The sequence below is a fragment of the Notolabrus celidotus genome, chromosome 14 (genome assembly GCF_009762535.1).
Source record: "Notolabrus celidotus isolate fNotCel1 chromosome 14, fNotCel1.pri, whole genome shotgun sequence".
Lineage (NCBI taxonomy): Eukaryota > Metazoa > Chordata > Actinopteri > Labriformes > Labridae > Notolabrus > Notolabrus celidotus.
The window spans coordinates 1097109-1169197 of NC_048285.1; the positions used below are offsets into that span (position 1 = coordinate 1097109).

At 42.4% G+C, this 72089-nt stretch overlaps 1 long non-coding RNA gene across 1 annotated transcript; it reads left to right on the forward strand.

Moving 5' to 3' along the window:
* The first annotated feature begins 20573 nt into the window (after positions 1-20573).
* Positions 20574-21629, forward strand: LOC117825599. The gene is made up of 3 exons (XR_004633877.1): positions 20574-20675; positions 21234-21328; positions 21501-21629. It is a non-coding gene; the product is annotated as an uncharacterized LOC117825599 (long non-coding RNA).
* Positions 21630-72089: the final 50460 nt, after the last annotated feature.

The following is a 72089-nucleotide window of genomic DNA, read 5'->3' on the forward strand; positions in this document are numbered from 1 at the left end:
CACAGACTGTATTCTCAGTGACACCGCCCACTGGTTTCTGCAGAGGCGTTTTAAAGTCCAACAATGGGGGTTGCCATGTTTTTGATTGACCTAGAAGAAGTCTTCTTACAGGTGCTAGAAGTTTATTTTTGGTGCTTTTCATGCCTTCATTGAGAGACAGGATGGAGGGAGAGAGAGGGGGGGAACGACACGCAGCAAAGGACCGTATCCTCTTTAACTGCAGTCTGACAGGTTGAAGAGGAAATTGTATTCAAGGGGGTTTAAAAAGCTTTAAATTAGGTCTTAGATTTTCAGACCTCATGCTGTATTCAATCTAATGTCCTGGCAGACTCACCCTGTGAATGAAATGTAATATATGAATAAAGTTTGAGTCGACGTGAGTCATTAGAAACATCACTGTTCTCTTCTGTTGAAGCTGCAGTAAGTAACTCACAGTTTGTGTTGATGTTGGCGCCCCCTGTGGGTGAAGAAACACATTTCATCCCTTAGTTCGATTTGTCCTGTACGTGCAAAAAATCACATCCTGCTAGTTTTAGCTCAACTTCATCTATATAACACCTTTAATGTAGAAAAACATGCAGCCCAGAGTGCTTCACAAAGAGCAGAGAAACAGAAATAATAAAAGACATATTAATAAAGAATAATTCAAAATGAAACAAAATTAATACAATCGAATTGAAAAAATAATCAAGGGCAGAAAGAACAATTAAAGATTAGTTTAAGTCACATGTCACATAGATCAGATAAATACAAGAAATAAATAGATAAGAATAGTGTCACAGTTATCACCTGCCACACCTGCTCAGCCTCTCAGCCCACTACATTTCCACTCCCCTTCGTTTACCTGAACCACACTCTCCTCATTAAGCCAACACAAATCACCTGTTTGTCATTACCTGCTGCCAGTATTTAAGTCCCGGTTTCAGCTCACTCAGTGCCACATTGTTCTCACTGCAAATGCAAGACTCTCCAGCACTTTTCCTCGGACTGATCTCCCGGTTTCGACCCTGCCTGTCCCCGACCTTCCTTCCTCGTTTCTGCCCTGGTAACTACCTCGGCCTTCTGTCCCCAACCAAGAGATTTGCCTGCTCCTCGTCTGTTTCCAGCCTGATCCTCCACACAGCGAAACCAGCATCTCAACAGACATTGTGTGACCGGGTTAGTAAAGACTGTTACCTGCTGTTTCCTCCGGGCTCCAGTGTGCTGCTTTTGGGTTCACCCTCACACCCGTAACAAATAGTCATAGTTTAATAAATGTGTCACTCTTTGTGAGTATTTGCTGCTCAACATGTAAAGACAGGCTGTTTCTTTAGGCTTGGTCCTCGATGGTTTGGTTTCAAACATTAAAATTACAATGTAGAAACTATCGGTCTTCTACAGCAGTGATTTTCAACCACTGTGCCGTGGCACACTAGTGTGCCGTGATAGATCGTCAGGTGTGCCGTGGGACATTATCAAATTTCACTTATTAGTCCAAAAAAATATTGTTCATATACTGAAAATAATTTGCCTGCATTGTAGTGTCTGGCAGAGTAATTAAATACTTGTCCATGTACTGACCTGCGCTACCTGCCCACTGGGTGGCAAAAAAGCACACTTATGACCTTGTTAATTTAAGACAATAGAATTAATGATGCGTGTGAGAGGTGTATGTGACAAGACGTAGGTGTACAACAGCGATGGATAAATATTCAAAAAGGAAAAATGAAAACTCCAAACAGGGCCATGGACAAAATTCTAACCCGGATGAAGAGCGTAAGATGGAAAAGGCAACTTTTATGAGAAAAACTACAACAGTGTCTGTGAGAGCTCTCAAAGCTAGCTACTCAGTAGCTGAACTCGTGGCCAAATCAAAAAAGCCACACACTGTGGCAGATACATTAATACTACCTGCAAAAGCTATTGTAAATGAGATGCTTCGCCCTGACACAGTTAAAGAAGTAGCCAAAGTCCCTCTCTCAGATAAATAGATCAATATATTGAGAGACTAAATGTGTCATTTTGTAAAACTTTTAGTTGGTGGTGTGACTCAGGATTTTTATAATGTATTAAATGTGCCTTTGTTCGAAAAAGGTTGAAAAACACTGTTCTACAGGATGGTCACATTTGTCTTTGAAGGTAATAAAAGGGAACATTTTTTTATTTTATACTATCTTATTTTTCTTTTCTTTTCTTTTTTTCTGGTTTTCTTTTTTTTTCTTTTTTTTCTTATATTCTTATATTTTTATATTCTTATTTTTCTTTATTTTGTTGATTTTATTGAAATACATGTATTTTATTTCTTCTAATTTTGATCTGATTTTCTTGTATCTTTTAATTTTTTTTATATATTACTTTCCTCTGTCTTGTTTCAGCCCTGTATCATTTCACTCTTTGCTCTTGTTTTCTGTCTGTTCTTTGTGAAGCATTGTGAGCTGCATGCTTAAATGTATGAAAGGTGCTTTAGACATAAAAATGAGTTCAGTTGAATCAGTATTAATTTAACCCTGTTTCACTGCCAGCAAAAAACTGCTCACAGCAGCTTTAAAGAGCAGCAGGGAGCTCTGAGGAGGACGTCTACAAACCATGACTTGACTGTATTTTCTTAACGTGTCGCAGGATGAGAACAAACTATTGTTTAACTCGTTACAAATGTAATTGCCGATAAGAGCGTCTGGGATTCTTAGTGAAATCCAGCCTGGGTTTGGAGTTTGACATTTTTGACATATGTTAATGTCACGCTGAGTGACTGCCAGCTCTCTCTCTGCCTGAATAGATTATTTGGCAGAAAATCCAACCCTGTGACATAAGCTTCATTTGAGAAAAGGTCATGCAAAAGAGACAGCTCTCCCTCGACTCGAGCACTACTCCGCCGCTATTTACCTGGCATTTACTGCTGCCAATGTATTCCGAGTCATGTTTAAATATCAAGCACCTCTTGTAAATATTCATGACGATTGGCCGTACCAACAGGACAAGAGTATTCTCAGGAACATCTAATGAATAACTGAAGCCTCATGAATAATGAACAGCTCTGCTTCAGTTTGGGGGCGAGGCTGTGCAGGTAGCGAGCAGCGTCCGGGTCTTTGTTGCAGAGATGTTGCGTAGCTTCAGATACAGATGCCCCTGACCTGAAGAATAGTTTCTCCTCTTTGCCTCTGCTGTGTTAATGACTCCTTTTGACCACTCGCTCCTGTGCATGAATTGCTGCAGGATTAGTTGCCTCACTCTCCCCCCGTGGCCTCGATTGCTGCCAATTTTAATGGCTGCTCTTTGCTGGTCAGATAGATGTGGGCTCAGTGAGGGGGAACAGGATTACCTTTGCTCCAGGAGGGTGTTTATGGATAAAAGCTCAGGCTGCTCTCTTCGGTCTCTTTATCTCTGTGTACAGTGAAAACATTCATCTCTCGGCATTCAGAGTACCTGGTTATCCTTACATGTGTAGGCGAACAATCAAATGGAGACTCACTGCTTGTTAAAAGTTATGTTTTGAACACTGATTGTGAGAAATTCAAAGCCTTTACATCTGTTTCCCTGAACGTAGGGGAGAAAAGAAATGCCAGAGAAAGCTCGGTGGATGCTGTGGCATATTTTAAACGGTAGTCTCTGCTGGGGGATGGTGAGACAGCTGTCGATATCCCTCCCTCTGGAGCCTGCAGACAGGCAGAGTGTCTCTAATGAAAAAGACATGGCTGCTATCCCATCAGCCTGCAAACGGTCGTGTTAGGAACACTGACAGAGGTATGAGCAGCAGAACTCTCTCAGTGTGCTCAAGAATCATCCTAATTGATCAATTTATTATGATTTCAGCACATGCAAAAAATACAGAGATAAGGTAGATCGACAAAAGATGGCCAGATAGGAAAACTAAGGTGATGTGCAAGGTGTGAAGTGTTACCTGGCCACTCCAATAGATCTAGTATCATGATTTTGTTCATAACTGTCATTAGATCTCAATCAAAAACCCTTGAGGCTTAGAACTGAAGCTAACGTGAAAGCCCAAAACCTGCAGTTCCCCTCCTGTCCACTAGAGCGTGTCTCCTGCAGGGAGTCAGTCCCCATAGAGCCCCATGTTAAAATGTTACAGCAGAAATAAACATGCAAATGGAACACATCATAGCAGAATAGAATGGAACAGATCAAAGCTAAATAACAACAGTGATAGAAAGATGCTTTCCTGCATGAGCTCTGTCTTAAAGCTGTGGTTGGTAATCAGATTTAGATCCACTTTTTGTCATACTGATTAAAATGATCTTTATGTCCTGATGGTAATCAATACATAATGTGTTCTTAAAAAAGAGTGAAGAAAAGCTGCTATCTACAGCCGGAGTAAACCTGGGAAAACACCAACCAATCAGCGTTTTTTGGGTCCAAAATTTTAAACCAATCAAATCCCATCCTGCCTTTCTGCCCGCCTCCTGCGCGTACATTTCCCCGGCGTGCACTCTGAGACCCCGTCTCCTGCCTCTGCTTCCCCTGACTCTACTCACTGCCCCTCTCGCTCCACCTCGGGCCTGTCCCCTCTGACCCAATGAGGTGCTTTGCTCAGGACTGTAGTCCGGATCAGAGTCTAAAATGCTCTCACCAACAAGCAGAAGAATTAATGACGTTCAGTAAGTCCTACAGAAATGTAGATGTACTGTAGCGTCCGTCCGGACGCTGTAGGGATGACGAGCCGATTGGTGAACATGTTGATCTTTAATAACCGGTCACTGTCGGCCGTGATCACGACAACCAACAAAACAACAATCAATGTTTGAATGAATGAAGAACTTCTCCTCTTGTCTCTCCTCTCTCCCACTCACACTCTCTACACCTCTCCTGATGCCTTCACTGACTGTCAACACTGTAGGAATTAAGAACATCTACACTGAACAGGTTTAACAAACAGTAGAGTTGTTACAGTATTATATATGTGTTATAACTTTTCTCCTGATATCGTGTCACCGGTACAACTGGATAATGCTAGCATGACAGTTGTGAGTACTAACAGCAGCCATGTTTGTTTGTGTTTTTAACTTTCACTATGAGAATGTTTTGGTGAGGACCGGTTTTGAATCAGTCACCATCATATGGTCGCAAGTCAGCGGCGCTCGTGCATGTGAGCGGGGGGGGGGGGGGGGGCGTCCTTTGGAAGGAGCTCTGAGGGAGGAGGGGAGGGGTTAGACGGAGTCATGAGGAAATGCTACATTCAAATTCATGCTAGTTTTCCGAGACTACCAACCCCAGCTTTAAAGTTAAAATCACGTCCTTCACAGAGTAAATCTCTAAATTTTCGGATCACTTTGGCGGCATTACTCGCCTGCTTTCTTGCCCCTGATGTGAAACGCTGGTTGCGTCATAGCTTCCTGAATAACGGCAGCAAAGAGAGGTCACTTTAGGTCATCGTGGGGCCTTCACGGCCTCAACATTAACTGATATGAATCCTACTTCTAATGCATGAAAGCCATTTAGAAGCTTTTCTCTTCAGCATTGTCCTGTCTCTGTTTTCTATGGTCATCCTTACTTTTGTCCACGTGTGTATCTCCCTCTCTTTAAACTCTTTGCTCCCAGCAGGGCTCAGCAGGGAGATTACAAACAGGTGTGTTACGCCCTCTAACTCTTGATATAGAGCTGAAACATGTAGATAAGATAATCTAATGCCAGGACTGTGCAGCGTGACTCTGAGATAAAGTCACATGACGAATGTAAGGATGATAATGTATACTCAGAGTGCGATATCTGCTGGCTGCTCCGGGAGCTGTGATATGCATTAAATGATAAAACGTCCCACAGTTCACTTCAGTTCATTGTGTGTCACGCTCTGTATGGTTATCATTCAAGTTAGTGCAGACGCTCATACTTCCTGCAGGCTGTGATTCATTTCTGACCTGAAGAAGAACATCAGGTTGAAACTTCCTGTAGAGTGCACGCTTTGAACAACTTTGAGGCTGATATGATGCATTCTGTTTTTAAAATTAGGGTTTTAAACAAGTCACTTTGCAAGTGGCTTGCCCTCTCCGGGTCGGAGGGGAGTCTTTGCCCCAGGCGGGGGAGTTTAAGTATTTTGGGGTCTTGTTCACGAGTGAGGGGAAGAGAGAGCTGAGCCAGAAGGCAAAGCTCTCAATTTACCGGTCAATCTACGTTCCAACCCTCACCTATGGTCACGAGCTGTGGGTAGTGACCGAAAGTACGAGATCATGAATACAAGCGGCCGAAATGAGCTTTCTCCACAGGGTGTCTGGGCTCAGCCTTAGAGAGAGGGTCAGGAGCTCAGACATCCGGGAGAGGCTCAAAGTAGAGCCACTGCTCCTCCGGATCCAGAGGATGGTTCGGGCATCTGGTCAGGATGCCTCCTGGACGTCTCCCTGGGGAGGTGTTTCGGACATGTCCGTCTGGGAGGAAGCCACGGGGAAGACCCAGGACACCCTGGAGAGATTATATCTCTCAGCTGGCCTGGAAACGCCTCGGTATCCTCCCAGAAGAGCTGGTGGAAGTGGCCGGGGAGAGGAGTGTCTGGGCTTCCCTGCTGAGGCTGCTGCCCCCACAACCTGGACCTGGATAAGCGGAAGAAGGTGGATGGATGGAGGGTTTTAAACACTTTGTTGACACTGTGATTTTTCTTGCATCATCAGATTTTTTCTGGTTTCATTTACGATGAACTATTTTGTTGATCACATGTCACAGAATCAACCAATCAGAGGCTAGGATGACTAAGCTCAAGATAAACAATGAAAACCACAGATGAACATTCAGCATGTTTCGGTTTGTGATATTCAGAGAATAAAAAGTCACTGTTTTTATACAAATGGTCTAAATATGAACTCTCAGTTCACTGAAACTATTCACTGCCCAGCTGCATCCTCCTCCTCCTCCTCCTCCTCCTCCTCCTCCTCCTCCTCCTCCTTTCTTTCTCTGACTTTCTACAGATTAAATGAACAGATGTGGCTCCATCAGGCGGTTTGAGATGTTTAATAATAGGATTTAAGTTAATAAGAAAAGCACTGGAGCAGGAAACTGAGTGAATGAATAAACATCTTCAACGTGAGTCTGAGCTAATTCAATGACACGACAACTTTTGAACTCAAACAGATGTCTATATTTAACATCCTCTATATTTAACATCCTCTATATTCAACATCCTCTATATTCAACATCCTCTTTATCTAACATCCTGTGACGTTTCTACATTCACAGTGTGATGAACTCTGAGGTTTCCATGGACCCTTAGTCTGACCAGACACTTCATTTACAACCTCCTGACAGAGATCATAACACTTTGGTTTTCTCTATGATTAATAATAAAGGTTTGTTCTTTTGTCCAACGTATGCTGGCTCTAGTAACGGACATATACCTTCCACCTGTAACACACTCTCCTGTCGGTCTCTTGAAGTCGCCGTTTTACAGACCAAATTAAGATTTCCTCAGACGGTCTTTCTGGGCCCCCTATCTTCAGATGTGACACTCTCTTCACCAAAATCTTTGGCTGCTTGCCAGCTGTTTAAAGTCCCTGCTGCACCAATCTTAATCTGACACTCAGCATCATAACCCTGTCCTCTTTTGGTACATAACCCCGCCTACTTTTGGTACATAACTCCGCCTACTTTTGGTACATAACCCCGCCTACTTTTGGTACATAACTCTGCCTACTTTTGGTACATAACCCCGCCTACTTTTGGTACATAACTCTGCCTACTTTTGGTACATAACTCCGCCTACTTTTGGTACATAACCCCGCCTACTTTTGGTACATAACTCCGCCTACTTTTGGTACATAACTCTACCCATTATTTGAACATAACTCCGCCTACTATTGGCACACATCCCCGCCTACTTTTGGTACATAACTCCGCCTACTTTTGGTACATAACCCGTCTACTTGTGGTACATAACCCCGCCTACTTTTGGTACATAGCTGCACCTACTTTTGGTACATAACCCCGCCTACTTTTGGTACATAACCCGCCTACTTTTGGTACATAACCCCGCCTACTTTTGGTACATAACACCGCCTATTTTTGGTACATAACTCTGCCTACTTTTGGTACATAACTCCGCCTACTTTTGGTACATAACCCCGCCTACTTTTGGTACATAACCCGCCTACATTTGGTACATAACCCCTCCTACTTTTGGTACAAAACCCGCCTACTTTTGGTACATAACTCTGCCTACTTTGGTACATAACTCTGCCTACTTTGGTACATAACACCGCCTACTTTTGGTACATTATCTCACCTACTTTCGTTCATAACTCTAACTCTAACTCTAACTGCCTACTACAAGGAAAACAAAATCCTGTCTCATATTTTACTGCATTGTTCTTAAACACCATGAGTGCTGACATTTTCTTGGCCAAAGCTTTGTGATGGAAATAATAAACTCTGGAGGTCAGAGGTCAGAGGCTGAGCAGCAAACAGACGCCTCATTGAACTCTCAGCTCACTTGGCTGTGGGGCGATAAAACACACTGGACTGCACAAACATCCCGAGGGTCCGATTCATGCGATAAAAGCATCCTGCTGTAAAATAACGCCTCGTTCATTTAAGGGTGAATTCACATCTCTTTACTCTCTGTATTTAAAACACAGGATTTAGATTTCAGCACTCAAGGCCAGATGAAAATAAAGTCTGCCCTCTTTATGCATCATTATGCAGGGCACACTGATCACACACAGACACAGACCTTCATCACATGAGGGAAAAACAACAGCTTCAGCGGGACATGTTTGTGTGCTGTGAACACGACCGGGAGGACTCTCTACCATGCAGGTCACACCTGGTCATGGCTCAGAGGCAGGAGAACCAGCTGAAACTGTCCTCACTGCGGAGCAGGAGGCGTGAGGAGGCATACTGAATCAGCTCATTTGTTTAAACTGCTCCTGAGGCACGAGGCGATCTCACTTTGAGAACACAAAGGAAGTAAAGTCGATGTGCCGACAAGCTTCAGACCGTTTTTACTTCATATGAGGAAATGAAGATTTATCTCGTGACAGAAAGAGAGATGACACTGAGCACGTCTGCAGAGTTTACTCTGAGATGAAGTCAGAGGATATGTTTTACCTCAACTTAAAGATAGAGTTTTAACTGGAGGTGGAGAGAGTGTAAAAAGAGAGCACACAAACATTGGTGAAAGGAAACTCCTGCTATCCTCCATGATGAGGAGATTATTGACAATAACTGCTGTAATTAGCTCGACTAGCTGGTTGTTGGTGACAGCTCGTCAAACTAAGGGTCTGGACACCTAGAAACTCTGCCTCCATAAAAAGAAGTGTGGTTAGTTTCCCCCAAACGAACCTCTGCCATTGTTAACAAAGATGATCAGAAGCCCCGCCCCCTCTTGATTCTGATTGGTTGGTGATTGAAAGACACAATGGATACGTTTACATGAGACTTTTAGCTCCTCTTTAATTCAGAATAAAAATTCAATCCTCTTTAAAAGGATTAAAAATGACCTTATAAACACCTAATTCAGAATGAAAATGACCATTCCGAATTAAACTTAAATCTGAAGTAAGTGTCTGGTGTATTCTGATTCTAAATCCGAATTGAACATGTATACGTTCATTCTGCTTTAAATTAATTCTGGTTGTTCTGCGCATGCTCGTTCCCTTGTCCTGTCGGGCTAAGATAGAGCAGCCGTTGAACTAAGCGTTGGCTTTGATTCGCCAAAGTACGGTCTTCCTCCTCCCTTCTCTGGTCGTCTATCTCTCTTCTCCTCCTCAGCTGACGAAAGTGAAGTAGTATGTTTGTGTCGAGCTGCTTATTCAAAACTAGAATCAAAGTCAAAGTGAAGATTGTACTTATTGTGTGGTCTTCCATGTTGTAACTGAAAATAAAAGAAGCAGGAACTGAAGTCTGTTTTCTTCAGGTAGACGTAAACACGTCATGCCTTACCCTGTCCAATCAGAACCCTTCACAACCCCCAGACCTTAAGAGGAATTGAATAAAGACGATTAAATGTGTTTTCCATGTAAAGCTCAATTCAGAATTACTATTTCCATGTAAACACGAAGGAGGATAAAAAACATCATGTAACCGTGGCCAATGACGAACAGGGCGGTGTTCCAATGTTTGATCTATTCAAATTCTTCTTTTAGCTGTTTTCATTCACTCCTGTAACTTACCCATCTAGAGGAAGTACCTTTGTTTCCTTTCAAAATAAAAGCGCTTTGTAAACAGACTTGAATTAATTAAAGCAAAAAAGGTGAAAGGCAGTAAAACAAGCAAAATAAAACCATCACATAAACAGTTTCATTAGACAATCTTCTTTCTATAGTTAAAACATTGATAAGCTTTTTCAAATAAGATGATATATATGTTTTAATAAACGTGTGAATAAAGTTACATCTTTAAATGTAAAGAGATATTTTGACCAGAAATTAGAGGGATACACTTTGTAATGTTTTCTTTTAAACAACCTTTTTAACTGCAAATCAAACGATGGCACGTTGATCGGTGTAGATCAAACAATTGTTGTGTTATGTATTATTTTGAATTTCTGCAGCATACAAGCTCTCTCTTCCATGAACACATACCTACTGAGGCAGAACAGGAGTAAACTAGCACTGTGGTTACTATTTATACCCAGAGCATACAGTGAAAAATAAACCTAGATTAGATGTTTGTCCCTAATTCCCCCATCCTGCAAACAGGTCTGCACATCCAGAGTCAGTTCAGGAGGAGCCACTGGGGCAATCTCTCCTCCCCTCTGAAGGGAAATACATTCAGCCTGACTACATGTCTAATAGAAGCAGCCTCCACACTATTTCTTATGAAGACAAATAAGCCTCAGTGCCGGAGCAGAGGTGCAGAGGAGCCTCGACTTGATGCTGTTATTAGGAGGCTGCACTCCAACACCACATCCAATAAAGCTGCTCCGCTCTGATCTGAAGGGAATGGATAGATTTGTCACTTTGCTGTGTGTAGCTTGTTCTAAATCCTGCTAATTACTGTCTCACACACTTCAGGCCGCCTGAAGAACGGAGTAAACAAAAGGAGAACACAGCAGCTTCTGTAGAGCAAGCTAAAGTTGGTCTTAAGCCGTGGAAGAGTCCTCTGGAGGTTATGGCATGTGGAGATATTCTGTTTAAGTTTGATTCAGTAAGAGGATTGAAGCTGAGTGGGGACATTCTGGATTTTTGCAATCAGCGGATTTGCTCCAAAAGTAACCTCTGCATCAAGTTTGATGAAAAAGTCTCGGCTGCTCAAAAATAAACTGAGAATCTATCTGCTAATCACAGCAATGCACCGTCTTCTCTGCAGGAAAGTCCTCACTCTCATGCAGGCTGCACTAATTAAGCAATGCATGACAAACTCCTGACAGAGACTCAGATACCTGCTAATTAATGCTAACAAATCAATAACACACGTGATCATCTGATTGCATCAAATTAGAGACAATGAAATGTAATTTTAAATGTGTTTTATTAGTGATGGACTGTGTTGAGTAGTCTATGTATTGTTTTAAATGCTAGTATGTTTTTTATCATTTGTATTGTACATTTGTTTACATCTTCCTGCCCAGGGACCACAGATGAAAATGAGCTTATAGCTAACTCTGGCTTGATAGTTTTTGTTTTGCATGGTCCCTATCAAATAAACTAATAGATAAAATAAAATAATAAAAATCTATAAAATAACTAAGAACTGTGTGTCAGCTTCTCTGACAAATAAACTTCTCTGTCACAAATATGAGCAGTTTAGTGTCCTGAGGAAGAAGCAGGATCGCTTTAAGAAAACTGCTGTGAAACCAACGCTGTCTGCTGTTTGACCTCTGGAGCCAGATTTAGTTTTTGACCATTTGATTTTTGCATTTAGTCATCAAAGACTTGTTGATAATCAGTTACTAAAGATTATATCTATTAATAATACTTCAGATTATTATTTATTACCAGGGCTGCAGGTTGCAAAGAACCACTCTGTAAGTGAGTTTTAAATGTAGGCCTGATTCTTTTCTTTTTGAAACACAAAGAGTTGACTTGTATTGGGTGTAAAGAGTTACTAGCCCTTTGAGAAGAACACAGACCCATAAGCTGATGTGAGTTGGACCTTGACATTTAACTGCCATACAACATAAATCCTTGACTTCAATGATGCATTTAAACACATTTTATTGCAACACATTCACAACAACTACAACAACTTAATGCTGGCAAAAGCCAAATTTTATTTTGTAGTTAGCCACAGCTGTTGATGCTTAGGCTTATTGTCTTTGTTTTTTGTTCTATTTATTTTTCTTGAAAGGTTTACAGAACCAAGAGATGATTCTGTTCCTCTTGGTTTCCTCTGTATGGACCTTCTCTCTGGTTCCTGCCTGCTGCTCCTGTGCATGCAGCTCCAGCTGGGTCAGCTCTCTGCCTGGTTCTGTCGTCTCCCTCTTGATGGGGATGTTGAGGCTGTATGGGGTCTCGTCTCCTGGCTTTGTGTCAGGCGCAAAACTCACAGATGGCTTGAGATAGTTCATGATCTCTGAAGATATGAGACTGCAGGCTGACAAAGCAGCCTGAGCGTCCTCCATGAGGTCTTCTCTCTTCAGGCGGGTGTTCGGCAAAACATCTTTCAGTCTGGCTTTGATTGGCCGATGCAGTTTCTGGATAATTTTGACTTCTTCTTTCGGGTCTTTGAGGCGGTTGAGGTGTTTAAGAAAGATCCGGTTCTTCTCGTACTTCTTAGCCTCCTTTTGGAGCAGCATGTGGATGTGCTCCACCATCTCATCATCAAAGTCCTGGCTCCTCTGGCTCCTGGGTGTGCAGAAGTTTGGGGGTTTAAAGAGCTTCAACAGGACTTGTTTAATAGTGGATTGCTCCACCACAGCTCTGTTAGTCTGCAGATTTTGTTCTGCAGTTTGGTCATCATCAGTCATAAGCTGGTCAACAGACAGTTCAGGTAGTTGTAGGTTTCTGGCTCCATCATCAGATTGTTCTTCAGAGTCAGAGACTTGTTTGTGGTCCTTACTGCAAGGTTCTTTCTGCAGGCAGCAGGTATCATCTGCAGTTTTCTCCTCCTCTTCAGAATCAACCACAAAGTCCTTTTCATCCCCAGACTCAATGTCCTGGATGGACTGAACAGGCTCAATAAGAGGTTTCTGGTTCTCCAGGATCTCCTCGTCAGATGTTATTGGGAACGCTCTCTGGAAGATCTTCATGTGTCTTATCCAGGGTCCATACTGCTCCAACATGTCCTCCTTGATGTTTGCAGGAAGAAACTGGGAGAACAGCAGGCCGTCTTCATCAAAGGGTATCTGTGGGGGAATCCACACATCTTCAGACTGGTCCTTGTAGATTTGAAGGACAGACTCAATGATTTGGTTCGGGATGAAGCTCAGGAGTGCCGGGTCTTTGTTCACCACTAGCTTCCTTATGCGGTACGTTGTCCCAAACCTCTCCATGACGCTGCAGACGAGAAACGCGACAGCTTTCCAAACCTCACAGGAAGGAGGAGGGAGGTCTTCGTCCACAGAGACACCAGGGTCTTTCCTCAGGGTCTCCAGAGTTGTTGCACTCAAGTGGAGACAGTGTGTCAGCAGTTGTTGTTGGTCTAGATGAGCGCTAGTGTGTCTTTCCAGAGGGTGCAGCTTCAGTAGCAGCTGGACCAGCAGATCCTCAACCAGGTCAGTGCTGACAGTGACCACAGCAGGGACAGAAAGGCTGGAAGCGTCTTCCACAGGGGAAGCCTTGAAGCTGTCGCCGGTTTGAGCCTCAGCTCTCTGCATGTTGGAGTTCATCATCTCAACAAAGTGGATACCAGTGAAAGTTTACAAGAAGCAAAAGTTCAAACACAATCGAACACAACGAGCAGACACGATCAAACAGTGACTTGCTTGTAGAGAGGGTTTGTGTGAAATGAGACATTTGAAATTTTCTCCTGAAACAGTGTTGGTACTGTGACGTCACAAAGTTACATTATTATGGAATGTGATGATATCACAGTTGCATTGAATTCAGGCAGCAGCCCTGTCCACTTTGCCTCTGTTTGTCTCTTTAGGTCTTTTCATGTATATCTTAATGGCACTCTCAAAGCAAAGCTTGTCTCCTTAGTGATGAAAACATGACCTGTATACCACACAATAGGTCTCTGTCCAGGATTTGAACCCTTAACTATATCACTGAAAGCACGCAGGTCCTGCCACCTCACCACAGGCCTGCCTGGCAGTGCATATCTAACTGAGATTTAGGTGTTTTCATTGAAACATTTTTAAGAGCACATGTTAGACAGTGTGAAAAAAATGTTTCTCACATTGAAAGCTTCGGTCCAGGATGTGAACCAAGAATGATCTTGTTGAAGATTGTCAGTGCTAACCACCACACAATTGACATGCCTGTAATGATCCGAGTTCTTTGGCCAAACTAATCAGAAAGACTACCATCCTGTAACTGTTCCTAAAGTCATCACATTACATGTTATCAGAGTACTCCCACAAAAGCATTCAGATTACATCTAATCAGAGTACTTTTCCCATTTTATGATGAAAACTTAAGTAACTTGTAGGAAAGGTAGTATCCTCTCTCTACTCTATATAAATATATACTAGGGGTGCAACAATACGTGTATCTGTATCGAAACGTTGGATACAGTGGTCACGGTTCGGTACGCCCTATGAACTGAACAATACGCAATTTTATATTTATTTGATCAACTTCTGACGAGGCGCTCTGTGCTGAAAGTTCAGAGGATCTGTGCTGACTCCTCAGGGCTGCATTGTCGAGCGCAGGTCCACTGAACTGCGCGCTCCTCCCACATTCATTCTGTCCAAGCTGGTCACGTTTGTTTTAACTGTGCTTCATATGGAAATCTATATTTAGACATACAACGGTCTGCTGGGTTCATATGTTCACGTATATGTGTGAGTGTGCCCGCACGAGAGGGAAGCCTGAGTGTCCTCTTTGGTTGCAGAGCAGAGTTGTTCCTTGGTCCTGTAGTGATGCTAGACTGGGTGATGTGGTTTTAAAGTGTGTATATACATTACTTGTAGTCTTACACTGCATGCTGTGTAAGACTACATTATATTCACATGATATTAATAATTTTATTAATCTTAGAATAATGAACTTAAAGTATCTAACATCAGTTATAACAATTAGAATTAAATTAACGGTAACACTTTATATTAACTACACACTTTTAAGCATTAGTTAAGCATTAATTAATACTTAACTCATCATCTGTAAAGCATTGTTCATACATTAATACTCATTTATATATCATGTACAAACACAGTTATAAATGTTTTAGTATTCATGAATATGACTCTCTATAATGTGTTAACTAACTCTTTGTTCATACATTATAAATGATGGATTCACCAATTACAAATGAGCTATTATGGTCATTATAAACCAGTTATAAACACATTTACAGGTTATGATTCTAACATTTAGTAAGGGTTAGTGAACACCTTATTACATAGCAAATTATGATTAATCAAGGTAGTCACAAAGGACTTATAAGCTGCTTGTTCGTGGTTTTGTGAGCTGATCTAAAGTGAGGACTTTTTATGCTTTACAAAGAATTCATTAATGAGATTTAAGACCAGCAGCACCTTAAAACACAGAAGTCACAGATATTGATTCAACAGAATAAGGAAACAGACTCAACACATGGACTTAAACTTGTGTTTATTATAAAGGAAACGACTTCTGTATAATAATAACCACGTTTATCAAAATAACTCTTCATATGAACTTAAAATACTCTGCAACTGAAAAAGAAAATCTCTCAAACTTAAAGTGCTCACAGTGGAAAAACTCAAATAAAATATTAGATATCAATTATATAAAAAGACACAGTAACATTTAAACTGGCTGTATAAAACCATTTGTAAACTCAAGTTAAAATGCAGCTGCAAAACTGAACAATAACTTGGATTCTGTGTTTTAAGGTGCTGCTGGTCTTAAATCTCATTAATGAATTCTTTGTAAAGCATAAAAAGTCCTCACTTTAGATCAGCTCACAAAACCATGAACAAGCAGCTTATAAGTCCTTTGTGACTACCTTGATTAATCATAATTTACTATGTAATAAGGTGTTCACTAACCCTTACTGAATGTTAGAATCATAACCTGTAAATGTGTTTATAACTGGTTTATAATGACCATAATAGCTCATTTGTAATTGGTGAATCCATCATTTATAAAGTATGAACAAAGAGTTAGTTAACACATTATAGAGAGTCATATTCATGAATAATAAAACATTTATAACTGTGTTTGTACATGATATATAAATGAGTATTAATGTATGAACAATGCTTTACAGATGATGAGTTAAGTATTAATTAATGCTTAATTAATGCTTAAAAGTGTGTAGTTAATATAAAGTGTTACCAAATTAACAACTTTAGAACAAATGACCTAAACTATTCTAACAAGTGCCATGCCAGTGTAAAATGAGATTTCTCACCAAATAGTCCTTATTTCATTCTAATTTTATTTGTATCATTGAGTTCTTTAGTGAAGTTCAAAAGACTTCTATTTCATATATTGCACTGCCTCTTTAAGGTTGCTCAGGGTGACATGGTTTTGAGTTGAAGTGAAGGTGTCACGAGTTCGATGTGCTGTTGTCCTACGTTGATGAAGGGTCATTAAAGGCATCACAACCCACAGCAGAAGTTGTCACGTGGTCTTTCTTCCCCACAGCCCTCAAGTGTGATTTAATGAAGTTTCTAGTTAACCCTGTTGAAGTTGAACAGTTCTGAAGAGATACTTAAACAAGTTACGGCGTTACATTCATTTTGTCATTCAACTTTTTCACAGTTTTAGCCATCCTCCTGTTAATATAAGTTGGATCAATGCACGTTCCTCTCTCCATCCATCTGAGGCTCGACACAACCTCCTACCACCAAGCTTTGGCAGTAGAGAGAGGAGGGTGGAGGCATAGGTGAACATAAAGCTGCATCTTCCACCTGTGGAATCTCCAGAGATGCTGGCAGCTGGATGTCGTTATCCCTCACATTATCTGTTCTTCACTTTTTCGGTTCCATTTTTGCTGAAAAAAATGAGGAAATGCTTTGTTGCTGTTTCATGTCAGTGGACATCTCGCATTACGTTGCTAGTAAACTTAAAACGGAGCCTAAACTATATTGTTTCTATTTCTATTTGTTCACTTGTCAGGAGGCGGGTTGGTTGGCACCATCTGCTGGCTGACAACCAGAGGAGGGGATGTAAAAATCAGAGGGGGGGAAATCCCCCCCATCCCCCTGGCAATTTGCACCCTGACTACGTCCATATTATATACAGTCTATGGGACTGACTCACTGCAAGAGACACACTCTAGTGGAGGAACTGCAGGTTTGCACTCTTGCACTCTTGTTTTATTAGATCTTAGCGCTGCATTCGAAACGATTGACCATCAAATCCTGTTACAGAGATTAGAGCAACTAATCGTCATTACAGGGACTGTGTTAGCTTGGTTTAAATCCTACCTAACAGATCGATCTCAGTTCACGTTAATGAAAAGTCCTCAGTGCAGACCAGGGTTAGTCAGGGAGTTCCACAAGGATCAGTGCTAGGACCCATTCTTTTCACCTTATATATGCTTCCTCTAGGTAACATCATGAGGAAACACTCAATTAATTTTCATTGTTATGCTGATGACACTCAGCTCTATTTATCAGTGAAGCCAGAAGAAACCAATCAGTTATCTAAATTAGAAGCTTGTCTTAAAGACATAAAGACCTGGATGACCAGAAATGTCTTACTGCTAAACTCAGAAAAAACTGAAGTGATTGTTATTGACCCCAAACACCTCAGAGAGACTTTTTCTAATAATATAAGTACCTTAGACGGCATTAGTCTGGCATCCAGCACCTCTGCTAGGAATCTAGGAGTCCTATTTGATCAAGATTTATCCTTCAACTCCCAAATTCAGCAAATCTCAAGGTCAGCCTATTTTCACTTGCACAATATTTCTAAAATTAGACACTTCCTATCTCAGAGCGACGCAGAAAAACTAGTCCATGCATTTGTTACCTCCAGGTTAGATTACTGTAACTCCCTCTTATCAGGCTGCACCAATAAGTCTCTAAAGACTCCTCAGCTAGTTCAAAACGCTGCAGCTCGAGTATTGACTAGAACTAGGAAGAGAGAGCACATCTCTCCAGTGTTAGCTTCTCTACACTGACTCCCAATAAAATGTAGAATAGAATTTAAAATCCTTCTTTTAACCTACAAAGCTCTTAAAAATCAGGCACCCTCGTATCTTAAAGAGCTCATAGTGCCCTATTACCCCTCTAGAACTCTACGCTCCCAACATGCAGGCCTGCTAGTTGTACCTAAAATCTCTAAAAGTAGTATGGGAGGTAGAACCTTCAGTTATCAGGCCCCTCTCCTTTGGAATCATCTACCAGTCAGGGTCCGGGAGGCAGACACCCTCTCCACTTTTAAGAGTAGGCTTAAAACTTTCCTTTTTGATAAAGCTTATAGTTAGAGCTGGATCAGGCTTGGACCAGCTTTTGTCATGCTGCTATAGGCCTAGACTGCCGGGGGAACTGGCACACTGACACACTGGGATCCTAGCTCACCCTCTTCCCCCCAACCCCTTCATCACTTACTTTAACTCTGCCTGTCCCATTAAAGTTACTAACCATAGACCTTTCTGGAGTCCCTGAGCTCCCTTGTCTCGTAGATTCCTCTGAGCTGCCGTAGACGTCCTCCTGCTGCGGACGATCTGGACTCCAGCTGATACGGACGTGCTGGACTCCAGCGGCAACAGCTTCTACGACTCGTCTCATCACTATCACTTCTCTCTCTTACTCCCCTCTATCTGTCTTTCCAGACCCAACTCAGTCGAGGCATGATGGCTGTCTAACATGAGTCTGGTTCTGCCTGAGGTTTCTGCCTGTTAAAGGAAGTTTGTCCTCTCCGCTGTAACTAGCTAAATACTGTGAGGTGCAATGCTCATGATGGATTAAGGTGGGGTCAGACTGAGTCTTATCCTGTCTTGGTGTTGGGTCTCTGTTCATAATTTGACATAGAGTGGTCTAGACCTGCTCTGTTTGTAAAAGAGTCCTGAGATAACGTTTGTTGTGATTTGGCGCTATACAAATAAAGATTGATTGATTGATTGATGTTCAGTGACAGACTTCTTCACCTGCGGTGTCTCACGGAGAGATACCGCAGGTCTTTTCTTCCTGCAGTGGTCAGACTCTATAACCAATAATATATATTCATGTTGCAGATATGCTTATTTTTTACCTGCTCTGTTTGTAAAAGCGTCTTGAGATAACGTTTGTTGTGATTTGGCGCTATACAAATAAAGATTGATTGATTGATTGATTGACTCTCCCTCCACACAGAGGTTTTGGACGACGGACAAACAGGTGTCGGCGTTTGAAAGGCTCAGACATCGCTCCTCTTCATCATCAGCTCATGATTCAGTTTATGGAGATGAGCAGACAAATTAAACACTTTTGCACATAGAGATACATCTGATCATCTTTGATTACTAAATGTGATGAGGGCATGTAAATGCACGTTAAAGCTGCATTAGTGATTTCTTTTATGCAGAACTCCAGCCTCTCTATGAGACTAATGTGAGTTTCCTCTGATGAGCTTTAATGAAGACTTAATTTAAGAGGAAAGCTGCAGTAGAGAGACATCACGCCTTGGGCTCAACATCGCCAAAGGTGATGTTATTCTGCTTTTGTTGGTTTCAGCGTTAGCATTCTTTATGCTCTATATATACCTTTACCTGTCTCTGCTGCTCAGTTCTCCTGCTGGTCGTCTCCTGCAACCTTCTTCAAACGTCCTCAGGTCCCTGCCTTCTCTCTCTGTGTCTCAGAGCTGTCGAAGGTGACGTCTTCATCCTCGTTCAAGTTAAACTTAAAAGCAAATTGAGTTGAAGATAAGAATATTCAATTTACTGATTACACTTCTTGCTGTCTGTTAGACCTCCATTGTTTGCTGAAGCCTCAATAATCCTTAATAAAACCATCATTGTATTTCTGACAAATCATTTCATTAAACCATAAAAAACAAGCTTTCTCTCCCTCTGAGAATCAACATCTCTCTCTCTCTCTCTCTCTCTCTCTCTCTCTCTCTCTCTCTCTCTCTCTCTCTCTCTCTCTCTCTCTCTCTCTCTCTGTCAGCTAAATGAAGTCAGCTTCAGGAGGAAATGAAGTGCAGCTGTGTTTGAAAGCAGAGACAGTGAGTGACTCTCTGACTGACAGGCCGTACAGGAGGGAGGAAATGAAGCCGGAGGTAGAGCAGGTGAGTTTAAACGGAGAGAAGAAGCAAAGAGAGAGAACATCTTTGAAGAAGTGGAGCCTGAAGCCCCGGCTACTTCTCCACTGACCCACAGCCGGGAAATAGAAACTGATGGTCGAAGATTTTACAGCATATTAAGCCTGGCTGGAGAGACGTATTGGAGGAACATTTTAAAACCTGAGCTCGTTTCTCTTTTTCTTATATGTTCTGCTCTGAAAAACTTCCAGAAGAAGAAGTCTGGAGGAGCTGCAGAAGATTACATCATCCTGCAGCTCTGAGACAGGCTGTAATGGCTGTGAGGGATAATGTGTCATGAGTTGCTTTGTTCAGGGTTTCCTGTTTTATTTGGAGTAATTTCTCCCTGTGTGTTTAGCTTACTTTTACTTCTTGTGTTTTCCCTCCTTTCTGATCATTTGTCTGGCCTTCTTTGTCTCACCTGAGTCTCATTGCTCGTTACTCAGTGTGGATTTAATCTCTGTGTTTCCTCCTGACTTTAGTGTTTTGTACTGACAGGTAAGGAGGATGTGCCATACAGTAAAGCTGAAATGAAGACCATTATTAAGTGTAAGATAAGGGAAAAATGGCAAACGATGAGGGAAGAGGAGAAAACAGGAAGGTGGTTGTACAGAATTCAAAGGAAAACTGGTAAAATGAGGAGTACCTTCAGATCACGTAGAGAGGAAATGATAATATCTAGACTACGTTTTGGACACACATGATAGAATAGTAGTGCAGTCAGAATAAGGAAACATGCAACAGGAATGTGTGAATTTTGTACAGAAGAGGAAACAGTGGAGCACATAGTCATGAACTGTCAAAGGTATGATATGGAAAGGAGAGAAATGATGAGGAGGCTGAGAGAAAACAAGATGACATGTGTGATATATTACAAAGAAATTCAATAGATGGCTGCTATAGAATTTTGTTTACATTTTTTAATAGAATTTGATAGAGGATTTAGTTTTTATAACATTACTTTAATTTTTAGTTTAATAAATTATTATTCTTTTATTTATTTATATTTTTTTATGTTATTTTCATTTATTTACTTATGTTTTCTTTTTTCCTTAGAGAAGGTAGTTCCTGCTCCACACTCCATACCACTAGGTGGCGGTAATGCAACCAGAAGTTGTATGCCAACCACCAATAAACACAAGAAGAAGACGGTAAGAAGGACTTTCTTCTTCGTTTGGTCTTTGTAGATCAAATCTTCAACTGTCTGCACAATCCTTCTACTCCTTTGTTGTATCTTCACATGTGAGAAAATGCTCCTGATTAAAGTAAGTCCACTTAAAGTTACTGTTTCTTCCTCTTCCTCATAAAGCTCTCTCTCTGCAGGGATCCTCTCTGTAATGTTGGCTCTTAGAATAACAACCTGAGCCTGTCAGGGACAGAAACAAGAACTGTTAGCAGATGTCATTTGCACATTTTAACCCGGAGGATTACGATTAAAATGATTCTCCAGGATTACCAGAGTCTCCTTTATGTGATCAGCTGTCTTGAGTTAATTCAACATGCTTCTTTTATTTATTTAAATGATGCCTTCATGGTCAGCTGGGATGTTTTTACAGCTGGCTGTGAGTGTTGTTTTAGTGTATAAGCTGTGTGAGATGTTTCCTCTCCTCACTTCTGTGAATAAGCCTCATGTATGTGGTCATTCAGGCTGCAGACAGGCCTTTAATGAGATGAGTAATGCCTCTGCATGACTTGCCTTTCCCATACAGAGTGTGGAATCTATGAATAGCTTCTGTGCCGTGAGGCAAAGGTGCGTAAATCACAGCGAATAAGTGGAGGAGATTCGGTCCTGTGTTTCTGTGTTGGAGACTTTCTCTGCATTGATGTCGTGACTCATCTCTCTGTGAGTCGAGCAGCGGCTGAAGGCTGGACGCTCATTGGAGGGACGAGGAACACCTTGGCTGCTAAAGCTTCAGAAGTCAGAGCTGAGATCAGCCTCAGAGGCCTTCATGGGGATTTCAGGAGCCAGAGGTTCAGCAGCAGGATGACTCAAAACCGATAGATGTAATAGACGGCGCTGATGGAGGGCTGCTGACGCAACATCTCGAATTTAACCAGAGACAAGGCATGGAAGAAAAACAGGAAGGGTGGATTTCCAAGAGGAACCTCACAGCTGAGTCTCTGAGTTCACTCTGTCAGCTGAGCGCTGCACTGAACAGCCCTGCAATAATCCCCAAAGGTTGCAGTCTATTCTCATGTAAGCTTGATTATGCAGACTGAGCTGTTTCCAGAGAGCAAACATGTTGATGAGCAGGTCATTGTATAGCTAATCTCTGCAAAAGACTGATTTAAGCACTTCATTTCCATTATGCTGCCTCCATATTTTTACTTTTGACAAGAATTCAAGCCAACACATAATGAATATGCAAAGTGAGAGATAAAGTACAGAGAGAGCCTGCTCGTCTAATGACCTCTAAATAATGGAAATCTTTAGACTCAGTTATTTCTAAAGACAGTTTGAAGGATTTCACTCATTAGATTACTCACTGACTAGTTTGATCTGCACGACTCGTCTCTAATTGACCAAAGGAACCACTGAATTATATAAAACAGACACAAAGTATATCTAAAAAAAAAACCTGATTTCAGAGGAAATACGAAGAATGTCTACAACTGATCTTTGTTTTTTCATTGTTTGCTTTGTGTATTTAGAAAACTTACAGGCTCATATATACAGACAGGTTTCTGGTCTTAATATGAATGAAAAATCTAGTTTGTATAAAGTGACAACCTTCTAGGCCAAATCATGGAGTCTGTGGAAAAGTACAAGAGGTTGCAGTTCCTTGAGTGTCCACTAGAGCAGTGTTTCTCAACTGGTGGGTCGCAAGCCTTCAGGTGGGAAAAAAAAAAGTTTTTAAGAATGTCTGTGCTTTTATTTTGAAGGTATTTTTTTGCGAAGTGCGTTCTAGTCACACTCCAGAACAGTAGGTGGTGATAATGCCCTGTAATGCTAAGTGACACTGTTCATTTCACAGTAAAGAAGAAGACAATCAAAGTAAGTTTTTTTTAAATAGGAAATAAGCATGGCTAAACACAATAACAACAACGACTACATTAAATATGGGTTGTCTTATATTGATAACTAAGGAGGACAAAAACCTCATCGTGTTGTGTGCACCGAGGTGTTGGCAAGTGGAAGTATGAAGCCGTCAAAATTAAAGCAGCATTTGGAAACAGAACACTCTTCTCTCAAAGATAAACCTGTCGAGTGTTTTCAAAGACGACTGCAAGACCCGAGGACATCACAAAAATGTCTAACTTCTTTGTGCTCGAAGCAAGAACACGCACTCCTCACATCTTTCCAGGTAGCACATCCTATTGCCAAGTAAAAGAAGCCTCACAGCATCGCAGAGGACCTTATCTTACCGGCAGCCATGGACATGGACATGGCCAGATAGATGTTGGACCAATCCGCAGCGGATAAACTGAAAACCATACCTCATTATTTGAAAAATGTTCCTTGATTTTGGTCGTGGCTTATCACTAAGAGGTGATGGTGGGTCCCAAAGCCAGACCAGTTGAGAACCACTCCACTACAGTCATGGCCAAAAGTTTTGAGAATGACACAAATATTACATTTTCACAAAGTCTGCTGCTTCAGGGTTTTTAGGTGTTTTTGTCAGATGTTTCTATGGTATAATGAAATACAATTAGAAGCATTTCATAAGTATCAAAAGCTTTTATTGAGAATTACACAGAATTCATGCAATAAGTCAATATTTGCAGTGTTGACCCTTCTTTTTCAAGACCTCTGCAATTCTCCCTGGCATGCTGTCAATCAACTTCTGGACCAAATCCTGACTGATGGCAGTCCATTCTTGCATAATCAATGCTTGGAGTTTGTCAGAATTTGTGGGTTTTTGATTGTCCATCCGCCTCTTGAGGATTGACCACAAGTTCTCAATGGGATTAAGATCTGGGGAGTTTCCTGGCCAAGGGCCCAAAATCTTAATGTTTTGTTCCCCGAGCCATTTTGTTCTGACTTTTGCTTTATGGCAAGGTGCTCCATCATGCTGGAAAAGGCATTCTTCATCACCAAACTGCCCTTGGATGGTTGGGAGAAGTTGCTCTGGGAGGACGTTCTGGTACCATTCTTTATTCATGGCTGTGTTTTTAGGCAAGATTGTGAGAGAGCCCACTCCCTTGCCCGAAAAGCAACCCCACACATGAATGGTCTCAGGATGCTTCACTGTTGGCAAGAGACAGGACTGATGGTAGCGCTCACCTCGTCTTCTCCGAACAAGCCTTCCTCCAGATGCCCCAAACAATCGGAAAGGGGATTCATCAGAGAAAATGACTTTACCCCAGTCCTCAGCAGTCCAGTCCCTGTACCTTCTGCAGAATATCAGTCTGTCCCTGATGTTTTTACTGGAGAGAAGTGGCTTCTTTGCTGCCCTCCTTGACACCAGGCCTTCCTCCAAAAGTCTTCGCCTCACTGTGCAATGCAATGATGGCTGCACATGTTTCCTTGCAGGTAACCATGGCTAACAGATGAGGAACAATGGTGTCATGCACCATCTTCCTTTTAAAGTGTCCAGTCACTCAATCATGACAGATTGATCGCCAGCCTTGTCCTCATCAACACCCACACCTGTGTTAATGTGTGTGACACCTGTGTGTCATTGAAATGATGTTAGCTGGTCCTTTTGTGGCAGGGCTGAAATGCAGTGGAAATGTGTTTTTGGTGATAAAGTTCATTTTCAAGGCAAAGAGGGACTTTGCAATTAATTGCAGTTGAGCTGATCACTCCTCATAACATTCTGGAGTATATGCAAATTGCCATTATAAAAACTGAAACAGCAGACTTTGTGAAAATGTAATATTTGTGTCATTCTCAAAACTTTTGGCCATGGCTGTAGAATGTGTCTTTGGCAGCAAGTCAGTCCCCATAGAACCCCATGTTCAAATGTTACAGCAGAAATCAACATGTTTACAGCCTGGTACAACAACAGTTTGGGTCTCTATAGCTCATTTCTCTCTTCCTGACGACTGTATGGCTGAATTTATAAACTCACCTGTTTACATTAAATTAAGGATCATGGGAGTTATAATTAGGGGCATGGCCTATTTGAGTGACAGGTGGGAGCTGTAAGGTGTCCCCTCAGCTCATTCAGTCCCTGAACTTTAACCTCTGTGCAGTGTTTATGTTGTTGTAGCTTTTTGGAGATTTGTTCTTGTAAATATCAGAGTTTGCACTAGATAAACATATTTCAGCCTGTACATATTAGTCATGCCTATTTGTTGTTCTTTTGTACTTATAGCCGATGTTATTTTTATTATTTTTATTGTATTTTTATTTGTAGGTTGTTCTTGTGCCTATCACAAAGAGAGCACAGTTTACCAAAGTCAAATTCCTTGTGTGTTCAAGCATACCAGGCCAATAAAGCTGATTCTGATTCTGATTCTGAGGATTCAAGTGTTTAAAATCAGCCAGGCTGTAAGCATTTTTATTTCTGCTGTAACATTTGAACATGGGGCTCTATGGGGACTGACTCGCTGCAGGAGACACACTCTAGTGGACACTGGAGGAACTGCAGGTTTTTATTCCCTCCTGTGTTGTCTTCGTTAAGAGCCTTAGAAGTTGCTGCGTCTTCAAACCCTAACATGTTATTTCTGATCACTCAGCGTTCGTATCACCTCCTGCTGCAGCCTCTCTGATGCAGACTGAGAGGACTCTATGAAAAAGGGTTTATCTGATGTTTTCCCCAGCGCCAACTATTTTTGTCCTGAAACAAAGATTTGATTATTTATTTGGTTTCATTATTTTACTCCCATCCCCGGCTGCTGTGCTGTTTCGTGAGGAGCTCCACTTTACATGTTTAGAATGATCTGAGAGACTTTTGAGCACTTAGCGACAAATACAGGAGAGGAGGTTCATCCCACATAATCCTGACAAAGTCTGAATGAAACTGTATTGTTTTTATTCTGTACCCTTATTTTGAAGTTGTATTATTTTCTGAGTATGTTTAAACTCATGCTAGTTCCTCGTTTGATCATATTTGGGGTGGAACATATACGGAGATTACAGAGGAGCTCAGCCGTGCACATTGCTCTGACAGATCCAGATTCCAGCTCTTCATTCATGGTGATGAGTCTTTGATTCACAGAAATCTGTCACATGTGTAATAACTGTGCAGATTCAGCTCTGTCAGCAGTTCAGAATCAACACTGTTTGATTTAATGTTGCCTTAAATCTGCAGAGTTTGACTTCTCTGAGCTCAGAGTCTTGAGTTGTGTTGACTTGTCATCACTTTGTTCCGGTTTTATTTTGAAATACTCTGATAGAAAATGAAGATCTACGAAATGAACGAACGAAACATGGACCTGAGGCTTCTGAATCAAGAGGATCATGTTTACATTGATTAAACATCACCAGGATACTCCAAACACCTGATCAGATCTCATGCTGATGTGCATTAGAACCACAGAAATCAAAAACATGCATTTAAAGGAGCGATTTAATGTTCTCAGATTCAGGTTTGGAGTTAAAAATGAGGCTCACGTTTTACAGATATGCAGCCAGCTGTATCAGACACAATGTTAACCTATTATTGTTTGCATTGAGGAAGTACTTGTAATCAAGCCCACTGACTCTCACAGATATTTAACAGAGCTGTCTTTGTCTCAGGCTTCTGAGCTTTAACATCTTTGTAGAAGAATCTTTGTATCAGTTCACTTTGGGAGCTTTGGGCAGGTTGGGCTGTTTCCATTAAACCCAGAGGTGTGTCTGTTTTCTCCCAGCTCATTTATTTTAATTTGCGTGGGCTAAATGAGGCTAATTAATAGAAACACCTCTCTGTGTAATTCTGCAGAGCTCAGCTGCACAAACTCTGTCCTACAGTGTGATCAGACAGTGAAATCAACACTCCTCAAAACAGGGTTTTATATTTTACAGTAAGGGTGAAAGATAATAGAATTAAAGCTTCCTGTTGTCTGCTGTTAAATGTTCCGGTCACTACATCTTCATACATATTCATGCAGTTAGCTGGATTCTAGTGACGTAAAGTATTTTGTTGATGTATATTTATTATTCACATTTCTTTAAGAACAGGAAGTGACACTTTGTTAGAGAGATTGAGCAGGAAGTGGCGTCTGAATTCAAGTTTTACATTTTGCATATTGTTCTGAATTATTATGACTTATGCATAAATGAAGACGTGACTAACAAACACTCATGAAATAGGATTTATAATTAGAAATGGATTGTTGCATTACTTTTCTTTAGATTTAGCCATGTGCACCTTCATAAACCAGCATCTGTGGGTGTTTTCATTTTTATTCAACCTTTATTTCACCAGGAATATTCCTAGTGAGATGCAAAAATCTCTTTGCTAAGACAGCAGCACTACAAGTTTCACACAAAGAGCAAGACAAACAACATAAATAACTGACTAAAACATAAGATATGTGAGATTCTTATTGCATTTAAAAAATAAGAAAATAGAAAATAAATAAAAAGCACAAGTTGTGAAATGTTCCTTTTATTTGTGCAATGCACAGTTTTAAATATTGCACTAATAGTTCTTATTTTTCTATTTTACAGGAAGATTCTCACAGTGATATAAAATCCCTTTAAGAGAGAGTTCTGATTAAAACAACAGCAAAATAAGTAATAGGCAAAGAAAAACAACTGATTATAGCAAACAGCAATACAGCACTGAATTATACGCTGAGCAAATTTGTTTCATACTGCTTTTAAAAAACTCCTTAAATGATAAAATGATCCAGATAAAGGTGACTCTGCAGCTTTAAAGGTGAGCTGGCACTCCTCTGGTGATTTTATTTTGAATCTACCCAAACAGAATTAATTTAAATAAATAGTGGCATGAAATAAATCAAGCTTTATAATTTCCAGGATATTTAATAATGTCAGATAAAGTCAACTCAGGAGCTTTAAGTACTGGATATATGATATAATTGCAGAGTTTTGAGTGCTTTGTCCCAAACTGTGAGATGTATTTGCTCCGTGAGTTCCATTAACGGACGCTAGGAGCTGTCCGTGGTGCTGAATGATGCAGAGCAGAGGAGGCTCGGCGCGCACAGCAGAGCGAGCAGATCCACAGTCTCCAGATTTCAGTCAGAGGACTCTGTACTCTCAGTCAGAGGACTCAGTACTCTCAGTCACAGGACTCAGTACTCTCAAAGCCCCCGGTCTCTGTCAGGGAGTGACTGAGGCAGAGGAACCCGGGCTGAAGTGACGGAGGAGCGGGCAGTGTTTGGTCAGCACACGGAGAGCCGGAGGAGCGCGGCGCGGGGACGTGATGAAGGCTGATTATTTAGTGCTGCTGGTTCTGGTGGCGGCGGGGACGGACATGAGCACTGAAGGTAAGAATGTCTGAAGGTTTCCACTCAGTGTTTGTGTTCTGTGCTGAGAGGAGCTGCTCAGCCTGTGTTCATGTGTTTGTTCATGTTTGGATGATTTCTCCGGGAAGCTTCTCTGTCTGACGGCTTCTTTTGTGAGCCCCTCCATGTGCTCTCACTGCTCTCTGAATCTCACTCATTTTAAAACGAGCACATTAGGGGGGCTGAGTTTTGTTGTACTGGAGGCTCATTTCAGCTGGATGATAATACATGCAAAGCGAGCACATAGTGCACACAGGTTTTAATGGAGGATAAATCACAGAGAAACTTCTATTTATGAATTATCTTGAGTTTAAAATCCTTGTCTGGAGTTTTCAGCTCTCAAGAAGCAAAAACAGGAAAGTCAAGTAGGAAAACAGGCAGATAAAAATGTAATTTTCCAGCCTTGGACAAAAGCAGAGGAGCTGAAATGAATGCAGCCTATCTCCTGCTGCTGTTGTCACAATAGTGGAATGGCTGATAGTGTTTTTTTTCTTCTCTTTTTGCAGCCTCTCTGCATTATTCATCTCCCCTGACTAAACAGAGACGGCTTCACAACATGGGTGATGTTAGAGAGTTGTGTCCCTGGATGGATTTAATGTCTTCTTCTTTTTGCACTTCAAATAGAGTTAGATTGATTTTAGATTCTCGCTCTGTGTCGTCTGCAGATTTAAACATATTAGACAAACAGTCTGTGTGCTGATGGAGGGAGGAAGTGAAGTTGTTGATGTGAGGACGAGCTGCTGCTCAGTCATCACTTACTGTGTGTTTGTGACGCTGACTCGTGTGTAATTCAGGTTGTGATGGATGCTTACGCCTGTGTTTGTGTTTGCATAATCACCCCTCCATGCCAACACATCACACAAAGTGTTGACTGGCTTTGTGCACCCGAGTCTGGCTGCTGACATGTTCGCAAAAGAGCAGAAGATTAATCGTCAGCATGGATGGATGGAGCTGGTTCATCTATTTTTTATCCGAATGCTGAAAGTTTTGGAGAGCTCGTTGTAAAGAATCTGAGATGCTGCAGTCGTTCATTAGCAGAACGATTAAGAGGTAAACACAAGCGCTTCTCATCACAAACACAAAAAACAAACAACCAGAGTCTCACGCTTATTAGAAACCACAAACTCTGCCTCACTTCCAAACTAAATAAATCTGAGTCTGAGGAGATTCCTCCTGAAATGAAGTTTACTAAAACAATAAGACTTAGACTTTAACAGCTCCAGCATTAACATGTTATTGAGATTATTTTAACTCTGGATCCTGAAATGTGCCAGAAAAGAGGAGATTCAGAATCCTCTCACGGCACATTTTCTGTGTTGAATTTTTATTTAGTCTTTGTGAGATGAGATGGTTACATTTTCTTTATGCTTAAATAAAAATATGTTAGCTTCTTCCTCTCAGACTGAGTACAGGATGTGCTGCACTTCAGTGTGAGGTCAATGATTGGGTAAAGATGTCAGAGTAATTTCTTTGAGTTTTCTGAGACATGCATGAAGCATTTACCTACTTTGTCTTTTGAAATCACTGCAGGATTTTATTCAGATTAGTCGTCTTTAGTTTCAGTCTCTTTATGAAACCATTCCTGCACAAAGCTGCAGAAAGTTCAGCCTATACATGCAAGTAAAAACAGGAAGAGTCAGGGTTTACGACGTGTAACTGATGATGCTTTAAACATCATTACAGGATTTTAAAGAATAGTTTTAGTCAGGCTCAGAGCTGTTTGTGTAAAATGTGAATAAATCAATAAAAATGAGTCTTTATTTAAATCTGTAAAAGTAAATGTTGAGCTGTGAACTCTGACCTGGACCCCCTGCAACCGTTAATGAGGTCAGAGGTCAACCTGTCCGCTGAGGGCTCTCCCTGAAGGAGGAGAGAGCCTCAGACGCAGCAACTGATCACTTCACATCAGTTCTATAAAATCTGAGCTTTATCTCTTTCTGTGACTCTGATTGTTCCTGCTGCTGGCGCTGAATCAGACGATTCATTCACTCTCAGTTCTTCTGTGCAAACACGTCGTCAGGAGTTTAACTGGAGTTCAGACTTCAGCAGATTAGGATGGAGCAACCAAGGAGAAGAATCCAAGTCTGACTTTATGGATATTAAAATGTATTCAGTGTGTTGTTATGGGCTGGCTGACATTCTGCCGAAAGTATCACACACTTCCAAACCAGTGTGTGTTTGCTTCCTCAAAGACTAGTCTCCTGATCCAGTCACAGAGAGCAATCCATCCACCTGACTCTGTCGTCACTTCACGAGGAAGCTGCAGAGATGCTCGTTGTGTCAGGGTTTGTAGATTGGAGTGAGTCGAGGTGCGATGTAGAGTGATGCTGGGATGAAATGTCGTCAGTGTAACATGCATGTCTAGTTTGAAGCAGTTGTTATATCTCCTGTACAGTCTGGATCGTAGTTGGTTTTCCAGTGGTGCTTGTGGGGTTCTGTGTGTTGTTGTGATGCTGGACGTAAACTCAGTGCAGCACTCAGATGTAGAGATCTTGATCCAGGCCAGGACAAAGCAAACACAAAGCATGCAAACCTAAAACACACACAGGCTGCACGTTATCAGGTTTCCTTTGAGTCCAGAAGTTACTGGCTCTTTTATTTGCACCGTGCATCCTTTCTTCTTCGAGGTGGAGATCAAACCAGACCTCACTCATCCTCCACGTACTGCAGACACCAGCTCAGCATCTTCAGCTTCAGAATACAAAAAACAGTCGTACTAAAGATGGTTCAGTTGTTGTACGAAGCTTACTGCAGAGTTTTTGCACATACAGGAACTGTTTGTGATGCATTGTGAAGAACTTTGTAATAAAGACTTTGAAAAGTGCTCTATAAATAAAGATTATTATTATATTATTATATTATTATATGTAGTCAAAAAGATGTGGTATGAGACAGGATTTCAACAGCTAATATTTTCAGAGTTGTATATGCAGTGTTAGCAGTATAAAGAAACACTAAATGAATAAAACGAGTGCAACATGAGGAGGAGGGCCTTTCATCGAGGGTGACATCACAAGGTCACATCTACTGAGCAGCAGGAAGCCTAGACTGAGAACACTTCTATAAAGAGCAGAAGAAGAACTACGGAGCAGGAAGAAGAGGTATCAGAGTTTTCAGTTTCATGAAGTTCACTGTCTTTAAGCTGAAACATGCTAACTTTAGCAAAGCTCACCTGGGTTAGTGTTAGCATACATCAGGTGTAGAGCTCTGTTATTTGTTGTTAGCTTCAGGTAAAATTAACCCTTTAAATAATCAGTCTGTAGGTGTTTATCACAGATTAAATCAAATACATTGTTTAGCATGACTTTAATTTGACCAAATTGAAGTCATGTTGAAGTTTCAGAGTTGTTCTGTGTGTTTGTCACATTAGAAACAAACAGGATGCACCGACATTCGGTCCGATGATGAAATGGATATGTTAATTTTTGGGATCACACAATAACTTAGCAGGTTTTACTTTGTGTGCTTCCTCGGATTATAAATCAGGTCCATATAGATGTGAGGAAACCTGACGTCTATCCTCATGTTGACGTCGAGTCCAGCTGTTCTTAATTGAAGCAGGTATTTGATATATATTTCATCATCATTGATCCGACTGAGGGGCCGTGTCCTGGTGGGAAAGAGATGTCAGTGATCAAGCTCTACATGGTAGAGATGCAGGAAGTACGTACGTTAAGGCCCTTGTGGATCAGTCTGTATTCTGAGGTTCAGGAAATAGAGTAATAATCAGTCAGCAGCTTTGAGAGGACTGAGGCCCTCGTCTCGCCCCAGTCTCTGATTTCGTCCACACTTGTGTTGTCGCAGATTTGATTCTGTCCTTTGAGATTTTCAATCCAGGATTCAGTTAGAAAACTGTGTGGATGACATTCAGTGTATTCCCATTATTGAGAAATGCACTTCTGCTCTGGAGCTGCAGAGAAGTGCAGCACTTGTGCACATGCTGAATGAGTGTGCATTGTGTTGAAGAAGTGTCTCCAGTCTGCAGTAAATCACAGTCAGAGTGAGGCGACGATAATGCAGCTTCAGCTCAGAGCTCAGAGCCATGAGAGATCAGTCCTGCTTCTCCTTAAAGGTTCACCCTCGCCGCTCCGCTCGCTGCTGATTACCGCTCTGTTATTCATCAGTTCTCTCTCTCTCTCTCTCTCTCTCTCTCTCTCTCTCTCTCTCTGTTGTCTGAGAGGCGCGTTATGGCCGACCTGAAATAGGAGCTGTTTTGATGATGTCCCTGAGGTTTGAGGGTCAGCCGTTCTGTCCCTTTTCCTTCAGATTACAGCTCAGATAAATACGTTGGCCCCGGCTGACCCTCAGCGAGAGATGCCCCCGGAGGCCCGCCCCCCGGGCCCTACTGGCGTTTTCGCTGCCTGTCATCATTGTCAGCACTCTGCAGGGAGAGACGCCTTAAACTAATGGCTGCTGCAGGGCTGACGGGGCTGAAGGGGCTTTATTTTAGGCCAACAACAACTCAGCACAACAAACACACACACACACACATCCGAGCTGTCAGGTTCCTCTCAGGGCCAGAGTAAGAAATTGAATCTTAAACAGCCTGAATCATCTCTGCGTTTAAACACTGAAGCTCTCCAAACTCTAAATTAAACGTGTTGTTTCTCAGAGAGGAGGCAGCGAGCTTCACATATGGGTTTATAAAGCGTGGGAGAGAAGTGTAGCTACACACGTTTCACTTTAACGCCTTTACACCAACACCAGCCCACAGCTCGACTCAGCCATTGAAAACTCAACTTCAGGAGTGTGAATAAGAAGTTCTGAAGCAGGGAGAGGTTTACTAACACGGCTGACAATGGACTGAAGGACACTGTTACCTCTTCTCTGTACACGTTAGTTATTTATTTGTTGGACTATTATTTCTGCACAGTTTTTAATAAATCAGCTCCCTCTCTGAACCTTCGACTCTTAGGGTACAAATGTCTGTATTTTACAGAAGTGTTCGGGTTTCTGTTTGTAGTCTGGGTAGCATTGACCAATCAGTTGTCTGCAGGATAAACAGTCTGTATGGAGAGCAACAGCAGGAGGAACACAATGTGAGGATTTCTCTCTCTCTATAAATAGATATCTGCATGAAGAGCAGCTAACAAACTGTTCTAGATCAAACATTTACACTGAGACACTAATCTGCTTGATGCTGTGTCACTAAAGACAATCAGCGTTTAGATTTCCTGACTTCCCTGAACGCAGCATCAGAAATGATGGATCCCACCTCCATTCAACAAACAAACATTGTAGACGTAGTTTTCTTCTCCTCTTGAGGACAGACCTGACAAAGCTTTTTACTTTCAGCTACAACTAACCTGTAATTACAGATTCTGATTCAGAGACATGTTGAATCTGGATCTCAGGGTCTGGATTTGAGTCTGAGAAGGGTTCTGGTCTCTGTCTGTAGTCTGAGTAGTATCCATCAATCAGGTGTCTGCAGGATAAACAATCTGTATGGAGAGCAACAGCAGGAGGAACACAATGTGAGGATTTCTCTCTCTCTATAAATAGATATCTGCATGAAGAGCAGCTAACAATCTGTTCTAGATCAAACATTTACACTGAGACACAAATCTGCTTGATGCTCTGTCACTAAAGATAATCAGCGTTTAGATTCCCTGACTTCCTTGAACGCAGCATCAGAAATGATGGATCCCACCTCCATTCAACAAACAAACATTGTAGACGTAGTTTTCTTCTCCTCTTGAGGACAGACCTGACAAAGCTTTTTACTTTCAGCTACAACTAACCTGTAATTACAGATTCTGATTCAGAGTTGAATCTGGATCTCAGGGTCTGGATTTGAGTCTGAGAAGGGTTCTGGTCTCTGTCTGTAGTCTGAGTAGTATCAACCAATCAGGTGTCAGCAGGTAAAACAGTCTGTGTGGAGAGCAACAGCAGGTGTTCTAGAATTCTGAGAACAAATGGAACATTCAGTGAAGAAGGTCAGAGCTAAAAAAAACATCAGTGTCTCTAATCCTCTTTCATAGACCTCCATTCAACAAACAAACATTGTAGACGTAGTTTTCTTCTCCTCTTGAGGACAGACCTGACAAAGCTTGACTTTGGACTTTGGACTAATCTGCATCATGATGTTGTTATTTCAGCAAACTGAAGACCCGTTAATTACAAGAACATCACAAGAACATCAGTTTCTGTTTCAGGTTCATACCACTGAAGGAAGCCAGAGGGAAGCCTCTGTGGAACTGTTTACAGTGAAGCTGAGACTCACTATAACAGATGACTGGGTGCTCCTCTGGGGGATGTAATGAACTGAGTAATTGGTGCATTTATTTTGTGCTGTAGCGTGTCAATAGAGGACCACATACTGTGATCCCTTATTAAGTTCCCTCAGATCGATGGCAACAAGAGGTTCAACGTCAGATTCAGAATCATTATTCCAACATAACCAATAAATAATTTTCAGACTGCAACTCACTGATGGTAAAGCTGACAAAGAGCAGCTAGCTTCTCTTCTGATCCGAACACACGGTCACTTCTCAAGTTGCTAATTGGACTGTAAACAATGCAGCGTGCAGAAAAGGGAAGACTTGGATCGAAGTAGTTAATTGCAAACTGAGATGTTCACCATCACTCCTGCAGACCATCATGTAAGACCTGTTCTGATGGCTTCTGGGATTGTTTGGTCTTTAAAGATTTGTTAGCATTGCATTAGCGTGTCACTTTGCGCACTTGAACGTCTCATAGTTTGAGCCTCTTTTGTTTTCATTAACCTCCTTTTCTTCACCGTTTGAGGGATGCACTTTGCAGAGGAGTTTCTGCATCATCTCCAGATGAAAGTCTCTATTGTGCCTCTTCTGTGGTAATCAACACTCTCCCTGTATCACCCCATCCATTCCCCAACAAACCCCCAAACACACACACACACACACACACACCTACACACACACACACACACACACGCACTGTTTCCACCCCCTTCATCATCGCTGCCACGGCAGAAAAGCAATTTGTTCTCGGTGTCAGTGATCTGATGCAATCAGCGCTGCTTCACGCTTTGAATGAGGGAAAGACAGCAGAAAAGGACACTGTGTTTAATTAAAAGACGCACTTTGTGAATGTGACGATCATATAATTTAGGGCGGAGGATTGTAAGGTTGCGTGTTCGACACCTGCTTTCCGATTACGGCTGATTAACCTATCCAAACTTGCCTGCCGCTCTCATCAAGGGCTATTCAGGGCTCCGAGGCTGCGCTCTCACTCTAATTGTCTCCGAGCCTTTTCCTCTTTGAAGCGCTCAATTGGAAATGAGTGTTATCAAAATTCAGCGCTGCTCCCTCTCACAGGAAATGGGGGCGCTGGGTTCTTTACACACAGCTTCTGACACCTCCTGAGAGGAGCTGAGGGGGTGGAGGGGTGGAGCACTCTGGTTTTCCCTTCTCTCCCTCTTTCCCCCTCTTTGCATAACGGTCCCTGTGAAGCGAGCGTCGGGCCTCTGAAGTGTTTACCCTCGTCTCTGTCAGTCAAAGCCGGTTTCCTGAAGGCTGCATTCATCTGCTTTACAATATCTGTGTCTCCTCCCTGTTTGAGATTCCTCATGACAGAGGCTCACAGTTAAATTAGAGACGCAGTGAATGGGAAGTGATGCGCTTTGAACTGCACCTGCTTTATGTGTCAGCGTCACATCCCACATCCTGTCATCTCTGAACATCACTTCAGCTCTCTGGTGTATTGCTCTTTGAATAACACGCTCTCAGAATGAGATGAATGTCTCTCATTTGGTTTGAAATCCAACAATAGAATAATCTCCAAATCCATTTCTGCCCACAGACACACTTAATTCCACCTTAATGCTCACAATAACTCCCCGGCTGCTGCGTTAATACTTAGCACGCTCTAATTGATGGCTGTCATGTTGAAGCTGCCACTCAGCATCACGCCCGCGGCACCTGAAGATATTTCTTGCAAATCAATGTCCAATCAGAGCTGCGTCAGGCTGCGGGCCTCGGCTTGGCCCGCGCAGCTCTCCGCCGCTCTGCTGATTGACAGAAACCAGAAAGGATTAGATGCAGGCGGCAGGATTTACAACCAAGTGAGACATGCCTCGACCTCAGGGAGACCCGAAGACGCCAGGTTAGCTGTGCAGAGATTACTGGGATGTGAATATTTGGTGGCATACAGAAAAATTGAGGGCTGGTGCAGCTGAGCATGCACAGCTGCAACTTCAATCATGATGGGGTGCATCCAAGCTTCATGCAACACACGTCCTTTAAAAAACCTTCTTGCACATCACTTAAAACACAAAACTGCTGCAGATGCTTTGCAGAAACTGGCCCCTGCACTTACTGAAACACACGACTACTCTGCAACAAATATACAACAAACACTGAACTTCACTCTGAAACGATGACCACAAGTCGTTCTTTAATCAAAGCTGAGTCAGAAAACTGATCCCTGAAGACACGTTTGCACTGCTGGAACTCAACCAAGTGACCAGGAACCTTTTGGAGGTTCCTCTTCCCTCCGCAGGGACCCAGGTGGTGGTCAGTAACCCCCAAAAGTCTCTTGTGTGGAGGTATGCTTTCCAAAAGCTCAGTGTCTTTGCAGTGCTGAACGTTTCTCAGAGGTCGAGCACTCACAGAAATCATAAAAGTAAGACTTTGGTAACACTTTATATTAACTACACACTTTTAAGCATTAATTAATACTTAACTCATCATCTGTAAAGCATTGTTCATACATTATTACTCATTTATATATCATGTACAAACACAGTTATAAATGTTTTAGTATTCATGAATATGACTCTCTATAATGTGTTAACTAACTCTTTGTTCATACTTTATAAATGATGGATTCACCAAATACAAATGAGCTATTATGGTCATTATAAACCAGTTATAAACACATTTACAGGTTATGATTCTAACATTCAGTAAGGGTTAGTGAACACCTTATTACATAGCAAATTATGATTAATTAAGGTAGTCACAAAGGTTTTATAAGCTGCTTGTTCATGGTTTTGTGAGCTGATCTAAAGTGAGGACTTCCTTTACAAAGAATTCATTAATGAGATTTAAGACCAGCAGCAACTTAAAACACAGAATCCAGGTTATTGTTCAGTTTTGCAGCTGCATTTTAACTTGTGTTTACAAATGGTTTTATACAGACAGAGTTTAAATGTTACTGTGTCCTTTGAATATTTGATATGTCATATTTTATTTGAGTTTTTCCACTGTGAGCACTTTAAGTTTGAGAGATTTTCTTTTTCAGTTGCAGAGTATTTTAAGTTCATATGAAGAGTTATTTTGATAAACGTGGTTATTATTATACAGAGGTTGTTTCCTTTTAATAAATACAAGTTTAAGTCCATGTGTTGTGTCTGTTTCCTTATTCTGTTGAATCAATATCTGTGACTTCTGTGTTTTAAGGTGCTGCTGGTCTTAAATCTCATTAATGAATTCTTTGTAAAGCATGAAAAGTCCTCACTTTAGATCAGCTCACAAATGTGAGTGTGTTTATAACTGGTTTATAATGACCATAATAGCTCATTTGTAATTGGTGAATCCATCAATTATAAAGTATGAACAAAGAGTTAGTTAACACATTATAGAGAGTCATATTCATGAATAATAAAACATTTATAACTGTTTGTACATGATATATAAATGAGTATTAATGTATGAACAATGCTTTACAGATGATGAATTAAGTATTAATTAATGCTTAATTAATGCTTAACTAATGCTTAAAAGTGTGTAGTTAATATAAAGTGTTACCAAGACTTCAAATCAGACGTGGACACTCTGAGTTTTGCACATTAGCGGCTGCCATCTTGCTGTTTTGAATCTAGAAGTGGAGAAGAGGGTGGAACGGAAAAGAAACGAGGGACACGCAAATAGCTCCAGCTCGACATGAAGAATGCATCCATGATTTTTGAAACTGTGATATCTATCAGGATGTTAATCAGCCAGCAAAAAACAGGCGTGAAAAATGCATTAACACAAAGGGTCTCTCTGCAACTATTGCAAAACCTGGATGCAGTTTAACATCATACTGCATTGGCTTGAAACCAGAAATTGAGACCTTGAACTCATTACTGAGAGAATAAATCCAGCACACAGGAGCTTCTCTTTGTGAAGGACTGAAGTTCAATCTGACCTGATTTTGTGACTACATGGAGTCCACCCTGCTGGACTACGATAGGAATGAAAGTAGGAGAGATGTCAAGCACTCCTCTCTCAGTTCATTTTATTAACTCTTTACACCCTGACAGTAAAGCTTCAATGCATCCTTTCCTCGTCATAAATATATAAAGATCAGGCGGTGATGTTTGAGCTGGTATAAAGAGACACTTCAGTCCTGATGAGATCAGAGCCTGCAGCAGCTTCAGAGTCTCTGTTAGTGACAGAGCGGACTGTCAGCTGATCGTCTCTTCACTGTCGACACGTTGCTCAGGAAACATCAACTCTGAACGCCATATTTGACATGTTATTCTTGTATTCATCTGATTTCCTCCTCCATCTCTCATTTCCTCCTCTGTCATCATCTGGTCCGTTCTTCTCCGGCTTATTTTCAGCCACCACCTCGTCCTCCGCCTGCTGCACATCCTCAGAGTCTGACCCCTCAGAGTCCCAGAGCCGCATCGATCGAGCGGCGGCGGTGCAGAACGGGTGTTTGTGCAGAGAACAGGGCCTGCCCGCTCTCCCCTCCTGCTCTGGCAGACTGTACACACCTGTCTAATTGGGGCTGGCGTCTGCTGTGCATACAGAGCCAAGGGCCTCTCCACAACGATTAGGACTCTGACAGGCCTGGCTCTCTTTTAGACCGCGGCTCCGCAGAGGGAGGGGGTGAGAGGGAGGGTGAGAGAGAGAGAGAGAGAGAGAGGGGGAGAGGGTCGCAGTTTGATGCTCAGTGGCAGCAGCAGAGAAAGTTGCTCATTTTGTTTGTCTGTTTATTCAAACCCAAGAAGAAGACGAAGAAGAAGAAGAGAGATAAACAACAGTTGTCAATAAGAGGCTGTGATTTGAATCCTCCTCTCATGTCTTTGGATCTTTGTTTCAAAGATACGCGGCACTGCTCGGGAGAGCAGACCCGGCTGACTCTGCTGACACGTTGCCAGGGGAAGCCAGACTTTTATTTTGGTAAGAGAGGAAGAGGAAGGAAGACACGAGAGGATCACATGAGGAGCAGCCAGTCAGTTTACTGATGATCGCAGGCCGCGTGTTGTTGTCGAGTCTTGATGTTTTGCAGGAAAATGTCTCGTGAGTTTGAGATTTAAAGGTTTGGATGTGAAGATTTGTGTGAATGTGTGGTGTTACCTCGGTCAGACTTTGATAGAATCTAAAGCTATGTTCACACTGCAGGCAAAAGTGACCCAAATCTGATTTTTTTTTGGGTCAATTGACCAGGTCAGATTTTTTAGACGCAGTGTGAACACTCAAATCTGGCCCAGATCTGATTTTTTCAAATCAGATTTAGACCACTTCCATATGTGGTCCTGAATCAGATACAGATCAGATTTTTCTCAATGCGACCTCAGTGTGAACGGCCAAGGCAGATTTGATGCGCATTTGATACTTTCACGTCACTTCATAGCGACGCATGTCACAATTCTGCGTGGCGGTAGCCTTGCAAAAATGGAGGATAGCAACGATGGAGCAAGTCGATGGAGGGACAGCGAGGTCTTGGACCTTATAGATACAGTGGGGCAAAAAAGTATTTAGTCAGCCACTGATTTTGCAAGTTCTCCCACTTAGAAAGATGAGAGAGGTCTGTAATTTTCATCAGAGGTACACTTCAACTATGAGAGACAAAATGAGAAAACAAAATCCAGGAAATCACATTGTAGGATTTTTAAAGAATTTATTTGTAAATGATGGTGGAAAATAAGTATTTGGTCAATAACAAAAGTTCAACTCAATACTTTGTAACATAACCTTTGTTGGCAATGACAGAGGTCAAACGTTTCCTGTAAGTCTTCACCAGGTTTGCACACACTGTAGCTGGTATTTAGGCCCATTCCTCCATGCAGATCTCCTCTAGAGCAGTGATGTTTTGGGGCTGTCGCTGGGCAACACAGACTTTCAACTCCCTCCACAAATGTTCTATGGGGTTTAGGTCTGGAGACTGGCTCGGCCACTCCAGGACCTTGAAATGCTTTTTACGGAGACACTCCTTCGTTGACCGAGCGGTGTGTTTGGGATCATTGTCATGCTGGAAGACCCAGCCACGTTCCATCTTCAATGCTCTCACTGATGGAAGGAGGTTTTGGCTTAAAATCTCACGATACATGACCCCGTTCATTCTTCCCTTAACACGGATCAGTCATCCTGTCCCCTTTGCAGAAAAACAGCCCCAAAGCATGAGGTTTCCACCCCCATGCTTCACAGTAGGTATGGTGTTCTTGGGATGCAACTCAGCATTCTTCTTCCTCCAAATACAACGAGTTGAGTTTTTACCAAAAAGTTCTATTTTGGTTTCATCTGACCACATGATATTCTCCCAATCCTCTTCTGGATCATCCATATGCTCTCTGGCAAACTTCAGACGGGCCTGGACATGTACTGGCTTAAGCAGGGGGACACGCCTGGCGCTGCAGGATTTGAGTCCCTCTCGGGGTAGTGTGTTACTGATGGTAGTCTTTGTTACTTTGGTCCCAGCTCTCTGCAGGTCATTCATCAGGTCCCTCCGTGTAGTTCTGGGATTTCTACTCACCGTTCTCATGATCATTTTGACCCCACGGGATGAGATCTTGCGTGGGGCCCCAGATTGAGGGAGATTATCAATGGTCTTGTTTGTCTTCCTTTTTCTTTCAATTGCTCCCACAGTTGATTTATTCACACCAACCTGCTTGCCTATTGTAGATTCACTCTTCCCAGCCTGGTGCAGGTCCACAATTTTCTTCCTGGTGTCCTTGGACAGCTCTTTGGTCTTGGCCATGGTTGAGTTTGGAGTCTGAGTGTTTGAGGCTGTGGACAGGTGTCTTTTATACAGATAACCAGTTCAAACAGGTGCCATTAATACAGGTAACCAGTGGAGGACAGAAGAGCTTCTTAAAGAAGAAGTTACAGGTCTGTGAGAGACAGAAATCTTGCTTGTTTGTGGGTGACCAAATACTTATTTTCCACCATCATTTACAAATAAATTCTTTAAAAATCCTACAATGTGATTTCCTGGATTTTTTTTCTCATGTTGTCTCTCATAGTTGAAGTGTACCTCTGATGAAAATTACAGACCTCTCTCATCTTTCTAAGTGGGAGAACTTGCAAAATCAGTGGCTGACTAAATCCTTTTTTGCCCCACTGTATATGAGGTGACACTTCCATACAAGCAGAGCTTGAGGGTTCATACTGCACCTGATCTTTCATTCTCCAGCTCCCACTGCACAAAAGCTTTGTAACAAAGGCGAACATGCTGACTTCCTCCATGTTGACGTTTGTGAAACAGCTGCATGTGACATCATTGTTTCTGTTCTTTTGCACATACCGGACAGTTTGGAGCCACAAACAGTTCACACTGGAATCAGATCCAGGTCACATTATAGATGGTAATCTGAACACGCAAACAAAAAATCAGATCTGAGCAAAAAATCTGAATTGAGCATTAAGCCTTGCAGTGTGAACGTAACCTAAGATGAACTTTGTTTGTTGCCAAAGCTGAAGCACACGACCAGAACTAGAATCTGTTTTGCACACGCTGAAAAATCTGGCTGCATCAGAGCAAATGAAACGTTGACTGTTTGCCATGAAATCTTCAGCTGTCACATGCACATATGATGTTGTACTCGTGAGATCGATCCTGTCTTAAGGGTCACTCATGGGTCGTCGTGCGAACAATCATCAGACAGTTTCAGTCTTTCTCACCCTGAGCATCATGTCAGCTGTTTAAATCCTCGTGCATGCAGAGTTCTGTGTGCTTTTATTTGATTCCCAGAAGGAGAAATCACACGTGAACATCAGTCTAATCATTTCAGGCGCTACAGCTTCTCTTAAAACACATCTTCATATTTTGTTCCTTTTAATCCACTTTCTTCAGCTCGCTGTGTTTGGAAGAGTAAAATCAAACTCCATCTCGTGCGTCTGTGACAAGGCCTCAGTTGAAGTTGATCCAGGATAAAAACACTCAGCGGTAACAGAGTTAGTAATTTGTTGCAGCAGCAGGCAGCCGTTTCCTGTGAAATATCTAATAAAGTCACTGTCAACAACAGCAGACAGGGACCGTTAGAGAGCACTTTATTACAGCAGACACACCTGCTCCTGAAACGCACATCTGCAGAGGAAACATCAGGTCTGATCCGTGTACAGTAAAATCAGAGAGAACATAGACTGACGCTGGAGGAGGAGCAGTTCAACACTAAAGACACAGGGAGCTGAGAGGAGATCAAACTTTCATCCGATGAGAAAAACACATGACTGTTAGAAGATGCTGATGATGCTCTGTGTCTGCTGGATGAACAAACCGGCTCAGCTCAGTGTTAAATACAGTGAGCTGATATGTCAGGGTCAGCTGGTTCTGCAGCAGAGTGTTTGCTCTCGTGCATCTTTTAATCAAATACAGTCTGACATGTTTCAATGAGGATGTTCTTCAGGAGTACACAAAACTATTGGAGCATGTTTTATTTTTTATCATTCTTTGATTTTGCACAAAACAAAACAAAAATAAAACAGTGACATTAATCACAGAGATGTGTCTGAAGCTCATGCACGCTGCAGCTACTTCACACGGGATCCACCAGATCCACTGTGGTCCAGACAGCCTCTTCCTCTTCCTCTTCTTCTTCTCCTAGTTTCTTGAAATGAACCGACTCCTGCAAAGCAAACGGCAACCTCTGGTCTCAAACAATGACGCTCATGCAGAAGTGTTATAAACTGCAATTCATAGAGAATCTGCTTGAGGCTGGCTGCAGAAACACTGGAAACCACATAGACATGACGATCTTTGCAGCATTAATAAACATGTTTACAGCCTGGTTAAAAAAAACGGCTTGGCTCTACATAGCACATTTCTCTATCGGCACACACTGTACAGGGGTGAATTTTTTTCTGACGATTCAGAAGATATTAAGATTTCAAGTTTTTGCCCAAATAAGGACATGACTGATTTGACTCCCAGTTGGGAACAGAGGCTCAAACTCCGCCCCTTTACGTCACACTCTTCCTGGTTGAGTTCCGCATTTCCAATATGGCTGCCGCCATCGATTGCCTTCAAAACAGCTCTCAGGAACAGATGGGTGACGTCACAGATACTACGTCCATATTTTATACAGTCTATCCTGCAAAGCCGTGTGATCGAGCCCTCCCCAGATTTTATCTAATCATGCTAACACATAGGACTGCTGCATATGCACACTTAAAGTCCTGGAGGCAAAGTCCTGTTTAATGTCTCTAAAGTCAGATTATTCAGCCGGTTCAGGAGTAGCCTCGCAGTTAAGTTCATGACGGGCCTCTTATATGAATTCTGGAATAAAACAGAGCACCTGTTCTCTCTCTATCTCATGGGTCTTTACTTCTCTGTGCAGGTGTCAGAGTTTCTTTCAGAGAGCTGAATGCAGTGTGGGAGGAAGTAGGAGAGGTTTTAATTTGTGGGCACAGTTCTGGAGTGTTCCTCAATCCTCAAACCCTGGTCCAAAACTCAAAGTCTCCTTCCCCCTCTTGTTTTTCTGGCTTCCTTGATTTTGCTGCTGAGAGCTTTCAGAGTCCTCCTTGAACTCGAGCCGTCTCTTCAGATCAACCTGGAGCCGTCTGTCCTGTACAGTGCAGAGAAGTCCTCCAGTGGAGCTCGGGTGGTGTTGTGTCTTCTCCTCGGCTCTGAGGATGATGACAGGCTGCTCGGGGGCGTGCTGGTTCGTGTTGTTCTCGGGTGTAGCTCTGATTGTGTCTGCCAAAGCCTCGAGGAGCTGTGTGTGGCTGCAGCAGCATCACCCTTCACTCAACACCTTTGGAGAGCGTCTGAGGTCGGGCTCAGGCAGGCGCTCTTCTTCTGGGACAGATGGTATGGTCCAGCGCCCGACAGGAAGTAGACTGAGGATTATACATCTTTTATTTGTGTTTATTTGAGCTGCATCTTTTAAAATCGCTCTGTGCAGAAAAGAAAAGCAGTGTCAGTCGTTCTAATGTCGTGCAGCTCTGCTCCAAACCGGCTGGTGAGGCGGACATCATGCACGTTTATTTCATGCAACATTTAAAAAGTTAGCTTCAAAAGTTTTTTGAGAATTAAATGGAGGAGATGTTTTACTTTTGCACGTCTCTCTTCTTAAAATAAGCGTTTAGTTTCTGCTGTACGTCATTTTTCATCTACAAAAAGTCTCCAAACTGTGTGCAGCTTTTATTTTGAAAAGCAGAAGCACAGTGAGGCTCAGACCTGCAGAGGAAACACCTCGGATATCTGTGATTCAGTGAAACAGAGACGTAATGTGTGTTTAAGGTGAGTGAGCAGACTGTACTGTTGATCACAGCAGAGTGGTGACATCTGTGAGTCCCCCCGGCTCTCCTCCTGCCTATAATACTCTCATTAGTACAGTCTACACACACATACACACACACACACACACACACACACACACACACACACACACACTGCTTGTTAACAGCGAGCCGAGCCGTTTGCTTTAAACTGACGATGATACGAAAGCTGAGACTCTCACAATCTGCTGCTGTGAAACAAAGCCGTGTAAATCTGAAACACAGGTTTCAGGATCTGATTCTGCCGCCTCAGCTGTTTCTCTCCTCACACACTACAGAGTGTTCAATCTGTGCAGAGTGTGTGTGCAGCGTGTGTGTGTGCAGATGTGTGTGTGCTGTTTTTAAACTGACATTAGGAGTGTTGGATGTTTTCCTTCTAAAGCACAACTCGTCATGAATTCATTGAAACATTGTTCTGCGAAAGAGAGGCTGAGAGAAATGTGGATTAATCACTTCCATGAAAATGAAGTCGGGCTCTGAGTGTAATGAGCTGACCAAATAAAACCGCACAGACAGACCACCGCGGGCTCTTCTTCTAACATTAATAAACATAAAACATGCAGATGCAGGGCAGGGACACAGAGCGCTGTCAGGAGGAATCAGCTGCATCATTATTTACCTTCAGAGCGTCACGTGAGTCGCAGAGCGGCGCCCCGAGCTGCAAAACAAATAGCCCGCCAAGACGAGACAAGATGCAGCAACGAGAGTGTGCAGAGGGAGAAGAAACACACCCGGTGCTGTGAGGTCAGACTGCAGCTGATATATTACAAACATTTTCTCTTGTTTTCTTCATTAGGTGCCTTTTACAGTAACTTCCTGTGTGCAAGCACAAAAACAAAACATAGGAGACGGTGTGCTCTGTACTCTGCACCAAAGAGAGGCCATGTGGAGAGCCATGTTGATCTTATATCTGCAACATTTATGTCTTTATCAACATAACATGTCACATGCATGAGGAACTACGTACAAGAGCACATCTAGCTTGTTCTTCTTTCAAAATAAAAGCCTGTTCAGTCCTGCTTTTATTCTGACAGCTGTTGTTTGGATGATCCGGTCCTCCTCAGGCCTCCTCGTCAAACTTTCTCTGAGAGGAATTGAAAGAGTCATGAGTCCCGTTGGCTGTAAGTTACAGAGCAGGTGTGGTTTGTCTTACAGACATGTTGTAACAAAGAGTTGGTCCTCAATTCTGACGTCTAACTTCATGCATCGCGTTTACAATCCTCGCCACAGCTGTGTTTGTTCTGCTTCCTGCTTCAGTCAGCTTGCATCCTGATTGGCTATTGTTTTGTTCCACGTGACAGTCCAAAGAGGGCATGCTCAGCTGTTCTGGAAGTTCTCCCCACACACACATGTTTATTATTTTGATGAAGATGTGCAGCCAGGATGGTCTTCAGAGCAGATCAGGGATAGTCATGATCAGGACTGTGCTGACTTTTGTGGGAAGAGAGGAATCTGGTCTTCTGTCTTTTTTTGTCCGTCTTTGTCTCACCTCACATTTCAAAAGGATTTTGGAGCAATACCTCCACAATCATCTTTTTTGTCTCCCTTTCAACCTGAGAACATCAAAATTATTGCAAGGCCTGATCTTGGATGTTCTGACGTTACAGCAGAATTGAACCCGACTAAAAAATGGTTAAAATGATGTCTCAGACGTTCAGTCCTGGGTCAAACAAATGTTCTTTATGAGAGCCGGGTCAGTGTTTGCAGAATACTCTTTAAAACATGTGAGAGATCACTTAAGGACATAAATCACATATGCATTAAAGGTGACATATCACGCTTTTTTCATCAATATATATTGGTCTAAGAGGTCTCCAAAACATGTATTTAAAGTTTATGCTCAAAAAAAACCTTTGAAATCTGATTTTGACATGCCTGAAAAACCCTCTTCTTCAGCCCTGCTCAGAACACTCTGTTTTCTCTCTGACCACGCCCCCTCAGGAAGTGGATGTGGCCTCGGCTCTCCAGCACGTTGATCTAATGTTTACATGTTGGCTGAATATACACGGCTGCTCACAGACCACGTTACTTCAACCCTCTGAATCTGATCCTGACGGAGAGGCGCCTGCAGCAGGACCTTTCTGAAGGATTGGTCATAGATTTAGTGTTTCTTGTTGTTTTATTTATCAGTATGTAGACGTGTGTCTTGGTACACAGCTGCCAACATGTAGCTATGTGGCTATGCTAACTAGCGCTAGCACTTATCCATGATAAATAAAAATCATCCACTAGATCTTCAAATCTGCAGACGTGGGGAGTAAAACCAACCTTTGTGTTTATTAAGACAGCCTACAACTAGCATGCCTCCCTCCTAAGCTCCTTGTTAGCAACTATGTGTGCAGGGAATGAAAAACGGAGGAGGGGTTGAGTTGTATTTTATACAGTCTATGGGCTGAACAAGCTCCGAGCTCTGACTTCCTGTTACAGACCGGATGGCGTTGTGACGTATGAAAAACACTGAAGTCTGAAACGGCTGGTTTCACACACATTTACAGAAAGGTGGAGAAATCAGAACAGGGGCAGAATGGATCCTTTTCATTCTCGGGGGGTTTGTAGACATGCCAGGGAAACATATTTCAGGTAAAGAACCATTACAAATTCAATTTTGCATGATATGTCACCTTTAAGAAAAGAAACACACACACACACACACAGCGTCACATGTTATGACAAACAGATGTGCATAAAGCTGTCTCAGACACATAAACACGTAAACATGCAGAATTAATGAGCTTTAAACATTAAGACAATCATGCATTCAGACTGACGCATGTCCTGCAGACTCTTTAAGACTTCCCGAACTCTGACTCAAACCTTCCTCTCTGCTCCGCCCCAGACGTCGATAACTCTCGATGCCTTTCACTGATTTGTGATCAGAGTTTGTTTATGCTCCCTCACGCCAGCTTGCAGAGTGGCGTTGCATTCACTGACACATTTCTGCTCAGCCTAATGTAAAATTTGGCAGTATTAGTCACGGCTTATTCCTGAATGAAGCTTAATTAGGAGCCGGGGAGAGGCTGCAGGCTGCGGGGGGGTGTTCTGTGAAGGCTGGCAGGACGCTGAGATTGCTTCGCTCTCCTACAGTAACTGGCACCTGGTTTTCATAAAGGCCGCCATTCAAAACTTCCACACTGCAAATAACAGGCTGGCACAGTCCTCCCCGGGAGTGACGAGGATTACACGCTGAGAAAGCAACGGGAAGGAGGACAACACACGCACGCACAAAATGGCTGAACACAAAGAGGACGGCTGATGGAGGGATGAGGCCTGAAGAGTTTACTGATTTAATACTTTTAAAAATGTTTAAACACTGAGGTTGAAGAACGATTAACTCCTCTTCTTTCAGCTGTGTGTTAGAGTTACTCCAACAGATTATTGGAAACACATTTTATATCATATTCACACAACAGATACTGTAGATACCTGAACAGGAGCAAAGGTAGAAGCTGACTGCACATAAATGATGTCTGATATCACCCACATCACTTAGCAAACCTTTGCAGACCAGAAACCACGCCCATCCTCCTCTTTCCAATCAATTATTCCCATTTAGATCTTTTAGTTGCAGAAAACGACAACCAGTTAACATCAACAACATCAGCAGTGTTGATCAGATCAATAATTATTGGAATGACTCTGAATTTGAATTGCAGCTTTCCTGCGTTTATGCTTAGTGGAAACTTTCGGTGCAGAGACATAAAGCTAATGAGGAAGAGCAGAAAGCTGCAGTTCCACTAGTGTCCACTAGAGGCCGGCTGCAAAAGCCCAGTAAAAGAAGTCATGTCTCTTACGTCGGACTTTGTTATGACAGATTCTTTTACTCACATTTAACAGCGAGTGCACCGAGCCCGACTACAACCGGCTGTAGCTGCACAGTCTTTCATGCACGTTCAAGTGAACACTCACAAAGCAGAGAGCAAAGCCAAGTAAAACACATCTATCCACCCTCGAGTCCAAATATCAGCAGGAAGTTTGGATAACACTAACCAACTGACAGCAAAATATGGAAGCCATCATAAAGCTGCATGGTCAGTGAAATATGTGGATCCACTTTCAGAGGACTGGACGGCGTCGACATCTCGGCGCTGATCGCCTCTTTTACCTAAAACTTAAGAGCTGTTAGCTCCTGCAGGCGGCGACAGCGTCCTGTTCCTGACTGGTGCATGCTTAGACATTGTGACTTTTACTTGTTTGTTAATATGACCATATTAAGGCGTAACTTTCAGCTTGTCAGCTCTCATGTTTGAACGTCAGCAACTTTAGTCTGAAGATATTAAGATGAAGAGTTATGCAGAGATTCATTGAAGCAGGGGCATGGCGGGGGTGATGTAGCTGTTTGCCAGGAGCTTTTAACTCCTCCACTTTGTCTGTATCTGGGTTCATCCAACATTAGACTGAGTCATCTTTTCCAACATGGCGACCTCCATCTTTGAGCTTTTAAAGCCCTCCTCAGAAGCCAATGAGCGACCTCTCTTATACCCCTTTTCGACCAAGGCAGTGTCAGGGAGTTAGGAGCCGACGCTCAATTGAGAACCGGTTTTTCATGTTTCTAATGCAAGTAAACCAGCTTCTGGCTGGGAAAAACAGTTCCAGAGTGGCTCCAACTCTTTGCTGGTCTAGAACCACGAACTGCTTACTTCAGGGGCGAGGTTGCCATGATCAAAAACACAAACTAAACGTGTTTCCTCCATTGTCCTGCAGTGAAAAAATAAAAGAGACTAATGGATTCCAAGGCAAAGCAGCGGTTGACCAAGGAGACAAGCTGCCGTTGTCCGCCATCGTTGTTGTTGTGAGGGAAAGTTCACGCTAGTGCTGCTGGGAAAAGCGGTCATGTGAATGTAACCCCTTTCTGAAAGTGGAATGGTTAAGATTAGACGGAGCTACCACTTTAAAGTTTATAAACAGGATCCTGGGTGCTTAGCTTTTGGATGTTGAACTGACTAACTCTCCCATTACCAGTAAAGTTATTACTACAGGATAAAATATGAAGAATACAGTCATATAATGAAGTAATAACCAGACAAATAGCGCGGTGCCTCCACTGAAGAAATACCTAATTCAACTTAGGAGCTATTCCTGTATTTCCCCAGAAACAATATAGAGACTGTTCACAATATCAGCCAACCTTGTGTCAATGAAATAGTCTGGACCACCATGTAAAAGGGATAACAAACATATTTATTTATTTGTGTGCGTGTGTGTGTGTGTGTGTGTGTGTGTGTGTGAGAGAGAGAGGTAAAACACCTCTTCTAACAACTATACCCAACAGAGCATAACTCCCATGACATTAACAGTAGTGTCTTTAAACTCACTCTCTCTAAATAAATCACTTTATGGTTATCCACCTGAACTCTTTTAAATGTTCACAAAAGTACCAAGCGCTTGGATTTTAAACCGTTGGGGCCCATAAGTTGGTGCACATTTGCAGAATGGAAATCCTCAATACACTCGACTTCCAATATGAAAGTCTTCAGTTACTCACGCGACCACGGTTTATGGTCGAACAAATCCAGCAGCAGGTTAATGGAACAGCAGCGGGCCGGCTGCAGCTGACAGCCGTCTGTGAAGAAACGCAGCTCCGGTACGCGGGGTCCGTCCTCACTGGCACGAATCACTCCTACCAAGTCCACGTTCTCCTACCGTCCTCGGGGAAAACCAGGTCCGTCGGTCACAGCAGAATGTCCATCACGAACACGGTGCTAGCTTAAACGTCCACGCTTACAGTCCAAACTTATGTCGTATCTGGACCGCCCGTGATGTGTAGATGTAGAAGGAATCTTCGTGACACTGGCTTGCTTGTTTAGTAATATATTTATTACAAGAAAACAATACCAGTATCGAACAAGCACCGCGGAATGCCTGGGAGAACAGCTCTGCAAATCTGCTGACTCCCAGAATGCTGTTGACCAGCACCTTTTATAGGTCTTTGAGCCAATGACATAGCCTACTGCAAAGCCCAAACTTGTCCTGATCTCTAGTTATCTACTATACCCTCCTGGGCTCTGCTAGCCTAATGGTTACAAACCTTGTCCATGCATGTCACTAAATTGGAAGGGGGTCTCAAACAAATTCCTTGAAAGTCTGGGGCAACATAGGTTTCTCTTTGACTTGTTTTACATCAGTTACTTATTAACTATCAGATACTTCACTTACACGTTAAAAGCTATGAAAACAACAAACGCAGATGACGTGCAGCACGTTCCCTTTCCGGTCACGGGAGAAGAAAATAAAGAGTCTTTCAGTCGGTTACACACAACTTGTAACTTAACAATAATGCTTCCCCAGGCTATAACTGCGGGCATCGATTTCCACTCTTCTCCCTTAACTCTCTCATTCATTTCAGTTCCCTTTCCCGCCTCAACCATTCGCTTCCTAAAACACGTAACCGCCCGCAAAGGATTATGGGAAACAGAGTTTTTAAAGGGTACGCTTGTAATATACAATGATACGGTCTTTCTAAAGCAGCCATTCTCAACCCTGGGGTCCCGACCCCAATGGGGGTCGCGAGATGATTTCTGGGGGTCGCCAAATAATTTTCGAAAAATATATCTAATATTATATTACAGAATTTCAGTCAGGGAGCTGTTCTAGTTGCTTTGTGCTTCATTACTTTTTCAAAATGCATTGTATCAACTAAATTTGTATGAATTGACCTGTGCGCGTGAGATCATGCTCCGTGACCCACGGCGGGAAAAAAGACAAAGAAAAACAAACCATGCAAACTATGCAAGGAATTATTGCCACTCACCTCAGGAGCCTGCTTGAAAGTTTCACTAAATACTTCCCAAACGATGACACGCCAGAGAAGTACGACTGGATACGCCAGCCTTTCACCACCTCCACCGCGCATCACCTGCCATCAGAGCTTCAGGACGCGCTCCTGGATCTCTCCTCTGACCGCACATTACAGACTGCTTTTTCAGCATGCACACTGGAAGAGTTCTGGTTGTCAGTAGCTACAGAATACGCAGCTTTGTCAAAAGCTGCAACCGATGTACTGTTGCCATTTGCATCCACATATCTGTGCGAAAAGAGCTTCTCTGCACTGACATGCATGAAAAACAAATACAGATCACGACTCCTCAGAGTTGAGAGTGATCTTCGCCTGGCCGTGTCTAACATAAAGCCAAGAATGCAACTGCTTTGTTCAAACAAGCAGGCCCAGCCATCCCATTAACTCGTAGTTAAAGCTGTATGCGAAAAAAGAAAAAAAAAGACTTGAACCAGAGTTAGGCTCGTTCTTTTTCACGTTCAGAAACATAAATGTTCAAAATGAAACGTGGGCTGTTTTTTCCCACTGTGTTTCGTTAAGGTTTTAATGAATATGTGTTGATTGTTGTTTTTTTTTAAAGAAAAATAAGTTTGCGTTATTGTTAACATGTTAACTGCAACTATTGTAGGTCTGTTGATCACATTAAGAGTTATTGTGATGCTGCTATATGTTTTTCCAGAAATACAAAAGCTAAACCCCTCCCCCCCAAAAAAATTGTAAATCAGACACGAATAGGCTGTACTGATGGGGCGTGTAAGTTACAGAAAGGACACGCCTTTAGAATATTAGAAGTTATGAATTTAGACAGAATGTCATGAAAAACAAGTATCTAATGAGATTTAATGTGGATGTTATTCATCATATTCAGAAATGTCCCTTAATATCTTGAGCGAAAGCTCATCCACGGAGGCAAAATGGCTACTTTTCTCTCTCACACACTTGTCGACTATCACTTCACTTAACTGCGTTTCCTCAATCTTTCGATTTCTCTACTGGCATTAAAGTTAAATTGGAGCCATAGTTTTATTTACAACTAATTAAGGGAGTGCAATAAGAACTCAAAGTATATTTTTCAGTTGGTTTTTCAGTATACCTGCACCGTTTTTCTGTTTCAGCACCGCGGACTGCGCTCATTATCCATTCTCACAGGCAATGCGTGCGTGATTGGGAGGGGGTGGGGGCGGGGGGGGGGGGGGGGTCGCGGACACCAGTGCATGTTAAATTGGGGGTCGCGACTCAGAAAGGTTGAGAACCGCTGTTCTAAAGGACCATAATTTGTAGGTCCCTACATGAATATGACGTCATGACGTGTCTCTTCCATGGACTCCAGTGGGCAGTAAAACAAACGGGTGGTGTGTTGGTTCGCAAGTTCAACCATCTCCGAACCAGAGCGAGCACCAGCCAAGAATACAACCCGGTTCACGTTGGTCTAAAAGAGGTATTTGACGACCATGCTTCATACAGATCACGGTACATGTCTCATCTCTCTCTAAGCTATGCCGTGCTGATTTCTCATCTTTGTATTTCTCCGTCCCTTATCACCTTCCTTCTTTACATTCCTGTGAGGATATCGTTTCCGTAATCCATGTTGTTATCACTCTTAATCTTCGTGAGGCTTTAACGTCTCCTTCAACAGAGAGCAGAGAATAACAGATTCCTCTGTCACATAAAAATCTCCAAACAATAAAGTCCAGTCACACTAACTCCTCTGGAGTGTCATCTCTGTAAAGAAAGCCGACAGCAGCCAAGAGCGTCATTACCACAAACAATGCAGCGCGGCCGACGGCTCGGATCAGAACCAGGCGATTCCTTCCAGACAGCTGCTTTGCTTTTGAACACCTACTCAGCGGAGAGCGGCCGCTGTCTCATTCTCTCCTCACAGATACCGCCTTTTCATACATTGATTGAAAGCCTCGTTCTCAAAGGAGCCGGCTGACAACACTAAAGCCAGTAATGGCTTCTGCTGCTCGGTGCAGACGGGAGGTGCTTTCAGTGTCACTCTCCTCCACCCTCTCACCCCCCCGACAAATTACACCCAGGATCAGAGCCACGATTCACTCTTCATTTCCACGTCCACGAGGTCAACGGCGCCGCTGTTTCTCCTCGGCTTCTTTTCAGGTGATCCACTATTCAGCCTCACACCTTCACTGAGCACAAGGCCAATCGTCACTTCATTTCTGCACTCTCAATAAAAAGAGGAATAAAAGTCTCTTGTTGCATTTCATGACATAAAGGTATTCACCGAGCAGAGAGGTAAACACACTCCCACAGCTCGCTCCATTTGAATGCATGTCAGCCAGGTGTCTCTGCCTCCTCCTCCTCCTCCTCCTCCTTCTTCTTCTTCTTCTTCTTCTTCTTCTTCCTCTTCTCCTCTTTCTTTAGTTTTCATGGCACTGTAGCAGGATAACAGCTACATGGAAAGGTGTGATGAAATATTTAACAGTGTAGACCTGATTCTGTTAGTTTCAAAGTGAAGGTGGAGAGTACGGGGGGGAGAGCTGCTCGAGTCCACAGAGGCAACAAACACAGAGCGAGGTAACACTCTGCACAGATTCACAGCTTCACATGAAACATACGCTCCATAATACTGCTTCTACCGTCATCAGTGGAGGTAACATCGTTAAGAGGGCGATGTCTTTGCAGGAGGAGCGTTTAGAGAGAGGTCTGCATGTAGATTAGATTCATTTAAACACCTTTAAATGCAGAAAATAGACGAGTTACAACTTAGAAGTTTGCATTTGAAGACTTTTATTTGCATGCATCCACAAAAACATGCAAACACGCTGAAGCCTCTCTGAATTCCTAGAAATGTCAGGAGCTCTGACCCTGAGGTCCTCCGATGTCACATCTTCCTGCACATCATGACGTCTCCCTCGTCGGATAAGGGGCATGAGATGACGTTAAAAGCAAGTGACAAAGCAACCCAGCCATGTGCAGACACCTTCTCTGTTCACACCTTGAGAACGATCCTCCCTCTCCACCTTCGGAGGTTTTTATTCACCCTGATACGTGTTGCTCTTCTCGTCTCACAGCCCTGCACCACATCCCTGAAATCCAGAGATGTTTTAGTCACATCTTGCAAGAACCCAGAGCACATCCTCAGCAACACCTCAGATGTTACACACATTAGATTGATAATCCAAACGTGCCCCTGGGATAAATCTGGACAATTTCTTCAGGGAAACATATGAGGAGAAATTCTGGGTCAAGTTGGAGAGAACGTTGCGTCAGTTTGCGATCATTCGTGCCGTTTCCAGGAGTCTTGTGCATGTGTGCACACATATTCTGATGATGAAAAGAAGGAGTAGACTGTTAAAGAAACCTGAAAATACGACCAGATAAACTGGAAACAACTGCAAGGCCGAACATCCGAAAATATGCAGACTAAATCGAAATCACAAGCTGCTGCAGAGACAGAGAGCTCGTGTGTGGCTTCATCATGTCTTTAGAGTTTTCTCTCCTTCTCAGTCACTATTGTTTCACGTTTCCTGCAGATTTTGGTGTCCTCAAACACCTCGTCTTTTTTACAACAAATCCAAAAAACTCCCAAACTAGTGAGGAGACTTTTTGGGAGTACCTTGCTTTCATGCATCATCTCCTCCAACATGATTTGCTCTGCAGTAGAAGCCTCACACTGCGATTAAGACTAGCTGGCTAGCTGTTTTCTGAGTCTTCTTCTTCTGTTGCTCCTGCTGCAGACGTGTCGATCACAAAGCAAGATGCTTCAAATTCTGTTCCCTGTTTCCATAAATAATAAATGTTCTCCGGGTTGAGGAGAAAGAAGCGAGCTGATCAGACCTCTGAAGCCTGAGCTCAGCTGCAGGCTGCAGGCTGCAGGCTGCAGGCTCAGGGCTGCATCATGGATGTATTATTAACACCTGAACACGGAGCCTTCTCACCTAAGTGCATTTAACTCCAATCTTCTGTCGGTCTCTTATTTCTAAAACACTCTCTGCCTGAAGAGTGTCAGAGCCATGAACCCTGGACTGATCAGTGTCTGTGTTTGATCATTTCAGATTAAGTGTGAAAAAGAAGTCAGTGTTTGTTTGTTGAAACACCTGAAACTGCAGCTCAGAGAGGACTAAAGATCCAGGGGGGTGACTTCTTTAAAGCTTGGCTGTGATTTATCACGGTTTTATTTCATAAGCGTGGTCACGGGTTCAGCTCCATCTGTGATAAAATATTCCTCCAAATTTAAAGCGCGGCCTCGTCTTTCATTCCAAAGATTCCGACACAAACAGTGAGAGGAAAGCTCAGCAGGTAATGGTGCAGCCTGCAGAACTCAGTCCATTGTCACATGGGTTATCAGAGGGGTGAGGCTCAGCATATTGGACACGTTCACCGGCCTTAAGTGTGCTTCTTTGAGACTCCACTTCCTTCAGCGTGACCTTCCCACCTCTCTCAGGTGTCTCGATGGGGCCAAATCTCCAAGGAAAGGCAATTTAGAACAGCATTAACCGCAGCCCGGCCTCTGACCCGCTTCCACTGCAGCTTTAAGCTTCTGACAGAACGGCCATGCTTACCACCAATGGAGGGCTGCAGTACAGAAAACACACATGTACACACACACACACACACACACATACACACATACACACATATACACGTACAGCACACCGGGGACTCTTCACCTGCTGACCTCTTACAGAAAAGGGGATTATCAGAGGCTGTGCTGTGAATGCTCGAGCTCCACGTTGACCTTGCTGCAGAAACAAACTGTGCTGAGAAACTAATTCAAACTAACTGTTTGGGTGACCTGCTGGATTTTACCTGCTCAGGTGTTTTATTTACATCACATCCTTAGTCACAGACTCGACATGAGAAGAGAGACTCTTCCCTTTTTGATAAATCTTATAGTTAGAGCTGGATCAGGCTTGGACCAGCTCTTAGTTATGCTGCTTTAGGTTTAGACTGACACACTGGGATCCTGTCTTTCCCTCTCTCCTCTCTCTGCCTGTCTCTTACTTTAACTCTTCCTGTCCCATTAAAGTTACTAACCATAGACCTTTCTGGAGTCCCTGAGCTCCCTTGTCTCGTAGGTTCCTCTGGATCTCTGCTGCTGTGGACGTGCCAGACTCCAGCTGCTACAACTACTACTATCTGTCTCCCCACTATCATCTCTCTATCTCCTTCTATCCCTCTCTCCAACACGGTCTCAGCAGATGTGTGTCTAACATGAGTCTGGTCCTGCTGGAGGTTTCTGCCTGTTAAAGGAAGTTTGTCCTTGCCACTGTAACTGGCTAAATGCTGCAAAGTGCTCTGTTCATGGTGGATTAAGACAAGATCAGACTGAGTCCTGTCTGTAAGATGGGACTGGATCTGATCCGGTCTTGATGTTGGGTCTTTGTTAATGATGGAACATAGAGTGAGATTGGGATTGTTGATTTTACAAGCTGTCGTATTCAGTACTTTATCCTCTTTCAGAATAAGGCGGTCTCTTACATGATACATTGACTGTTTGGAAACATGATTTTAATCTGGAAATGCAGAAAGTGACTGATTGCTTATTCAGCCTCAGAGAGGAGATGACGTCTCTTTGAGTTCATGCTTTTAGACGAGGTGAGGACGTAGGTTCAACAGCGACTAAACCACCATGCTGAACATTTTAACTACAGCTTTCATGTCATGTTTCAGCCTGCATGGAAAAATACCCTTAAGATTTCAATAATTATTATTAATAAATCATTGTAAGGGTTGTAAGCAAACTAAAATACAAACTGTGGCCGTCCTTCGATGAAGAAATTCAAGGTGCACAGCAGGTTTATGTGGAATCAAATTACTGTATTCAACTCAGGTGTTCATCAGGGTCGGCAGTGGTGGTATTATATTCATTTTTCAAACCACATTCAAACACTTCTTATCTCTCAGTTTATTCATTTGTCTTTAAAGCTGCAGGTTTGATCAAATAATGAACTCCCTTAATCAAACATTTATCATAAAAGGAGCGTTTTTATACGTGTGGTCAAACCTCTGTGAAGTAATAACAGCTAGGATTAAATAATGACGGACTGCTTACAGTATCGCCGCTGCCTCAAACCACCATTAAAGCCTCCTTCATCATTTGCATGTTGCTGTAGTTCATGTAGTAAACTGTAATCTCTGCATCAGTGAGCACAGCCTGACACAAACGAGCGTAAAACCTCAACCCGGAGCGAAAACACCTCCCAAAGAGGGTCGAGCAGAACAATAACTGTTTTTATACACAGCCTATATGAAGCAGCAATTAGCCTGTTTCTCATGCCTCATTGACCTCACACTGAACCCACTGAGGTCTGTCTGCAGAAGCCCCCATTAGTTTCCCATTAAAATGTCATTAGAGCCAAGCCACTGATCTGCCTCACCTGGGTCACTATCGCTTATCGTTTGCAGAGACTGGAAGACTCTGAAATACTGCAGCGCTGTGGACGCTTCTAAAGAGGGTCTCTGAGCCGCCAGAAAACATGACAAGATAAAAGGTCTCTCACAGGACAGCTGCAGCATCAGAGGGGTTATATAAAACATTCACTGTGCATTCATTTACACAGTAAGTAAGGAGCAGTTATACAAAGCGGATAAAGACACAAGAACTTAAGGTGTTATCTCCTCTATGAGCTTTCTGCAAGACACTACTGTCCTGTACGGATAAAACCGTCTGCAAACCGCGTCGTCTTCAGTCCTGAGGAATCATCCCCACTGTCGCACCTCAGGGTTTAGTCTGTGACAGAATGATGAACCAGTTCCCAGTGTGATTCAGTATTATCCAAGCAGAGAGTCCAACACAGGGCTGTAAAGTTCAGGCATGCTGGGTAAGGGATAATGTCGAGGGAGTGGGTGGTTATGCAAAACAGAATCCTGACAGGGTGAGACAAGATGTCGTTAAGCTTCCTGTGTTGTTTTCCTCTTATCTTCTTTTCTCTGCTGCTGAATAAAACACTAATCCAAAGTTTGCTCTGCAAATAAACAGAGATGAATATTAAAAATATCCTCCATGGGTGCAAACTTAGCCTAATGGTTAAGTTGCGTGCCCATGTAGCGGGTGGACCGGGTCCAGCCTGCGGCCTCTTTCCTGTATGTCATTCCCCAGCTCTCTTCCAGTTTTCTACACTATCCACTTTCCTCTCCTCTATAAAATAAAGGTGTTAAAGCCCCAAAAATATATACATGAAAAAGAATATGTCCTCCATGTTGTTGACTAATGCTAACAGAAACTGATGTTTTTGCCACAGTGTCAACAGGAAGAGGTGAAACCATAAACTTTACAAACGTGCCAGACTCATTTTGACTCATTGATCTGATATGACGAGAGTGATCAAGCTACTTTACTTTAAAGGTGACATATCACGCTCTTTTCATCAATATATATTGGTCTAAGAGGTCCCCAAAACATGTCTTTAAAGTTTATGCTCAAAAAAACACTTTGAAATCAGATTTCCCTCTTCTTCAGTCCTCCTCAGAACAGTCTGTTTTCTCTCTGATCACGCCCCCTCAGGAAGTGGATGTTGCCTCGGCTCTCCGGCACGTTGATCTAATGTTTACATGTTGGCTGAATATACACGGCTGCTCAGAGATCACGTTACTTCAACCCTCTGAATCTGATCCAGAATCTGATCCTGACGGAGAGGCGCCTGTAGCAGAACCTTTCTGAAGGATTGGTCACAGATTTAGTGTTTCTTGTTGTTTTATTTATCAGTATGTCGACGTGTATCTTGGTACACAGCTACGAACATGTAGCTATGTGGCTATGCTAACTAGCGCTAGCACTTATCTATGATAAATAAAAATCATCCACTAGATCTTCAAATCTGCAGACGTGGGGAGTAAAACTGACCTCTACCGAAAGGCAGCAGGACCTTTCTGAAGGATTGGTCACAGATTTAGTGTTTCTTGTTGTTTTATTTGTCAGTATGTAGACGTGTGTCTTGGTACACAGCTACAGCTACAGCTATGGACATGTAGCTATGTGGCTATGCTAATTAGCGCTAGCACTTATCCATGATAAATAAAAATCATCCACTAGATCTTCAAATCTGCAGACGTGGGGAGTAAAACCGACCTTTGTGTTTATTAAGACAGCCTACAACTAGCATGCCTCCCTCCTAAGCTCCTTGTTAGCACACATGTGTGCAGGTAATGAAAAACAGAGGAGGGGTTGAGTTGTATTTTATACAGTCTATGGGCTGAACAAGCTCCGAGCTCTGACTCTGTGACAGACGGGATATTGTTGTGACGTAACAAAAACACTGAAGTCTGAAACGGCTGGTTTCACACACATTTACAGAAAGGTGGAGAAATCAGAACAGGGGCAGAATGGATTCTTTTCATTCTCGGGGGGTTTGTAGACATGCCAGGGACACATATTTCAGGTAGAGAACCATTAAAAAGTCCATTTTGCATGATATGTCACCTTTAATTAATAACCTTTATTATTGCATTTTGACCAATCAGAATCAAGCATTTAACACAACCAGGTGAGATACATATTCAAATTAAATGAATTAATTGAAATTAAAAAAAAATAAATATTTATTTTGTTTGTTTCTCCATCTTTTCCAGCAGTTACAGCCGATTCATTCAAAATAAATATACTTAAATGGGAATATATTGTGTCTCTGATTTTTTTACCATGCATATCAGGGATGCCCTGAAGCGACTAATGTCCTACTGGATGAAAAATAAATTCAAATTTTGGCAAACTGACTCGTTTAAAGGTCAGAAAACACTCAGCACAGTTTATCTAACACGGCTAAATACGAGATCAGAGTCTGAGGAGAAATAATGTCTACAGAGAGTGTCTACCACTAGCAGAGCTAGCTCCAGCAGCAGGTTAGCATCTTCATGCCTGTGCTGGTTCCTCATGTCTCTGATGGAGTGGTTATATGTCAGTTTAACCAGACACAGCCTACATACAACTTTATCTACATTTACTAAATCAACATACTGACAAACCACACTGCCTTCTACTACGGCCTCTAACATTTGGGCCACAAGATTTCTGGACAGACTGTTCTTTTCTTATCGAGAGAAACATGCAAACATTTCATGCTCCTTCAGTGATTTGCAGCATTAGTCTGTAACTAGGAGCCTCCCTGTCCTCAATTCCAACACCTTTAAGAGCTGCCTCCTGCTAACATGAATGTGTCTCTAATGTGACTCTAATGTGAGGCATTGACTGGCAGTATTGTAGGTGTGATATTCCCTTTGTTTGTATCCCTGTGTTGTGAACCAGCATGTATAGAAAACAGGCGCTCTTTAAAATCAATCCATGCTCATGTGGTTTTCTCCTCGTGTTCAAACCCTGCTCCTCAGACAGACATGCTCAGCTTTGAGCATGATAGCAGGGCTGACAGCGTGTGACTGCTTTATTTACTGTATTTTAAAACTGTTTGCAGAGCTAATGCAGGGAAACAGTGGAGTGAAACAGAGTGAAGTGCAGAGGTGTAATCTATTTACAAGTCAAAGCATTAAAGAGAGAGAAAACTGTTTTTAAAATTCATGAACACAAACATATTCTGGTGCAGGGTTTTCATCTCTCGGGTCGTGAGTTAAGACTTGAATGGAGGCCGGAGCCGGTGAGGTCAGAGGTCATCGTTTCTGTTTTTGCATCTTCTGTTTTTCACTAGAACTCAAATGATTTCAGAGGTTTTAAAAAAGAAAACAGTTTGAATTGATGCTTGAAAAAGATAGTCGGTCTTTCATTTCTGATTCCGAATGTTGTGGGACACAGCAGCTGAATCCATCCCACTGAGTATAATTGTTATTTAATGCAGAGTTCCCTCAGTCGTTAGCCAGCACCGGGGTTTGTTTATGCAGGAGCGCGGCATGTTAATCAGCAACGTCTTGATTATGATTGGTGGGGCTGCGGGTAATGCCGCTACAATCACCATTAGCCATTTGCTTTATCATTACCGAGAGGCTTCAAATAGCTTTACTGCAGCATGTTTGGGGGAAAACATCATCAGCTGTGATGGAGGACCAGATTTACCTCGCCCCAAAGCAGAAAGCTGCCTGGAGATCAACAACATTATAGCTGCAGAAACACTAATTCTATTGACATTTTGAATATTTTACAGTCAGCACCATCCACACTTTCATTCCCCTGCAGATTTAAAGCGGAGTCCATAATGGCTGGAAGCAGCAGATATAAATTAAACAGACTCTTCCTAGAGATGTCTGCTTTGCTCATATTAATAGCATGGAGACCTCTCTTTGCTCCAGGCAGTTATGCTCCTGTCTGCCTCACATTCATTTAAGAGCTTCTTTTCTTAGCTCTCATATACTGTACAGGAGCTATTGATTGGATGAGTCAAACGTATTAGCTCTGATGGATCGGTGTCTCGGTGCTCCACCTGTCACTGGAATGAGCTGGGTGTCGGTTAAAGAGGGGGGAGGGGCTGCAGGATCAGCTGTTTGTGAAGCGAGGTCACCTCCCATCGACTCTCCAAGGACGCTCGACTTTTTGGACGCTCTCTGAAATGTGTGAATCAGGGCGGCTGAATTAATGAGGAGGTTTTGAAAACAGGAGGATGTCCTTCAGAGATGTTCATTCACTGAGAGTCTTTTTAGAGCTTCATAGTTTCTGCAGCTGCTCGAGGACTTTTGTCAAGATTGAAAGCAAAATTTCAAATCTTTAAACACAGGAAGCAAAACATCTGTCACAATTACATGCAAAAGATTCACGTAAATGTGACAAATGGGAAGTCAAATCTCACCTCTGACCCAGTGGGACACCAAATCTCAACAATATGCCTCTCAGTATTTGCTTTTCAGCGGTTAGCCATAAACGGATTCAAGACTTCCTGTCCTTTACTTGAAGTCCGTTAGTGACTTGAGAAAAGACCGTGTTTACATCTGTTTCTGTTGAGTCTCAGTTTCACTGTAAACAGTTCCTCAGAGTCTCAGTTTCACTGTAAACACTTCCCCAGAGTCTCAGTTTCACTGTAAACACTTCCCCAGAGTCTCAGTTTCACTGTAAACACTTCCCCAGAGTCTCAGTTTCACTGTAAACACTTCCCCAGAGTCTCAGTTTCAATGTAAACACTTCCCCAGAGTCTCAGTTTCACTGTAAACACTTCCCCAGAGTCTCAGTTTCAATGTAAACACTTCCCCAGAGTCTCAGTTTCACTGTAAACACTTCCCCAGAGTCTCAGTTTCACTGTTAACACTTCCCCAGAGTCTCAGTTTCACTGTAAACACTTCCCCTGAGTCTCAGCTTCACTGTAAACAGTTCCACAGAGTCTAAGCTTCACTGTAAACAGTTCGACAGAGTCTCAGTTTCACTGTAAACACTTCCCCAGAGTCTCAGTTTCACTGTAAACAGTTCCACAGAGTCTAAGCTTCACTGTAAACAGTTCGACAGAGTCTCAGTTTCACTGTTAACACTTCCCCAGAGTCTCAGTTTCACTGTAAACAGTTCGACAGAGTCTCAGTTTCACTGTAAACACTTCCCCAGAGTCTCAGCTTCACTGTCAACAGTTCCACAGAGTCTCAGTTTTGCTGTAAACGGTTCCACAGAGTCTCAGCTTCACTGTAAACAGTTCCACAGAGTCTCAGCTTTACTGTAAACAGTTCCACAGAGTCTCAGCTTTACTGTAAACAGTTCCACAGAGTCTCAGCTTCACTGTAAACAGTTCCACAGAGTCTCAGCTTTACTGTAAACAGTTCCACAGAGTCTCGGCTTCACTGTAAACAGTTCCACAGAGTCTCAGCTTCACTGTAAACAGTTCCACAGAGTCTTGGCTTCACTGTAAACAGTTCCACAGAGTCTCAGCTTTACTGTAAACAGTTCCACAGAGTCTCAGCTTTACTGTAAACAGTTCCACAGAGTCTCAGCTTCACTGTAAACAGTTCCACAGAGGCTTCCCTCTGGCTTACTTCAGCGGTATGAACCTGAAACAGAAACTGATGTTCTTGTGATGTTCTTGTAATTAACGGGTCTTCAGTTTGCTGAAATAACAACATCATGATGCAGATTAGTCAAAAGTCAAAAGTCAAGCTTTGTCAGGTCTGTCCTCAAGAGGAGAAGAATGTTCCATTTGTTCTCACTGAAGCCTGCTGACACCTGATTGGTGGATACTAAGACTGAAATCCAGCCCCTGAGTACAGAATCCACATGTTTATATAAAATCTGTTAATAGAGATTCATTCTAAAAATGTCTCTGTGCTGAGTCTCAATAAACACTGTTCACTGGTTTCTTCTGTACTCAAGGTGCCATGTTTATCTTCTTCATATATATATCCTCATTTAGAATAATAAAATCTCAAAACCGTGATGGGCTGTGATTTATGTATTATATGTTAATTTAAAATTCAAACCAGCTACAGATTAAATCCTGTGACTCCTAAAATCAAAAGTGCGTCTGCTGTCTGAACATGTTGTTGTTGAACAGCAGCGCTGACCCTTCAACACAACATGACTTTGACGCCTGACGTAGGCGACAGAAAGCCAATAAGGTTTCTTTCCTGAGGTTCAGATCCTCTCTTCTGGCTTTAATCTGCCTGGATGAGGTGATTTTTCTGGACTTGTTGTGAGAGTGTTTCAGCTGACTGAAAAACAAACACGATGAGTAATCTGTTCTGTTCCATTCTCGGCATTGTTTTAAGATATAAAAGCTTGTCTGGTGTCCTTCAGGCTCTCTTCAGGCGTGTGTGTGTCTGCCCACATTTTCTCTGCTTACATCTGTACTCAGCGGGGAGAAGCTATCAGCCTCCTTCCTAATGTCTCAGGCTTTTATTAATCCAAATAGGTGGCACCTCGCGCCGGGCCATCACTCAGCCGTCTCTCGGGAAGCGTTCCATTAGAGAGGTGAAATCCCCTCTCGGCCCTCGGCTGACACATTAGTTCAATCTACTCTCTCAAGGTCACAGCGTTTCAATCGGCCCCCAGAGGAAGCGAGTGACAGCTGCGCTCTCTCTGAGGGCCACACAGACTGACGCAGAGACACTCAGATTGGGTGAAGGAGGGAGTAATATCTGCTGTTTGTCCATCACTCCTGACTTGATGAGTTTTGTGACGACTAAACTGCCATATTTTGTCTCTGTGTATCGTCTCTCTGCCTCAACAAGTAGCGACAGCAGGGACACGCAAACTTTGGAGATAACTTTCACCGTTCCTCACAAGGGACCGCTGTCAGATGTTTGACCTTTCAACCTGTCTGAACAGATGTTTTTAGAAATAACACTCAAAGGTTATTTCTCCTCCTAACTGCCACGGGAAGGGACTCCGTCTTTCTGCAACATTAAAATGATATTACCAGATGTTACATCAGATGTCTTTCAGTTTCTGAGACTTAAACTGATGCAAAGATAATCTGTATTAACTAATTCTACTTAAAAGCTCAGAATCTGTACTCAGGGGTCTTAATTTGAGGACAGGAAGTGTTGTTTCTGTCCATTTGTAGTCAGAGTAGTATCGAAAAACAGTCTGTATGGAGAGCAAAAGCAGGAGGAACAATCCAGCATAGTGACATCCTGGATCCCATGCATGGTTTTTAATCTGAGGAGGATTTCTTTCTCTCTATAAACTGATATCTGCATGAAGAGCATGCTTAATACTGCAGATTTCCAGAGTTTTGGTCTTCGGGTAGCATCCGTACTGACTTTAGTTTGTCCCGATGACACTGCACACGCCTGTACAGACCCGTCTCCGGTCTGACTGTGTGTGTGTGTTGTCTCGTAGACTCCAGCTGTGTCTCGTTGTTGACCCTTAACTACGTTCAACAAAAGCCAGCAGGAGCGTCCTGTACTGGGTATTTTATTTTGAAGGACAGCAAGTTGTCAGGCGTGTTTTATATCAGGTCAGATTGTGTTTGACACTTGAAACAAAGCCTGCAGCACCGAGGCCGGTACCATCTTACCGCCTGGTAGGACATAAAAGCAGCAGAGTTAACCTTTGACCTCAGATAGTATCAGCTCTGACAGCTGAGCAGATACAGCAGATATATGGATCACACAGTAAATATAACGAGACACGGAGCCTGATATCTGCAGACGTACATTTACCGCCCTGCTGCTTTAGTGGGTGGAAAGAATTACCTCCAGTGACAGCACACAGAAAATCATGTTCTTGTGTTTTGTTGGATTAAAATAATAAAATCAAGCTGAGTGTTTTGTTTTGTTATGTCCTGCCTACACTGCTGCTACAGGGCAACACCACAACTTTCTGAACCTTTGACACGTTGCAGATTTTATTTCTCCGCCAACTCCAGTTTTATAGAACAAAGTAAATAATGAGGAGTATATCTCACACTTTAATATCCCTGCATTGGAATAAACGGTGTGTTGTCTTCAGAGGAATGTGGTTGTTTTCTAAAATATCTAATAATTCTAATAAAGCACCTATGGTCCTGCACAGGCACTGAAATACAGGAGTTCAAAAAGAAGTCTAGTGGTAGTATTTTTATTTTATTTAACCTTTATTTAACCAGGTAAAAGACCCATTGAGATCGAAACCTCTTTCGCAAGGGTGACCTGGCCAAGAGAGGCAGCAACATACGTCATAGTAAACAAAACAGACAGATAACAACGACAACAAACATTAAAATATAAAATACAAGCAATTTGATAAAATAAAGTGCAGAAGTTATTTTACAGTAACAATTTAAGAACACAGGCACTGCTCGAAGGATTTCCGTTGTCGTTTTCTTAAGATAGAGCGGAAAGCTTCCAATGAAACAAATGCTGACAGTTTCAGTTCAGATTGGAGGGCATTCCAAGCAGAGGGGGAGAGAAACTGAATGCTTTTTTTCCTGTTTCAGTTCGAACACGAGGAGTAGAAAGATGCAAAATGTCATTTGATCGTAGGGCATAACGGCTTCCAGTTCTCTGGAGAAAAGTGCATAAATAAGTAGGAGCCAAGCCAAGAAGAGCCTCATACACCAGAGTCATCCAGTGTGTATATCTCCTTACATTTAAGGAAGGCATGCCAGCTTTAGCGTACAATTCGCAGTGGTGGGTGAGGCGGCTACAACCAGTGATAAACCTCAGAGCACAGTGGTAGACCGGAGCCAAGGTCTGTAGGCAGCTGGATGAAGCACACATATACACAACATCGCCATAATCAAGTACAGGCAAGAAAGTAGCTGACATCAGGAGCTTCCGAGCTCTAAGGGAGAAACATGACTTGTTTCTGTAATAGAAACCGAGCTTCACCCTTAATTTAGAGATCAGGTTTTTGACATGCACTTTGAATGAAAGGTCTCCATCAATAATTAGTCCCAGGTACTTGTAACTGGTGACCAGCTCTGAAGTTTTACCCTGGACAGTTCTAATTGAGGGGATACCCTCTGAGGGAACAGATGCATTTGAAAAAAGCATTAGTTTGGATTTTTCCGCATTTAAAACCATTTTCAATGTTTCCAGTCGATTCTGCACTGCATCAAAGGCGGATTGCAAGAATTTAAAAGCCTGTGCAATCGAGTGTGAACAGCAGTAAATTACAGAGTCATCTGCATAAAGATGGTATGAGGCATTTGGCAAGTTTGCACACAGATCATTGATGTAGATTGAGAACAGAATGGGTCCTAAGACTGAACCTTGAGGTACGCCTTTTGTGACCTCAAGAGAGGCAGAACTAACTCCAGCCATCTGAACACATTGTGTCCTACTTGCCAAATAATCGGCAAACCAAGAGGCAGCCTGTTTGGAGATGCCATTTTTCAAGAGAATATCTAACAGGAGACTGTGATCTACAGTGTCAAATTCCTTGGATAGGTCAATGAACAGAGCAACACAAAACCTTTTAGAGTCCAATGCCTCAAATACATCATTTAGAACTTTCATGGCAGCAGTAGCAGTGCTATGCTGCTTCCTAAAACCTGACTGAAGGGGGTTTAAAATGCTGTTTGATTCCAAAAATTCCTTCAGTTGATCACAAACCAATTTTTCAAATACTTTCGCCAGAATACATAATTTAGAGATAGGTCTGTAATTATTCACGATGGAGGGTTCGCCTCCTTTTAGCAGGGGGAGGACAAACGCGGATTTCCAAACTTTAGGAAGTTTGTTTATCCTGAGGCTTAGATTAAAAATACAGCTTAGAGGCTCAGCAATGATATCAGCAGCCAGCTTTAGAAAGAATGGATCCAAACTATCAGGACCAGCTGATTCTTTGGAGTCCAACTTTTTTAGTGCACTACAGACCTCAAAGATGATTTCAGTATTCTTTAACAATTTCTCCAAAGTGCAATAATATTCAGGACTTCTATGGACCATGTTATCAATCAGGAAAGAGAAAACACAGGTTTAAAGCTCTCTTGTGTTCGTCTCCAATAAATATACCTAAAGCTGAATTTGAAAGACTTACAGAGACCTTTGGAGAGGTCAACCATAAATATGCTGAGGGGAACGTGTAGAGTAAAAACCATATATTACACCTATAAACACACAAACAGGTGATGTCAACATAGAGACGAATTATAAAGGAGTGAGACATCTTCCATATATAATATATTTGCTGAGAAATGGCGCACCTGAAACAAACATAGCGAAACAAATTACTGCAGAGTGAGACATAGATCACGCCTTTACCATCTCTGCTGCGTGCTGCACGTGCAGAAAAGCCACCTAGCGAGCAGGTAAACAGGATACAGCAGCATGGAGGAGACTCATGAAACAACATCACTTCTTAAAATGTCTAAAGTCTGAGAGTGTTTGAGACTGGACGAGGAGAGAGCTGCAACAGACACCCGTAGAGTGGAAGTTGCTCATCATGGGATGACGTCAGTAATTGTAAGTGTTTGAAGAGAGAGCAGGTGATATAAACTCAACAGTCCAAAGTTAGCCAACACTAAAGTTAGGCATCACTAATGGCATGTTTAGATTTATGAGAATAATGTGAAAATTAAGTAACACTGAAGTTCATTGTCCAATTGATCCAATACTCATTTAAAAAATCATTGACTAGACGACTCCAAATCGCTGTTATTTGCAGCCTTATTTCATGTTTGAGGTTTCAGTTTTGTCAAACCCTGCAGCATCTGGTGCTTTAAAAAATCACATCATCCTTTCATTATGGTCTTTATATTATTATAGTCATTTAACTTTTATAGCTAGCATTCGGACGAAGAGGGTTTGCTTGAAACTTGTTGATTTATTGGTTTAAATCATGCTTGAGATCATGCATGTATGCATGAAGTGCACTGACGATTCCATTATTTTGTGCACTTTATACAGAAGTAAATATGTTTGCTTCATAGAATTGGAACTGTGCATTTTGATGACACACCAGGGATGAAAACATCTTTTATCAACACTTCCAGCATCTCTAAATGGTCTATGATGTAGGATCTCTGAGGTCTGAATCAAAAAGCGTTTTAGTAGCTTGAACCTTTTATTGACCAAGTTGTGCAGAAGCCTCCACATGAGCTGCAAAGTGGTGGAAAGATTTTTTATTTACTGACTCAATTCATCTCCCTCTATCCCTCTCTCCAACACGGTCTCAGCAGATGTGTGTCTAACATGAGTCTGGTCCTGCTGGAGGTTTCTGCCTGTTAAAGGAGGTTTGTCCTTGCCACTGTAACTTGCTAAATGCTGCAAAGTGCTCTGCTCATGGTGGATTAAGATGAGATCAGACTGAGTCCTGTCTGGAAGATGGGACTGGATCTGATCCGGTCTTGATGTTGGGTCTTTGTTAATGATGGAACATAGAGTGAGATTGAGATTGTTGATTTTACAAGCTGTCGTATTCAGTACTTTATCCTCTTTCAGAATAAGGCAGTCTCTTACATGATACATTGTCGGTTTGGAAACATGATTTTAATCTGGAAATGCAGAAAGTGACTGATTGCTTATTCAGCCTCAGAGAGGAGATGACGTCTGTTTGAGTTCATGCTTTTAGACGAGGTGAGGACGTAGGTTCAACAGCAACTAAACCACCATGCTGAACATTTTAACTACAACTTTCATGTCATGTTTCAGCCTGCATGGAAAAATACCCTTAAGATTTCAATAATTATTATTAATTAATCATTGTAAGGGTTGTAGGCAAACTAAAATGTCTGTAAGACAAGAGTCCTGTCTGTAAGATGGGACTGGATCTGATCCGGTCTTGATGTTGGGTCTTTGTTAATATTAGAACATAGAGTCCGGTCTAGAACTGCTCTGTTTGGAACATTTGTTGGGATTTTGGTCTTTATAATTTAAGATCAATTGATTGATAAAATCATTTCAAATGTTTTTTCCCTCCACAGCTGTAAACCTTCAGACGCTTGACGATGTTGTATTTTTGTATATTATAATAAGGTGATTCCTCCTCATCCTCAGAACGTGATTGAGTCAAGGTGTAGTTAGAAGTAGAAGCTCCAGTGTCCTCTCTCATGGAGACATGAGTGTTAGTTATGGTTCGTATCATGTTGCTGAGTGTTCCTAGAACTCCCGAGCTCTCACCTTAAGTCCTCCTCACAGGTCCGCTCAGCACGGGGAGCTCCTTGTGATTTAATGGAGCAGAAATTGGCGTCAGGAGAGTCTCTACCTCTCCCTGAAGACTCCAGGTTCAACATTGCCTCAGGGGAATTCTGGTCAGCCCAAATCCCTGCGGGTCCCTCGGGGGCGACGCCAGCGAATAGGCCGGGCCAGATTAATGAGGTTTAGAGCGGATCTTTGACTTGTGGCAGTGTTTGACTTTTAGAGCGCGGTGTGACCAGCGGACCCTCCCCCGAGACCTCCGGTCGGCTCAGTGCTCTCTTTAATTAAAGGGAATCATTGCACAGTGGACGGATCCAGAGGGCTTTACTTAATACCTTAAACACAGCTCAATAATGCAGGATGGATTTCAAACAGAGCTCCTGATACGGCTCCACAGAGAGTCTCCAGGTGAGACAAACAGGGACAGCGTGTGGCATATTTCAGTCCACAGATTAACAGAGTTTCTATTCAGACAGGTGCTGCAGTCACCCTTTAAAGCCTTGAAGTGACCAGTCCTTAAGTTTACTCTGACATTTGATATGCATTTATATTTAACTCTCTGAAAACGACTGCTTCTGTTTATCAAAGTAAAAACTCTCCAAGGTTTATTATGACCAACTGTACACAGATCCAAACCGAGGAGATTTTAAAACCAGGATTAGTCTGGCTGAAGGGGTCTGAAACCAGAGGTCTGCTAAGGTCTGGAGCTGTAGATTCATGTGTTTAAATAAACGCACAGTGTCAGATAATTAAAGGCACAGTAAGTGACGTTAGCAGGTTGACGCATGCAGAGGTTGTATAATGTACATTTGTGCAGTTTGGTATTTCTTTTGTTTGAATATTTTTCTTTCAATATCCTAAAGGCCTTGGTAAGAATAAAGCCATTCTTAAATCCTTTGAGAATATAATGAAACATAATTATAACACCGTGAGCATGCTCAGACCGGTCCTGGGATGACTCAGCATCCTGTTGTTTCTGTCTGCAGCCACACCTGATGGATGTGTGGATGTAGGAGATGCTAGACACACATATTCTGACTGTTCTGCATGTGATGTGCACAATGATCCACTGCAGATTTACTCTATAATAATATATACAATCTTTAAGGATCATATAGACATTAACACCTGATAACTGTTAAATTGTGCATGCTTCTGCTTTGTCGTTCATTCAGGTGTGTTAAACCATCTGTAGATGATAAAGAAAGAGAAGCTCTCTCTCTGTTGTGCACAGAAAGGAAACGCTGGGACGAGTTTCATGTTTAGTTTTGACAGCTTTAATCAGAGAGCCGAGCCAAAGCCACAGAGAGAAGTGTGCACGCGTCCAAATGAGGGTTTTATTGTGAGATTCTGAATCACAGCGCCTCACAGAGACGGACCGTCTTCTACAGAGATGTGTTGTTATTCCACGATGACTCTCTGAAATCCTTATTGGTCCGACTGTGCTCTGGTGTGTAAACCAATTTAGTGTCAGAACAGCCTAACCTCTGCCACATTTCAGTCAAGTGACACTATGATTGCTGCTGCAGAAGCCATTAATTCATCTCCCCCGACATGTGCTGCAGATCCCGCAGTTGACTCAAAGCTTTGCTCACTGACTTGTGACGGGCTGAGGGAGGAGGGAGGTTAGTCTGTTGAAAACTCAGCGGGGTAAGAGTGCCATAACACAGCAGCCCCTCCAGAAGTAGCTAGCTCCGCTAATCCCAGAGCAACAAGGAAATGCCAGCGTGCATACAGAGCTTTGATCTGAGCAGCCTGCACCAAAGACTCTCAAGATAAAGCTCCATACTGACATTCTCCAAATCCCCCCAACATTACCTTTTAGCAGCTCTAATCCTATATGAGCTGAAGAAGAAGAGGAGGAGGGGCTTAAATCTGAGAGATAAGACACGTTGGCTTCTCCTTTCATTAATACTGTAATCTCAAAATATATTTAATGCACAGAAGAACAAAGCCTTCATGTTGAAGCTCCAGTTCAGGATCTTTGCTGTCATTGAAGCCAGT